The following is a 71,194-nucleotide window of genomic DNA, read 5'->3' on the forward strand; positions in this document are numbered from 1 at the left end:
ATTACAGTAGATGTTACTGTGTGAAAGTTACTGAGGCTGGAGAACAGAAAAAGTAAGTAGATCTTTTCCCTCGCCTAATTTATTTATTTGTTTTTGTGGAACATGTGGAAGAACCTTACACAGTGGAGTTGACATCAGCGATCAATATGTGTGTCCTTGTTTTGTTTGTTACATTTTTGGAAAAACCAAACTGCAGGTACAGAGAGTGTTTCACCAACACATGTCATTGATATCTGTAATAGACTGCTTATTCCAAGACCAAACCAAGTTCCCAAAGAATATACTAAAAGATATTCTGAGTGTAGATAACATCCAAGATGTATACAGTAATTACCCCCATTATGAAGTTTTACCAGAGTATTACACTCAAGCTTGTATCTTCTTCTGACATTCACGAGTTCATTTTAGATCAGATTCATCATCAAGCCCCAAACACAGTCATTTTATCCTGTTTTCCCACAACAGAAATATTTCTACACTTACATGATGCATTTTGACACTCACAATGTTGAATGCTTTTATTTTCAAACTTATCAATCCAGGGAAGCCAAATGGAAAACATAAAGTATAGATTTGATTTGAACAATAGAGTCAGCATCTAATTAATAAAAAGGTTTTTACCCTATGAAGCAGTTCAGCAAACATGTAAAGGAGCAAAAAATACACTTGGGCACTTTAAAGCTAGCTAGTTGTACCGAAAAGTGAAAATTAATAGAGTTATAATTGACTTGTTGGCCTATAATCTAAAAATGTAGGTCAAAAACATCTCTCGTGAATGATATCGAGTCATTTCGGAGCCAGAAAGGAACTATATCCTTTATTAATCCAGCTAAAACGTCTCATTTACAATAAAAATGCGTTTTTAATTAGAGATCGGGCAAAGGGGGAAGCAGAAATGGTAACAAATACAACATAACAGTTCTGCAAATATATTTTAAATGACAAGACTGGTTATAACGTGGGCACAATAAGGCACACGCTTGCAAGATAGGCCATTTCTTTAGTTTATTTATAACGCCCTCATAAATCCTGTCCATTACACTCTATTTGCCAATATAAGAAAAATATATATAAAACACACACACACATAGAAACAATCACTTTCGACACAAGAAGGGAGAAATTTATTTTAAATAAATGTATTAAAATACAAGTTAGGTTATTATTATGTCCGACAGGTGGCGCAAAAGAGTTCAGAATTGTACTGAGTTGGAAAATATTCAGACGACTTCCCTACTTCTATATTCCACAAAATTTTACAAACCCTACTTTAGAAATTGGAAAAATATATTTGAGAAATATCAGCAACGCTGAGGAAAGACCCTCAGTATCTGCATCTGCGAAGATGAAGCACCACTGAGGGGCTTCGCTTTGTACGCTGCAAAAATGAATACATTCATTCATCTAATTTGAATCTTTTAAGCCTATTTATTTATTCATTTTTAACCAACTAATGGTACATTTTTACGCATTTGTCTGCAATTTTACCAACAGCAGGATGACCAGTTAGATTACAGTCACCAACCTTTATATTTTGGTTTGAGAGCCTCTCACTTCTTGCAGTGTTCGCTCCGCCTTCTCGCCTGTCTCCGGCGCTGCGCTTTAAATAGCAGCTGTTTAAAAGCTCCTCACCATTCTCCCGTCTGCCGTGCAGCACGCAGTCCCCACTCGGCACCGCAGTCCTCCCCTTCCATCCACACATTTCTTTAATAACACTCCTGCACATCTCGCTATGTCGGCCGCCAGCACCGAAACCAGTGCCCCTTTGCCCACCGCCGGCAGCCGCGTTTTCTTCCAAGGTGCGCCCGGAGTGGGCTGCGTGGGGTCCGGACCCATCAATGGGGAAGACACGGTCCAGAAGAAGCAGGGCAAAGTGACCGTGAAGTACGACAGGAAAGAGCTGCGGAAAAGACTTGTCCTGGAGGAGTGGATCATCGAGCAGCTCAGCGTGTTGTATGACTGTGAGGTAAGTCGAAAGAAACTCCAAAGCCGCACACGGTTGTGCGCTCTTGTCACCGAGACGGCTGGACAATGAACAGCCCTGGATGAAAAAAAGTGGCCCTGCATAGCTGCTTTGTTGTTCTTTGAGAGGTTGTGTTTTTAAATCTTATCTTTTTGTCGCCTTCAAAGGCGATTAATCGAAACCGCTTTATACATTTCTCCTGTTTGGTCGACTTTGCTTTTTATGTTCAGTTTCAGTGTTGATTAGGCAGAACTGCAGCAGCCGGACTACTCTATCACTTTAGATGGTTCACTGCGTTTACAAGAATGGCACCTGAATAAAGTACGTCCATGTTTCATCTGACCCCAAATATTTTAGCCGGTGTCTCTCTGTGCTCTGCCGCACTCATACCAGCTGGCTTGGAGATACAAAGCTGTGTGGTACTCATGTGTCATGTCCCGTGTAATTTTCTCCCTTGTTAAAGAGAAAGGGGGATGGCTGACTCCACGAGGCTGAGAGACCGGCGAGAGAGAAACCGCACGTTTGCGCTTTTTACGCACCAGCCGCGTTGGCCATGAACGACCGAGACGCGCTTTGTCTCATTATTCAGTGTGTGTCGAACAAGTAACCTCATCCTCACACGCCGCTGTGAGATCAGCCCATGTAACAGGCATCCATCCACCTCACGTGCATTTACCTCTCCATCCTCGAGAGCCAAACCTCACAGGCTCATGATGTGATGGTAGTTTTCTCCGCGAGCTGCGTGCGCAGACAGCACGCGCTGGAAACCAGTATTGTGGCAAATTTCTGCCACAATACTCGTTGTGGGGGACGAAAGGGGTGCAGAAAGAGAGCCGATCTATAAGTCATGTCCAAGTGAACAGAGCCAGGCCTGGGGGATGGGGGAAATAAGAAGGGCAGTGGGTTAAGGACGAGCTGATACCGTGACTTTCGTTAACAGCCAATCAGCTCCTCTGACTCTGATTCCCCCACACCTTCAAGCTGAAGGTCTCCACAACTATGCACACACATACAGCCTTACAGTATGCCTGTCGCCACAGACTCAGCCAATCAGAGACTAAATAGGGGTCTGCGAGCATGTATGCACATGTGCATGAATCAGGCAACACAGAGGAGCTGAATTTTATTTAAACATAAGGTACAGGTGTGGGGACATGAGTATGTCTCATGTCTGCAGTTGTAGATGCACATGTGGTTGTTAATGAATGCAGAATGTTGACTCTAACAGTAAATCTGAGAGCAGTATGTGTGTGAATATGCAGAAAGGAAACTTTTGTTAAAATTACAGCAGGATGCTGAATGTCATAATGTCTTTTTCAGTAGTTTGTTCTTCTGCTATTTCTTTCCCACATTTAATGCATATAGACCTCATGCATGCCTTCTGCACATAGAAGTACCTTAGTATGATTTATATAGCTGTCATTTTGTTTGCAAGCTTTCTGTTTTTTATGGTTCTGCTTTGGTTCATCCCTGGCTTTCTCAGAGTCTGCCTGAGAGCAGACTAGTTTCAATTTCAAAGCCATCCGAGCTCTTTGGCTGTGTGTCGGACTGTCATCAGCAGGTGTGCTTGATCTACACAGAGGTGACTGGAGTATTTGATGTTTGACGACGGCTGGAGTGCACTGGCCCAGCACCGATCTGTATTTTGGACTGTGATTTGCTTCATGCAAATGGATATTTAGATAAACAGGAAAACACAGTAGATCAAGCACGTACGCAAGCTCTCGTGATTTCCAGACAGAAAGAATTCAACACTTTTCTAAGAAAACACTGCTTTTGGTCGACTTCAGTTTAATGACAGAGTCCCTGCAGTGTAGATTTCAGCAAAGATATTCCCAGCAGCCTTACACCTCCTCATGTCATGTCTTTCACACGGCAAATGGGATAATATCACATGGTAATCCCCTGGCTCACTGGTGTTGTTGCCAGTCTGATGTCACACTGGATGCTGGAATGAGATCGGTGTTGTTGACTAGTGTTAGAAAGACACGGGCCTGATAATGAAATGAAACCAACACATCAATATTCTCCATTATTTTGACACAGTATCACTCTGCTGCATTGTTCAATGCTTTCTTTCACACAACACTGAAAAAAATATTCTTTTCCCTCATAAAGATGAAGCAGTTATTTTGCATAAGGTGGAACTGAAATAGATGAAATCCAAGGTTTATATATTCAAATAATTAATCATTGAGGAAAATCTGGGCTTAAATAGTTTTTTGTGTTTATGCGCATTCATGTTCATTTCATTCAGGCTCTTATGGCTTTGCTGCTGATGTTTGCTCAAATGACTGTAAGCATGAAGTCACACACACCCCCTTCATGCCTGTTAACACCTCAAGAGCAGGGCCCAAGATAGACCAAGGTGTGTATTTTGTGTTTGTGTGTGCACGGATGATAAATCGAAGTGGAGGCTACTGATTTGAGCGTGCTGGTCAAGCTGAAAGGTCAGCCACTATATCGGTTTCATGAGAAAACCTGATACTAGCAATCATCACAGAGGTGTGGGTATGCGTGTGCAAGTTTGTGTAGGCGGTGTGGTAATGTGGTGATACTGAATTGTAATGGACTGGAAGAAAGGTGAACTCAGAACAAATAGGATTATGTTTTTGGTGAGAATTTCACTTGTTCCCTGTAACTGTTGCCACAGTGCTTGCTTAGTAGCTGGAAGACAAATTGTTTAGAAAACAGTAAAGGGAGAAAATGTGTGTCATGGAAAACCTTGCCGTCTCATCAGAATTGAACTAAGTACTGATGATCCTCTAGCATGTCTAAGATCCAGCTACCAGCACCTCCAGGAGTGAACATATAAAGACATCCTTTGTTTAAGCAATAAAATGAAAATGTAAGCATTCATGGGAAACTTGTGCTGTAATAATATTGCAACTTTGATTTTATATTGATTAAATAAACCAGATATACATTTAGCCATGCAGGATGCCAAATTCTGATATGGAGAGGAGCTGGCTTGTTGAAAGCTAAATGGTAAACTGAGCAGTACTTTTCTACTCTAACTGAGCACTCAAAGCACCTTTTATAAAATCTTCATTCAGCCAATCACGCACACAGCCTAGCCGGCAGGTGAACCACCGACCTTCCGATTGGAAGACGATCCTCTACCTCCCGAGTCACAGCTGCCCCTAGTTTTCACTCTTTTCCAGTCTCTCTGTATAAGTTACTCCGGTAGTGGCTGACAGGAGAGTATTACCGGACTTCTAAGGAGACAGGCGAATATTTTCTCTTATGTTGAAACCAACCTTTAATCTTAAAATGAACAAGATATCAAAATATCAAATTTGCCTTTTTGGCTTCATCTCATATATATATTTATTCCCTAAGCCTCTGTCTTTTTCCACCCCTCCCTCTCTCCCTCTATGCCTCCTCTTTGGGTGAGAGGATAACAGAAGGTGAGTTCTGTCAGAGATGGATTCCCCTCTGCTCTCCCGGGACACGTTGCCTCTGTTCATTTTGGTGTTCAAAGGACAGGGAGGAGAAAAAGCAGAGAGAAAAAAAGCAGGAGGGGATGACCCAAAGAGGGAGAGGCGCTAGAAAGCTGAGGTCCTAAGTGCTCCCACTGCAGCTCTTAATATAGTGAAAGCCTTGACTATATTATAGGCTCATTGTAGTGCCCAAAGAAATCACTCACTGTTATATTACTTTATATGTGTAAAAGTATTAAAGCTTGAAGTGTTAATGGAACTGCTAACATGTAAGTTCACACTATGAAACACTTAACCCACAACCTCTCCTAGGGCTGCACCATTATTACGTAAATGATAATCATAGGTTTGTTTGTTTTTTAATCAATATTCAGTTTTTAGTCAAAATTATTCATTTATGCTAGCGACAAAAATTTTTTTATTACAAAGTTGTGAAAACATAACCCTGCTTTCATATCCATTTTGTGTGACATTCCTGCAAATGCACAAATGCATCCAAATTAGCCCTCCTCACCCACCTAAAGTGAGTGCATCTCTTAGAAGTCAAAAAATAAGCAAAACACAAATAACCTAAAACAAAATCCAGTCAACATGGCACTGCTTCCTGTTAACTAAAGCATCTTTGCAGACAAATACAGTGTTTATTCACCTCTGGTAAGTGCATTTGTATTAAGCAAAATATAAAGTCTTTCATTCTATTCGGTGCCTCTACATAATAGATGTTAATAAAACTCAAAACAAAGACAGCTTTGAGACCCCTCTATAGCTCCCTGGCAATGTTTTGCATAGGAAATAACATGTGTTTTGTCCAGTAACTTGACCACTTTCCTGAAACCCTCGTTTCTCACAGTGCTTATTAGATTCACTTTGCATTGTTTCTCTTGGCCTTCATGCATTAATTACACTGCAGATGGTGGCGTCTTTTCACCCAGTCGAATAACTTAAGGGAAGATTGTGGTTCAACAGCAGTTGAACCACAATCTTCCTGAAGGGGGCATGTGGTGTGGCTGGTGTGTTGGCCGCTCTTGCTGGTGCTGTTATTGGTCCATCAGCCAGAAGGGCAAATATAACATTATATGTAACATTCAAACAGCTGAAACCGAGTGTTAAAAACAGTGAACAGTCTCCACTGTAGTCACTGTGTGTTATTTTCATGCTGTTTCATGCATTTCTGGTGGTTCTGCTGTTGCTTCCTTCCCTGTTCCGGCCCACCTGTCAACCAAGCAGCATTTGACCGTCACACAGCCTCATCCATGTTGAGCAAAGTGCAGTTGGGATTTAGGAGCAGCAACTCTGCAGCACTCTTTTATTGCTCCTTGGTTTACATCACTTGCCCAAAATCCAAAATATTTCCAACAGCAGATGATAAGCTGCTTTGAGGGATTCAGCCTCTGCTGTGCCAAATATTCCAATTCTGTTGTATTTCTGTCCTCTAACATAGTACTCGACCAGACTTGTCAAAGAAACGTCAAGCTCCGTGGTGCAGGGAACAGCTGTGATTGGCTTGTGCGGGTTTATTTGCAGGACGCCAAAGTCATGATTGAGATTCGATTAACTGTGTGATGCCGTAGCCTCTCCCACAGTCAGAGACTTGAGTAGACGCTGTTGGACTGCAGATTAACGCCGAGGTGATTAAAAGGCAGAGTTTGTCAGCACAGTGACGAGACCGTCTGTCTGAGAGCACCTGAGAGCAATCGATGAATGAGGAGAAGCTTTAGGCCTTTATTTGGTGTGTAAGAGAAGAAGAGAATAACCGAGACAAACAGATTGCTAGAGCAGTAAATATGTTGTTGGCTTGCGTACCAAGCTCAATGTGTGTGTTCTTCGGGGGGCGTATGCTGTAGAATAAGGGGAGAAAGACACTGTAATGCCCTACTTTTCCGTGGCTCAGCTTTAATAGAGCCCCACTCAATGAAGCTCATTCATGTGCACAGGCACAGACACTGCCAGCATACAACACTTGGCCCTGAGGCCTTGTGTGTGTTTATGTCTGCGTCCATGGGTGTGAATAAGGCCGTGTGGGCTTTTCGGGGCCATAATATCCATGGCTGAGCAGTCGGGGGTACTTTCCATGCATTGATAAGCATCAGGACACACACACATACACTCACAGGTCAGTGTACAGACGAAATGGAGCACGGACACTTGAGGAAGAAGCATTTTTGTTCTGGATAATACTAATGTTTCTATCTCCTGCTCCTTTTCTCATCACCACAATAACAGCGGTTGTTTAATTTCTACACTGTTTTGCGTAGGAGGGTCCCCAGGCGGCCTTTGTGTGCTTTGGTAGTGGACAGTGGAATCTGGATTCTGTCCCCCTAGCATCAACTTCCTGGCAGAAAAAAAGAACATCATTATCTCTCTCCATCTGCATCATTATCCCCTCCTCCCTCTGCTTCTCCTGTGACCTTCTCTATAACATTTCTCGTTTGCCTTTTGTGCATGTGTGTATCTGTGTGTGTTTCCCCCCACATTGGGAAGCAGGAACAGTCATATACTATATCGTGCAAGCCTCGTGTGGTAGCTGCTGAGGAGAAGTAAGGAGTGCAATTCAAGCCAAGTCATTAGTGGCGTTCAATAGGTTTAGCAATACCATGCAGAGGGTGAACACGCATATCGGCATATACAAAGACAGGAGCATTATGTTACCACTGAAGTTACTGGATATACTGCATGTATACACAAACAGTTACCGGCACTAGTTTAACATTGTGGGTCTTTTATTTTCTGTTTTGCAAGCCTGTGAAAATGTGAATTCACCACCCACAGCAGTTGATGGATGTGATTCCCCTCAGTGATCAATCGAACAGGTCTCACTCTGATTGATGGCAGGATGCTGGCTGGGCTGCACTGCCTCATTATTCTGAAAACTGGTGATCTTTGCTACAACCTCTGGGTCTGTTTCACACCAATCAAATGTGCTTTTTAAAATCTGTGAAAGGTCGAGATTATACAAGAAGGTGGGTCTAAGAAGGAGGAAAAAGGGGACAAACCTGAATCCAGAATGACCCCCATTTAGTAAATCATTACTGCCAAGACTGGCAGACCCACTTGGTAGGAGATTTCACCGGTAAATTGGATAATTGTTTTACTGAGTGACCCTGATGTGTTTATGGATCTGGCGAGGAAGGTCGCTGTTGTGTTTACTTATCTTCCATTCAAATTACACGGGCAAAAATAGAAACCGATGGGGTCTGTGTCCAACCACGTGCTGGCGCATTTCGCATACCACCTGCAGACACATGCATGCGCTGCTAAACAAATCAGAGGTGTTGACAAGAAGGCCTTTTAGCAAGCAGCTAAACACCAGCTGTTGAAACAGTTATAAACACAGTGGCTGCAGAAAGGTATCAAATGTCTTTTTCAAAAGCAAAACTCAGCATGAAGGTTTTATTGCTTTTTTTTTTTTTTTCTCTCCCTCTATAGTTTCCATCCTGGTGTAATTTCTCACTCTCATGTCAACTTCTGGTGCAGTCTGACCCCATCTGCTTTTTTGTTTTCCTCCGCCTCCTCATTTCTGTTATTTTTCTCACCAGGACTTATTCTACCATCTGTCTCTTAAGTCTCCTATTGATCCTAATCACACATGTCTACAAGTTGAAAGGTGGGACTGATACATCTGTACTATGGTAAAAGTTTATACGTGCCACTACGTAATACAGCTGAAGTATATTGTGACCTAACCCAGGGAAGATGTGATTGACAAGCAAACAGAAAAAGCTAACAGGAAAAGAGGAGAAAAAGCAAGCAGTCTTCACCTGTTGTTACCAGGTCGAACAACCAGCACTGGCTTCACCCTGCCCAGGGCTGTGAAAATATATTTGCCCTCTTCCTGATTGCTTTCTTATTATTCACACTTACATGTTTCAGATCATCACACAAAGTTTGGGATTAGACAAAGATAACCAGAGTAAAAACAAAGTTTCATTTTTAATTGATGATATTTGTTTATTTGTTTATTTATAAGGAACCCCATTAGCTTCCACAACAGCGGTTGCTAATCCCAAACCATCAAATACAATCAAATAAAATGCTACACAATAAAGTGAATGCAAAATATCTGCATAATTTGGCTATTACATCCACAGTGAGGTTTCACAGTTGTGAAAATATGAACATATAAATATCAATAACACTGAGACAAAATACACAAATTTCCATTACAAATGACATTGCCCTCTTACAATATTTGCAATAATTCAAAGCTGTTTGAATAGGCTTTTAAGCTATTTTTGAAATTATAAATAGAATTATTCCACTTGAAAGATGCTCTAAATATAACAGAGTTTTTAAGTTGCTTTTAACTCGAGGAATTACTAAATTGCGGTTTGTTGAAAATCGTGTATTATGATTATGTTTTTCATCTGGATACTGCAATTGAGCAGAAAGAAAATGTGGTGTGTTAAACAGTATTGCTTTCTTTATAAATACAAGCAAGCCATAGTATAATTTAGCTTGCACAGGAAGCCAAGCTTGTGGGGATAGGTTAATTGGATAATCCAAATTGCCACTAGGTGTGAATGTGCGAGTGAATGTGAGTGTGAATGGTTGTCTGTCCCTATGTGTTAGCCCTGCGACAGACTGGCGACCTGTCCAGGGTGTACCCCGCCTTTTGCCCTATGACAGCTGGGATAGGCTCCAGCACCCCCCGTGACCCTGAAAAGGATAAGCAGAAGCGAATGGATGGATGGAGGAAGCCAAGAAAGTTTATCATGCATTTTATCTATATTTGTATAGTATTTGTATAGTACGAACACCTTAACACTAATCTGTCTGATATCATTTGTTAAGGGACAACAAGTTATCCAAGCTTACCAAAGCATGAATTTACTGTGATTAACCACATTTTTTTGAAAGTTAAGTTCAGTTTGAGTAGCCATACCCAGGCCTGATTACTGGCAGACCTGTTGAATCAAGTAATCACTTAAATAGAACCTGTCTGACAAAGTGAAGGAGGCTAAGAGATCTCTGAGAAACAAAATCATTGATATCTGTCAGTCTGGACAGGATTACAAAGCCATTTCTAAGGCTTTAGAACTCCAAGGAATCACAGTGAGCACAAATGGAGAAAACTTTGAATTTGATTAACCTTCATGGGAGTGGCTGGCCTATCAAATTACTCTAAGAGCACAGTGATGACTCATCCAAGAGGTCACAAAAGAACCCAGAAGGACATTTAAAGAACTGCAGGCTTCACTCGCCTCCGTTGAGGTTAAAGTTCATGATTTAACAATAAGAAAGAGACTGGGAGAGTTCCAAGACAAAAATCACTAATGACCAAAAAGAACCCAAAGGCTAGTCTCACATTTGCCAAAAACAAAAACATCTTGATGATCCCAAAGAGTTTTGGGAAAATATTCTGTGGACTGATGAGACAAAAGTTAAGCTGTTTGGAAGGTTGGAGTCCTGTTACATCTGCTGTAAAACTAACACAGCAATTCATGAAAACAACATCATACCAACAGTGAAACATGGTGGTGGTAGTGTGATGGTCTAGGGCTGCTTTGTTGCTTCAGGACCTATAATCAGGTTTATCCCATTTTTTTTTTTGGTCTGCTTGCATGTTTTCCACATCTTTCCTCAACTCTGTCCTCACGGTACCTAGAGGTTGCCTTTCCTAGCAAAACATCTGTTCAAGACCTTAGTAGTGAAACCACCAACATCATAACTTCAGATATTAAATATGTGTACACATACACATATGAAGAATAAATGTGGACAAGGTGAAAATAAAGAGATCTGGAAATGACAAATGCCTCTTTTCCACTTGCACCTTCTGGGCTCGACACGACTCTACTCCATACTCATTTCAGTTGTTTTCCACAACGATTGACTACCACCTTATTGTGGGTGGGTTTTATACAGCAGCGCTTCCTGTCTTGTGATGTCGTTTGTATGCGACACAAACACAAAACAACAATGGAGGACATCAGGCGATGGTGTATCTGCTGCTAAACTGATGGTAAACATCTGCACCGTATCACTGGACCTCAGTGTTGGTGTATATGTAGCTATTTCCTAGTTGCTGGGTTTCAGAGTTGAGTTGCTTTCATGACTCATCCAGTGATGTCACTCCCTGACGATGATTGGCATGCAGTCTATTGACATCACATTTTCAGCTCGTTTGGAACCCCCAACTGAGTAGGTACTAAAAAAGTACCTGGTACCAGGTACTACCACCTAATGGAAAACCCCAGTCGAGTAGAGCCAAGTAGATACTAGTGGAAAAGAGGCTAAATGTCTTCAGGTTATTAACTTGAATTAGACTGCTTACAAATGTAGCCATTGAATCCCAACATGTAGTGGTACAAGAAGAAAAATGACAAATACAAGGCATCTCAGTCCTAGTTTAGTAGTGGTGTAATTTCCATTTTACTAAGCTTGAGCTTTGAACCCAAACACTGATCAAAGATGATCATTAAAAGAAGAGACTAAGGAGAACCAGCTGCAAAATGTGCAACCAGCAATGGGGAAACGGAAAGCTGCTGAGACCATGAAAAGAAAAGGCGTTGACTTGTCACACGCGCACACTGATGTTCTTGTCTTCCTATGACATCTCCTCCCATCCCAAGATGATCCAGTTAATCAGTGGTTTCTTTGTAAGCAGGCCAAATCAATTCATAATCTGGCTATATGTAAACACTGACTCAGTTTATCTGGTTGGCACAGTGAGAAGATGCAAAATACCGTCGTCATTCGCACGTGTCTGAGAAAAGGAAATATGCAGAAAAGGAAGACTGTTGTTTTGACTCTCAAAGTCATGGGCGTGTGCTCATATATGGGCGTGTGGCTTGTCTACCTTTGCATGTGCTGCATGACATTGCACATTTGAAAGCAGTTAATGCAACTGAAAAACAAGCACTAGAGATGAAAGAAAATTAGAACAAAGAGGGTGTATTATTTTTATCAGTTCTTAACCCTATGTTATTATACTCCCCAAATAGCTGGCCAATATGCAACATGGCTGCTTCTGCCCCTGGTGCTCATGATGTTTTACATCCAGAATGACTGAAAGTGCTCATTTACACTCAGGGCAAAGGTCCAAATGGGTCCCAGCTGTTGACCCATTAGCCTCAGGAAGAAACTGTCTGCCTGATAAATACAGTAAAATAAATCCTGTGCAGGATCACAAAACTGTGAAATAAAGTCACAAAACCGGCACTGGCATTTTCATGCTTGACAGTCTACTGTAATTTTTACTCTCTTTTTTAAAATCAGGATTTAAAGCAAAGGGGAGGAAGGGTGATGTTAAGTATTTTGATTTTGTATAGCAATAGGGTAAAAAGGCTTGTGTGTCAGCTGATGCTGTAAGTATTTTGGGCTATTGAAGAAGAGACTGTGCAAGGTAGAAGACCTAAAGGCTCTTGACAAAACATTAAAAGTATATATTTTTTTCTGTGTAACTACCTCTGATGTTTGGGAACACCTAGACTTTAGTGATGACATCATGCTGGTATCCCTGTCTTTTGCAGATGATGTTATCTTTTGAGCTATAATGGAGATTATCTATGTATCAGCCATGTAGATGGATAAGCACCTACATCTCTAAAGGAGGATTCAAGGCATAGGTAGTTATTAACCTTAAGTGCATAGCCTCTGGAAAGGATCTTAAACTCTTATATAAGCACAGGTTGGTATGGAAAGCTGAGGTTAAATGTCGCCTCTTTCTCCCTGTCACCGGGTATTTTAATGTCTCTGGCTTTCACTTATAAGTGATTCAAATGGCCCATTTGGCATTAAAAGAGCAACAAGCATTTGAGAATACTAAATCCTAACATGGTTTTATTTATTTATTTATTTTTAATTGTGCTTTATCAGCCTAATGTACTCATACGCCAACCATATTCCATGACCTCAAACACATAGGTAATGATTACAGTCCAAGAGGGGGGATAACTTCAAATATGATGTATTTGACCTAACACTGGCAGCGTAACGAGTTTCCAGATTTGTCTCTTTGGTGTCATTAAAAAAATAATAATTTAGCAAAAGATCCTCATTGATGAAGCTACCTCAGTATATCAGTCACATGACTTGCAAACATTTAGAAAAAGCCCAAACAAACCAACAAAACTGCCGATTTGTAAGGCTAATTTCTCAACTGATAAAAAATATTGGTGAGAGTTTGAGAAATGTGGAGAATGGTCCATGGCAAAGTTATCCATCAGGCTTTGTTTGCAAAGTTAGAGCAAAATGTAGCAATGTCACAAACAGTGGTGTTACCAGTCATGGTACCAACCTATTCATGTATGCATGTATATATGTCTGCATGTACTTCATCTCCTCCTCAACAGTTGAGCCAATCTGAATGAAACTTTCTACAAACGTAGTCACACTTATAGTGATTATTAACATCTATATGTATATATATTAAAAAAGATTTATTAGAAATACAAATTCTCCTGGTTTTCCTATGTATTATGTTCATCTTCATGACATGCAATGCAATGTTACGTTGTCCATTTGTATTTGTTCATTGCCCGTGCCTAACGTAAAGGTCACCAAAATTTGCATCCACGACAGAATTTTGAGATTGTTTGAGAAAAAGCAATGCCCACCTGGCTAAAGCCAGTAGTATATATATATATATAAAAGTGTATATAACTCCAGTGTAAATCATAGAATCATATGGCATGATGCAGCTACAGAGAATACAAAATTAGAGCAATTACCTTAAAGACTATGGGTGGGGGACTAGTTCTTCCAAACTGCAAAGGTATTGATGTATTAATTGATAGAGAGTGATATGTGGAAACTCAAAGGGAGAGACCATTTATGACACAGAAAAAAAGAAATCAGAGGAGACTCAGCATAACAGGGCAAGGACATGGCTTCAACATCAAGTTTTGGCCATGGAGATAAAAGCTACTACAACACCAAAGTGGAGAAACATCAGGGGGAGAATGATTAGGACATTTACATCACAACGAGATTCTTAAATTTAGTATGCACGATCATCTGTTATTTTTAACTGAAAAGTTCCTTTGAGTATAATTCCTCCCCACAAGCTTATTTCTCTGACAGTTCTCCTCTCTGATATACTGTGTCCTCCGGAGTACAGCTGAATCAGCGTGGGAAAGAGCTTTTGCTGCAGTAGCTAACTTCACCCAGCGAAGTCACATAATCTATGCTGTATGGTTTCAGCAAATTGCATCGCTGGAGGGCAAGAAGAAGGTGCTGGGAGGTGGGGGTGAGTTAGGAAGCGAGGGATGCAGGAACGGAGGAGAAGCCGGCCTTTATTGGTTACTGTTCCAAGTAACTTTTTGCTTTCCCCATGCATTGAAAGAAAATCCTTGTATTTAGTTGTTTTACTTCTCTCCCGTCCCTGTTTTCCTTATGTTTCCTGTCCTATCCCTGCCCTGTGATTCTTTGCATTCTTTGTCACACTGTAGTGTCTCTTACTAGGTTTAACGCGGTCTCTGAAGATGAATTCATCCCACCTTGAGCTCTTGCTCGCTTTGATGTGACAGCGCTCGGCAGCAAAGAGAGGAAGAAAGCTGAGCTGTGAGGTTTTAGTGTTGCGCAATCCTCCTCTTCCTTGCATTCTGCATCATCATCACAAGTGACCCACTTATCTGTGCGCTCCCCATCTCCCTGTATCTTATTATCGGCTCTTATATATTGTAATTAGCAGTCTCGTACATGGTCTCTTTTGTTTCTTTTCACATTTTTCCTGCCTTTTCCCCCCTTTCTTTCATCTCTGCGTGGTTGCTAATTTAACACAGGCCTACATTCCTTGTGTTTGTATTTGTATTTTCTTTTTATTTGTCAGGGAAAATTTACAAAGCCATTAGTCTCCTAAGAGAAGAGATGTACTGTACCAGATTTAGAGGCAAGCTAATTTCCATCCGCATTCTCTGGGTCAGACAACAATAAAACAATGTAATGACATCATCAAGAAAGAAATGATACTCATACCAATGAAACAAACAAGTGCATTTGTTATTTCACTGGTCTAACGTTTGCTTATTCTTCTTCTCTGTTCTTCTCTTTAGACATGTCTCCTTGTTTACAATACAGGGTGAAGGTTTTAGCATCTCTGCACGATTAAAACTCTTCCTACGTTCTTCCTTTCCCACCAGCTCTTCCTGTCAGTCTCTGTTATAAGCACTGCATCACATGCATACAGAGCAGTGATTAAAGAAGAGGCGGTGGTATTATCTTATTTACTACATAACTCCTCTTTCAATCCAGTTGAGCCCGTGTTTGTGTGGTTAATATCGGCTAACACATGAGAGGGATCAGTCAATGTCAGCCACCTTTTTTGCACGTGTTACCCACTGAGGGTGGAGACTGAACGTTGTTGAGCTCTTTGTACTGCAGCAGATCTATGTCTCTCTCTCTTTCTTTTACACACACATGCACACTGAGGATTATGATCCTCCAGGTAAAGTGTCTTTTTGCGATGATGCAACAGCACTATAATAATCAGTGGCACCATTTTATCATAACGCCACACTTGAATTTAAGCTAGCAAGCAGGAAGCCATAAAAATAAGCATAAAGATCCAGACCTGCAACGTGAGGTTTCATGTGGCCCAAGGGGTAGCAGATCTTGCACTCCAGCTGCTAAGTTCCTCTGTGAGCGTGTTTGCTGCTGGCTGTGTAAATATCTTTGAGTGCTCATCGTCTGTGAGTTTGACTCTGTTGTTTTACCTTAGAATATTTCCATTTCAGAGAAGCCTATGCTTGAAAATACTCTCAGCTGTTATCCATTATCAGTTGCCACTACACATAAAGACTTGACTGAAGTGTTTAATGAGGCAGCTGAACCACACTGTCAATCTGTGATAACAGGACCGAACAGAAAGTCAAATCAAACTGACCAGGAGGATATGCATATCCTGCAAGAGTGGTCTGCTGAATCACACCAGGATACATTAACATGTCTTCCTTTTGCTTTATTGCAGAGTCGTGGCAGATCATGTGTTGTTTCTTGGATGAACTGAAAGCAACCTTACTGAGACATTACCTGGCTCAGCTGAAAAACTCACGAAAGGTCATGTGCTACTCCTCAAACAGAATATTTCTAAAGTGAAACAACATTCGATCGCAGTTTCATGTGACTCGTTAATTATGTCTTCAAGTAGGATTTGCTTCTGTCCAATGTAACTGGTAGATCTAGTTCATAAAAGTGGGCCATGAATAGGAATAATTATGAATCACTTGGCTGAGTGAAGCGATCGCCCGTAACAGAGTTTAACTCTTTGTTCGCAGAAAACGTTTGAGTAGTCTGAATAGAGTTTGCGTTGAGTCACGGGGTTGGGCCGCTTACATTAGCTTTGATTCACCTCATTGCGGATGAAGCAGACTGAAAACGCTGCTGGCTGTTTAGCTGTCGGTGAATATGAGTCTGGCAGACATGCATGCCTCACTTCGTCTGCATCTCTGCACGCAGCAAACACACACAGGCTGGCAGTGTTGCTCTCCGCTTCTCTCTCGGCCTCTGTTTTGCCTGCTGGCTCTCACACGTCGTCTTCACAGAGTTGCCTTCATTACAACAAACACTGCTCCTTGTTATCTGTTTTTGCGCACACCATCCTCTTCGCACAAACTCTCGCTCTCTTTTTCTAGTTATCTTTATATCTCCCTTCTGCATATGCAAACAAAAACCAGCCGTCATCTGTGAAAAATGCTGAATCTAGGCCTCTTGTGCATAAACAGGCGTTCACAGTTTCACAGCACTTACCATTTTTTCACATTTCTGTTTGTTTTGTGGCTGCCTGTCACTCTCTGCCATTGTGCCTTTTGTCATTTTGTATGCTGGTTAAATGGAAAATTATATTCCCGGTAGCAGCAGGTGTGACCTTAGCCATTTTAGGCTCGCGATCATCTAGCAGGACAACATCTTCAATGTGTGTGTTAGGTGTGAGAGCGTGCTTTTTCCATTCTCACCATCTACACAGTGTGTTTAATACACTTAGGGACTGTAATGCGAAGCCCAGTGGTGAGTGATTCCCTGTAGAAGATTGATGGTAGCAAAAACCGGCGTGGGTGCATGTGCGCGTTTGTAGGAGCCGGGATTTTGTTGGCGATAGCCTGCAGTCACGCCTGGCGAGCAGGCCGTGTTTTTAGTCATCACCAATCACAGTGACAGGGGGTGACGGAGTGCCTGCTGACAAGTGGAATATTCAGGGACACACACACAAACCCACACGGAGCATTCAGGGTGAAGCGAGTGATTGATAGCTTGGCACACAGGCAGGCAGACAGACTTGTCCTTTGCCCTCAAACATCTTAAGAAGTAGGTCAGTCTGCTAAATTTATGATCCTGACACGTTTTCACTTTCACATTGTTACTCATTCGAATTCATGCTTTCATGTTTATTATTAGGTTAAACCAGCAAATCACAGTACACAAACTCATCGACACTGACCGAGGCCATGATCTCTGCACTCCACTCACACGTCTGAATTTGCAGGTAGCTGCTGTGAGGTGTAAACAACATGACCTTCCAAGGAAGGAGGCATGTTTGATGATTTGAACTTTTAGGTTTTGTCTCCACTAAGGCTATGAAACCCAGCCTTTGTCTAAAATTTTTAGAGACAACAGCAAGAATATTTTTATATTGAACAGTCTAAGATTTCCTTAAGGACCAGCTGAGCAGAGTTTTTTGTCACCTATTTTCAGCTTTAAAAAAAAATGCAAAATGTAGAGGAAGCCTGGCACTGAACGGTTTGACCTCTCTTATATGCTTATATTGTAAATACTTAATTTCTCTTTTTAAGATTTATAAATAAATCACTGTAATATAACATCGCTGTAATCTCATCTTTGAAATCAGCTGGCTAATATCATGTGGTTCCCCTTAATACAGCTGCTAAATCTGTGGGAACATGGGTGCGATTCCTGGAATTCTGGCACCCTGATGCTGCCGGGTTTGCCGGTTTGGGCCTCAATAATGGTGCAGTTAAGGAAAACAGTGGTTGGAGATTTTGGTACTAGTAAAATTATTGCAACTTTGTGCAGTGATTTTGAAATCTTGTTGCCTTTTGAAGTGGTTGTTTGAAAGGTGGGGGCCAACCCTGCCACCACATGCAGAGAGTTTCTGTCTTCAAGGCAACTTTGGTTCACCAAGATGGTGATAAAACAGCAATAAGATGGAATCAGTCTGGTATCATTTGGGGTCAAAAGGGCAATTACATGAGAATTTGTTTGTGACAATACGCCAACTAACTGTGGTAACTCAGCAAAAATCACAAATCTGTTGCTCAAAGGTATTTATTCTGGATCAGGATGTCAGTTTCCTTGCAGCTTTATCCCTACTGGGGATAAAAATAATTTAGTTTGGACATGCACATGTACACCACAGCTGGGGAAATTCCACACAATTAACACAACATATGCGTTACTTTGCAGCCGGTTGCAGCCTGACTCCAACTGATTCCTCAAATCTCTCTGCATTTCTAAATAAGACTGGTTATTTGCAAATCTGTCTGGGAGAGATTGCAGTGAGTCTGACGCAAGCTGCCATTGTTTGAAGACAGGCTGACTCGTGCACCAGGAGACTCGTGCAATAACAATTAAGTGCAGTTATGAAGAATTAGACAATGAGCGAATGAGAGTGATGTGACCATTTAGTCTACTGCAGAAAAATTATCACTAGACAACCATTACTTTTTTGTTTTTCCAATGAGCAGTTTTTGCTTTTTAGGAGTGCCCTCATCAGGAGAGGTGAGTTCAAACTTCAACAATGTTTTTAAAGTTTCCTAAGAGAACATTCAATAATCAGTTTTAAAGAAATATTTGATTACCAAACCAAATCGTGTGAATTTCACCAGTCAGTTACTTCCACTCTAGCTAAGAATGCTGCATTGCAGATTTAGGAAATAATCATTTTACACAAATAAGTATTCTGATCTTGAGGTTTCAAGCAAACATCAGTGCTTGTGCTTAGCAGGACAACACACACAATAACATTACCATCATTTCACCACCTCACATTAACTCAATTTTCTCACTTTTTTTTCCCTCTTCATCTAAATCAATTTATCCTTCCACTCCGCAGTCTGAAAAAGCTCATCTCCTCTGATGATTAGCATTTTTTACACAACCTCTGTTCTGTGGTTCCACCACATACACACTCATATGCTAATAGGTGGCAGGCTTTGACATATTCTGACCCTTTCCCGGCTTTGCTACCTTTCTTCTCAGTTTCCTCAACGAGTGAGGATTTCAGAGCGAGACCCTCACGCTAAGACGTTTCAGAGAAAGAGGTGCTTAAAATGCAGGTTGTGTAAATGCCTGTCAGGAGTAAGGATCGAGGTGGGGTAGCCTTGTGTTTGTGTGTGTGTCTACGTGTGTGTGTGAATGTCAAGTGTGTTTGAGATGAAATATAGATGAAATATGATCAAGCCTGTTTAAGATGTGGTAGAATTTTTTTTGACTGTGTAAATGGGTGCTATGATGGGATGTTTGTGTATATGTTGCCTAACTAAAACAAGAACACGCAATACATTTGCACTAGTTCATCAGTAGTCAAATGTGTGCATATTGCAGCACATTTGTCTCTTGGAATGTACATTTTGTCTTGCAGGCTACTTTCAAAGGTATAACTGTAATCTAATTTCATTCTGTGCATATCGAAACACCCACGCAAAACTGAGCAGTGACTGAGCTTTAATGCTGAGAGCTAAAATCAAGCCATCCTTCCATCCTCCTGTCCCTGTGTCTAAATACCAGTGCATGCTCGAGGCTTCACCTTACACAAGAGTCCTCTGGGAGGCTTACACAAACACACGTGCAACTAAAGAACTAGTCGCTTTTATTAATTTTAGTTTACTGCAAAAATAATGATAGATATCATCCTACAATTTTTATGGAGGACTACTAAGGAATGTTGTTTAGTATGCATTAGATGAGAAAGGCATTAAGGCTGCAAGTCACATTCACTTAAAACCATGGGTTTGATAATAGAGCCTGAGCCAGGCTCATGTGAATGTATCATAGCATTATAGCCTTCCAGTGTGATGTGTAGTACAGTAATATAGTACAAAAGAAAATAAAGATGTTTTCAGTGAACCTTCACCAAGACTGTTCAATAAAGTGGTAAAAAAAAAAAAAAAGAGCACTGATATCCTATAAGTTCATCATATAGCTGTCTCTTAAATTTTATGGCCGGTAAAGACTTAATTTACAAAGAAATAAATTATTAACATACAAATAGTTCAGTAGGTAAGGGTTGGCAAAATCTTGAAATCTGAAAGCCATGGAGATTTGGGTGTTGAGTTTCCATATAAGTGACAAAAAGTTAACACTTGGCAGTTGATAGAAGGTGATTGGATGTATATTTTAATGAACATGTAGTAGATAAAGATTCTTAGTCTTTTATTTATGTATTTATTTATTTATTTTTAATTAATGTGCAAATGCCCAAAATATTAATCCAGTATCAACAGTGTCTTTGTTGATGCTAGAGAAAGATCATAGATTTGGTAAATGGAAGAGAAAACACTAATTACCGATTTAAGACACAAAGTCTTTCCTGTGCAAAAGAGTGCAGTGACCTACATGAGCGTTGGCATTAGATGTAAATTATAGGGAATAATCTGAAATGGAAATTGTATATATTCTAGGGATGGTGGAGTGGTATAGTCACAGATTGTTGCAATTAATATGGCTGTTGATAAAGGCCACTGCTTGTATATACATGGACACTTTGGCTTCAAAACCCAAAAGGAAGAATTTGGATGATACATCATGCGGTAGCTGGGAGGAACAGTTTGATCCTCCCTGCGCCGTCCGTGGGTAAATAAAATGAACCAGTGAAACAGCGGACCTTTGAAGTGGCACTGAGCTGAAAACAGCCTTTAACCACTAAATGGACCAACCCACAGTAAAATGACATTTCCATATGATGCCTGTTCCAAAAAGCTAAATGCTAAATATGCTCAGCTTGTTTGCAGCTTGAAGTTCAGAGGCTCAGACACACTGTTTGTATAAACTGTGTATAATAAGTGTATAATATTCTTGTTTTCCGTTTTAATTCCTTATTTACTCCTTCACATATTTATGTGCTCGTCTTCCACAAGTTCCTCTGCTTGAGCTGCTCAGTAAACCAGAGTGTCTTTGTGTTCCAGGAGGAGGAGATGCCCGAGGTAGAGATAGATATCGATGACCTGCTGGAGGTCAACAGTGATGACGAGAGAGCCAGCAAACTGCAGGTATGTTTTTTGGGCTGAATTTGTAAGTCCTCAGAAAATACATTGTAATCTCATATAGGAGATGAAATAAGGCGAAATAAGGTAAGTGGGGTTATCAGGTAAAATGGGACATTCATGGTTCATGCATCTCATCTATGGTATATATTGTATATATCTTAGCTATAAATACATACAAATATACACTAACATGTACACATGAACACAGTTGTACATGTATACGTTAGAGGGTAAAAGAGGTGTGTTGATATTGAAGTAATAGATATTGGCGTCAAACTAGTTATCACTAGTCTGACACTGAAGAATGTCAGACTAGTCATTGTAGACAATGTTTCAATGTAGACAAGAGAAATGAACAAAGAGAAGCAAAGAGGATCAGAAAGTAACAGAAATGTGATAGAAAGGATGTTTTCGAGGGAGGCTATATATATATATATATATATATATATATATATATATATATATATATATATATATATATGACTGGCCCATTTTTTGGCAGTCAGTCGGCCCATTTTACCTGAACAATGTCAAAACTATGGGACAGCCCAAATTTCAAAACAGTAAAATTCTATTATACCAATCCAATACCAAAAAAAAAGCAGCTGAACACAGTTAAATGTCATACACAGGGTTTTTTTTTTCTTAGTGTCCAAAGTGATTAACCAGAAATTGTCCCAGGTTACCTGAGTTCACCCTAGTTGTTCCATAATGGAAACACTCACCTTAAAGTCAAATTTTCCATGTGACTGCTTTGTATGGTATCCTGTTTCTGTTGGCTCTACTGTATGGTGGACCTGTCCTCAAAGACAGACTGATGTCAAACATACATAATCATCAGTCTTTATGTTGTCTGAATACATTACCGCAGTTTTCCATATCAACAAAAGCTAACCAACCAACCCAACACAGACAGTGCTGGGAAATGTCCCTAAACAACTCTCTGTTTTTCCTTTACCAATTTCTACACAGGAATCATTAATAGACTGCTACAAACCAACAGAGGTAAGTCTTCCGGTGAAGCTCTCTTTTCCATGTCCACTGCTTGAGATCAGTGACCTGAAATTATTGATCCGCACATGCAGTATTGAATTTGTAAAGTCACATTTTCATGCTACTGTCACCCTGACCTGAATGAAACAAGTGTTAGATGGGCCCATAAGCTACACAGAACACATACAAGCACACACAATTTAACTTTGTTCACACTGGCGCTTGTTTTTGAGTGTGCGAATGGGTGTGTGCGGGTAAGCTTTCAAGTATCTGGGTTGGGGGAGTTAGGGTTAAGCTATTTTGGTGATTAAAGGTGGTGCAGAACAATCACATTACCTCTACATACGGCCATGTTGCCCAACATGGACTGCCCATCTGTCATCTGTGACTGTTTGCATGTGTTTGTGCGTGGCATTAGGTCAGCCTGTTGAAAAAATGTCAAGGTCACTGGCATCTGAGATAACAGCAACGTTCAGCCAGGTTGACAGCTGCTGATACGTGTCACTCCTACACATCCGTACTCGCACACGCGCGCACACACACACACACAGATTGTAATCCCTCGAGTCTGGAGTAGCCCAGATGCCATTTTGAACACAATCCCACATAGATGACATGGACTAAGGACAGTGAAAAGCAGAGGCAATGGAGAGAGAAGGTGAATTGTGACAATTGGAAGCAAATGATGAAGAAAGGATGAAAGTAAAAGAAAGAGAGCACTGTTGGTGAGAGAATGACAGGGGATGAAAGAAGCTGTTACAAATGGTGAAGGATAGATGAGACCTCTAGATCAAGGAGGAGGAAAAGAAGAGAGTGACAAGAGGAGGGAGGTATCAGTAATTAGGGCACGATAAGTGTCACCTCTGTTACAATTGTGAGGTTTATATTTCAGCACATTCTCGATCCGAGTCACACCATCGCAGACTTTTATAGAGCCATTAGATCAAGATGAGGAATCTTTTTCTTCCATCCTTTTCTGACTTATTGCCTCATAAACTGGCATTTCTTTTTTGTGACTTAAAAAGCAATACCCATATGACTGGGGTTGGCCAGTGTTTGTTTTCTGTTTGGTACAAATTCTTTTTTTCCTTTCCTACAGTACTACGCTTAAGACTCTAGCCACCACTCATTTTTTATGTTTCGGTGCCAATAAACCAGATTTCCTTGTAATTAAAGTGGTCTTGAACAACAGTACTTCAGGCTTTCTGAAGGTCTTTCAAAGTTTTCCTGTTGCTTTTTCACTTATTTTTAGTCCAGTCATTATACCTGACTATTTTCAGAGGAATGTTTTTGGTTTGCTTTTGCTGAACACAGACCTATGAATCATCTAAGCATAAAAAAAGCACCAATTCAAGGAATGAATCACTGTTGTGTTTACACATAACAAATAACTTTGCAATTACCTGTTACAATTTTTAATTGTATCTTTAGGAACTGTGTTATTAGGTCATTCGGCAGAGTAAATATGGTTGTGTGTATAACCTGTTTTCTGTCAGTTGTATATTTATTAAGCCATTAGACAAAGGATTCAGCCTGCAAAATCAAACAGAAACTAAAGAAATGTTATAGATTTGAATTATGGCCTTCTGATGCAAATCTCATTTGATAATTGCTTAAGCTCGATTTGTGTGTGTGTGTGTGTGTGTGTGTGTGTGTGTGTGTGTGTGTGTGTGTGTGTGTGTTTAAATCATTTTTTCCTCTTCTCCCTACAGAACTTTGTCCGTGAGCTCCTCGCAAGGATAAGGGGAATGAGAAAACTTAGCGCTCCAACCAAGAAGGGCCTATAATGGCTCAACCATCAATCAGCCATAAACTCCGTCATCTCCTACTTAGCCCGCCATACATGGACTGTCATTAAACAGAATAATTTATCAAAACATCAGTAACTGTTCTGCAAACATCTGCTGTATAATCCATGCATATAGCACTAGTCATTCTTTTCACGATCACAATAACAAGGTGTATTATAATATTTGACTGTTGAAAGGTACATAAGTAAAGCAGAGCCAAAATGTTTAAATAGTCACAATATCTGGAATGTGCCAGAACTGCAACTGTGCTTTAATACAAACACCACCTAACTTCATGTGTCAGAGCCATGTAAGCTTTTTAAACCACTCCTACAAACCAAACAGCCATACAGAATAAAACGCCAACAAAAACTTTAAAAGAGGTGGTAAAAATAGTTGCAGTAGGTGTGAAATTAGCTGTAGCACTATTTAAACACAGTGCTTCTTGATCTTTTTTTTTCTTGTCCTATTTTTACGGAGGTTTTTTGCTGTTGCGTCTTTTTTCTAAAGTACTGTATGTTGCCATTTCTTGTTCACGTGATTGAAATGTGGTCTTCGAGAGTTTGAGTTCTTGTCACCCTCTTTATCCCTACTCCATTATTGCTTGCAAATGTAAGGGAGCTCTGTGGTCTTGTGTCAAGTTCATTTAAAAGCACAACACATTAATACATTAATCCCGTCGTCTTTTGTGATGTGTAAACTCTGGAAAGAGTGGGAACGTTTTATCAAGCAGTGCTAAAATCATATCAAGATTTTCTTTTTTCCTTTTTTTGTTACCCAGTCTCCTAGTATACTTTTCACCACAGCAAGGCATGATGGGTGTTGCAGCTCTCTGTATGAGACTACAAAAACCTGTATGATTGGCAGCCTTTTGCTCGTCATTGTACATGTTCATGATCTCCCTTATTGGAATACATATCAGTTGGTAGTTTAGATTCAAGCTCAGCACCCAAACACTGTAGTCGTTTTTACACCCGGTTCACTTAATTCTGCTAACTTGTCTCTGTAATAGCGGTTGATGTTGCCTTTAAGGACATTCAGGATCAGTCCACTTTTTACTCAGCACTGAACTTAAACTACTGACGACTTGAAAGCGTAAGAACAGTGGCATAAGAACCCCGGAGGACTTGACACTTTAACTTGCCGACAGAAGGTGTGCCAAAACTGGGATCCTAAAATGTCAAACATCATGGAGGCATTAGTCTGCCGCAGCTCCTACTACAGAGATATCTTTGGGTGGGCTCAGAAGTTTTAGTAATTCTTTTCATGTTGCAGGAAAACTGTGTTACAACTGAATATAAGCAGGTTTAAGAGGTGGATTTGTTTTGTTGCTAGTAAATTTCCCTTCAGCAACACACTGAAAAATCTCTGGTACAATCACGAATCCCTTACAGGGTTGTGCCCAGTTTCATTTTGGAATAATTAATCGTATAAAAAAGGAAGGTGCAGACTAAAACCTGCAGTTTGATATAAAGTATAAACCCACAGCTGCCAAAGACAAAAGCAGGGCAATGTTTTAGTTTAACATAACACTTGCAAAGCACCCTCTTGCATGCTAACAACAGAGACAAGGTATTGATGAAGAGTATATTATAGACCTATAATCAAGCAAAAATTAAAAAAAAACAAAACTTTTTTGACATAGCTACCATGTATGACTTTGTAAAACCTTTTGTGTTGAGACAACGTGACGTCACGTTGGAGATAATCCAGGAAATTTTAAAAAATGGTGCTGTTTTTGATGTTCTTCCCAGACTTTGGTTAAGTTATAAAAGGCGTTTTCACTGTTGACTGGTGACTGAGAAATGTGTCTGCAAGAAGTCTGTCTCTCTTGACTGATGGAGTGGATGCTCCAGAGTTGCATCTTCTATTTCTCTGTCTGAACTGGGTTGGATACGTGTCATCACTCTAAGCTAGCAATGGTGAGTTTTTCTGGCTCGGTGAATTTGGAGGAAAACCATGAAGATGGAGACATTACGGGCTACTGAGATTCATATCAAGGTACTCTATAGGATTTTCTGTCAAGAAATACTTCAGGGGCAAGTGGCAGATATTTTATTATTTATGGGATTTCATGTGGAGAGTATTTTGAAAGTGTCCATATATAGAAAGCTCTATGTTTGCATGTGTTTTTAAAGTAGCATGTTGAGGGGAACATTTTCTTGGCCTAAAGGTTTTTATTTAACAAAGTAAACACTTTCCTTTTTTATACCTTTATTATTATTATTATTATTATTATTATTATTATTATTATGATACAAAAATGTTATTCAGTTGCAGTTTTGTTCTGTACATCCACAATAAGCTTTCTTCTTTTTAAAATGTAATGTGGTGTGGTTTGTTTTTGCCGATAATAAAAATGCAGAATGACTCTGTACTGTTTAAGAAAATGTTTCTACTTGTCTATTTCTTTTCTACTTCCCTTCTACTTCTAGTTTTCATTTTACTTGACATCCAAAATGCATTTGTATGTTTCATTACAGCCACATTTCACCATTTGCATAGTCTTTTCTCTTGAAACACTGCTCTTTATTAGATAGATACTATATTAACTGTTAGCTTCTCTTAGCATGGTAAAAGTCTTCTATAACCTAGACTTATTTACACTTATATTTTTTCCAATGACAGCTTGAATCACAACTTCCTTTTCAAGTAAATTTTTATGCAATAGGCAGTTGACTGAAAGACCTGTGTTTTCAGAGTTTTTTACAGAACCAGACAGCAGCAAGATCCATTCCCAAGTGTCTCCAAAGCACAAGAAGGTGTTAACATTTATGCAGATGATACAGCAACTGCAACGTCACTGATTACTTATGGCCCCAGTCACACAGGCCTGGAGACTGGTCGTCGTGAGGGAAACGTGTACCAGTTAGCGAGCGGTTACTGACAGAAACTGTGAAATCAACTCCTAAAGTCACAGTCACCAGGCCTAAAAACAGATCAGTGAACCCCAAGCAACGACCAGTCTTGAGGGAAAAGCGTGAATTGTGGTAGATGCTGGAGATTACTGGCAGTCACTGGCTATGACATATATGTTGCTACTCGCAAAACATCCTTATGACCCTATTGTTTGCTAGCAGGTTTCATGGTCATCTACAGTCTGTGTGAAAGATGCTGACTTGTCTGCAAACACTCACTAAATTCTTGCCTAGCAGAAGTGAAACTGGAAAGAAATGGAACGCAAACTTGAAAGCAACCATTCGCCAACCCTAACTGGTTGGTTTGCCATCAGGTTTAAACAGCACACTACTGCACAGAGATTACCACACAGAGGCACAATAAGCTACATTTTAGTAAAAGGAGTTTAGTAAACTGCATAAAGGATGTGGCTGCTCCAGTTTCAAAGTAACTATAAAAAGAGAATGACCGTGTAAAGAAAGCTTTGACGTCATGCATCATATCTTGCTTGGTGTCAGATCTCTCCATCACTGTCATAAGTGTGTCTCAGTTAAGCTGAGAGAAAAATTAACACAAAAGTCTAAATAAAGAACGTAGTTAGCATAAGGACTGATAGCCTGCCCAATATTAAATAAAACTCCAGCATCAAATATAAACTATTTCATTTTATTTTTAGAAATATTAAAGTCTGAGAAGTCTTTCCCTATTGGTAGTGGTATTGTCTACAAGATGTTATCTCCCTAAACCAGGCAGGAGGGTCCTTCCATATTTATGATGCCCATTTATATTTGTACATGTGCATCTGTGCGTGTCCATGTCATTATGCATTATGTGCTGAGATCTGAGAGTTCTGTCACGGAACCGTGGGGGCATATGAGAGCATCATGGTGCCCAATGTGCTCCCCTTCAATGCCTTATAGTGTGGCAGTAGTTTAGTAGGACACGCCTGCACGCTGTCTGACTCTGTAAAGGGCTCATCAGGGTATGACATTATTGCTCAATGTGCGCACGAGTAGCCTTTCTCTAGCCCCATATGGACTGGCCCACTGGCCTACTGTACACTGTTGCTAGGTAGAAATTGTTCATTGATATAAGAGACAGATTTAAAGCTGCTGTTTAAAAGGGATCTGCAAGAGTCTACACATTGATCATTGCAATGATCTTGTATCTTGGGGGGAACATGTCAGCATGCCTTCACTCGGCTTGTATATTTTGTTTCTGAAGGAAAGTCAGGTGGAAGAATAGAGGCCAGAGAGACACATTTAATGAATGTTAAAACAGCTTTTTTTTTGTGGCAAAGAGCGTGACAATGAAGGTCTTTTGAATCATTAAAACATATTTCTAAGCAGCCACTCTGGATTTCACTGCAAGAACAAGAATTGCACATGCATTGCTGGTGCTGCTGCACGTGTGTGTGTGTGCCTTTAATTCCATGACCCACTTTTCACAGCTGGGGCTGGCTGGCAGAGAGTGCTAGTGCACGCTGCCTTGAATAATTGGGACTGCAAGGTGAATGTGAGGAGAATAGTTAAAGACAGGAGCTCCCTCCCTGCCAGTCAGCCTGCCCGGTTCAGTCAACTGGCTGCACACCAGCAAATCTCACAGCAGCACGGTGCTCACAAGTTGCTGTTGGTCACGGCGTTTTACGATATTAACGCTGATGTGAAAGGAAGACAGCTGTTTGACACAAACAGGGAAATTGTATGGATGTATGAAATTAAACGACACCAGCAGGCGGATGTGTCATTTCGGCGAGCTGTTGCCAGATTGTGTTTTCTGAGGAGTGCATTTCAAGTCGTACAACAGAATACAGTGCAGTATATCTCCTGCTGTAAAGACCCTCCTGTAGTCTTCCCATCCCCCTCTTCCCATTTGCCATTCTCTCTGTTGATCATATAATTTCCTCTACCTTTCTTTCTTCTTCACTACGTTCCCCCTCCCCTTTCTTCTCTGTGGATTCGGTAGTCTTTCATGCAAACATTTCACAAAGAAAAGAAGGGGAAAATATTACGAATATAAAAAGATAGATATCCCTGGGTGCAGTGGAGCAAGAGATGGGAGATGGAGTGACACAATTCTCCACAGCTTGAAGATAGATCCCATCGTGTACCCACTGCTGTGGAACCTAACAGCACCATCAGAGAAATGCTGGTGCAGGGAGTAACGCCGCTGCAGCCTGTTCATTCATTCACATGACAGGCAATTCAGTCATACAGCATCATTTATTCCACCGAATGGGAGTACGAAAATGGGGGTTGATTTTTTCTTCTGTTGCCCTCATGACTCTCTGTCATCCTTTGCACACTAGACCAGCATTCTGTGCAAAGAGGGCACAGCATGCAGGTTTCTCTTGTTGTCATCACCGTGATTAACTGATGCACAGTAACCCTGTTAAAAAGAAGAAATGCATGAAGAGGCTTAGATAGTGATGTCTCAATCTGAGTAACTTTTGGATGCTTACTGAATATTTTATTCTTCTTCAACAGTAAGTACAACCAAATCTCTGAGAACAACCTCCTTTCTGCACTTTATAAATACTATATGACACACATGCATGTGTTCCACTTACACAGTCTGCACATGTGTGCGTGGTAAATCCTGCAATGCATGTTATGGGAAAACTCTTTAATTTCGCTACACCACGTCCATTCGACTTTCCACTCCAATAAAATGTTACAACTCTTGTTGTTTGAGCATAAAAAATGTGAGTGTGCACAAACGCACACAGACTTTGTTTGAAATATTAATTTTGTGCATTGTGACTACTATTACTACTACTATGGCTCAAGGCAAATACAGAGAGCTGATTTGGCTGAATGAGTATGACCTGCTGTTGTACATGTGCACCAGTTTTACTAAGAATAGGTTCAAAATACATTAGCTGGTATAGATGAGATTAGTATAAAGAAAAAAATAGTATCCACTGTATGTTAGGGAATGGCAGGAGAGTCATCATCCATTTTCTAACTGCTAAATGAAGATGCATCTTTGGTTGGAGGAAGCTGGAGTACCGAAAGGAAAACCCCCCAAGTGTAGCCAGCAAGAGGTTCAAACTCAAAACCATGCATCAATGCAACAGTGCTAATAACTACACCACTGTAATGCTTACACAATATTTTTTAGAAGAAATACCAATGCAACAGTCTGAAATACTTAAAAAAGTACTGAAAAGTAGTTAAAATTCAATATACATACAGAAGCATTATCAGTCAGACGTACTTAATGGATGAAGTTGAAGTTCTTGCAACCTTCCCATGCCTTATTTCTTGCTTTACACTTCCCACTTTGGCCTACAGGTCAAATGAGAAATTCATACAGCGTTTTGTTGGTTTGTCTTCTCGATCACATTTTTTCAGATTACACGCAAGAGCAGTTTTGTTGTGATTCAGTATTTTGCCCAAGTATATTTAAAAAAAATAAACACAGTTTCCAAAGTGGCCAATTTGTATATCTGAGTATATTTTACATTTAAGGTTTACAGCTGTGTTAAAGATGCAATATCTAAATATATCTAACATAGAAAAAGTGGTGTTAACTGCAACGAATGCTTTTGCAGGAAAGACATTTAAAAATAATCACCAGCCACTTTATTATATTCATCTTTTCGACTGCTCATTAACCCAAATATCTGATCAGCCCATCACATGGCAGCAACCAAATGCATTTAGATATGTTGACATGATCAATATGACCTGCTGAAGTTCAAATCAAGCTGTCAGAATGAGGAAGAAAGGTGATATAAGAGACTTTCAATACGGCATGGTTGGTGATGCCAGAGAGGCTGGTCTGGGTATTTCAGAAACTGTTAATCTTTTGGGATTTTCCCACACATCCGTCTCAGAGAAAGGTCCAAAAAAGAGAAAACATCCAGTGAGCAGACGTTCTGAAGAAGCGGAAGTTTTGCCAGAGGTCAGAGTAACTGACCAAACTGCTTGGAGCTGATAGGAAGGCAACAGCAGCTCAAATAAGCACTCATCACAACCAAAGCATTCAGAAGAACATCTCTAACACTTCATTACAAGCAGAAATAGTTGCGTTAAAAATACTCTGATAAAACTTAAAATACTGAGTCAACACCTTTACTTGAGTAAAAAAAAGTACAGGATTTGAAATGTACTCATAGTATCAACGTAAAAAGTAGCTATTTGGACTATGTTTCTATGATGTAACTTAGCTAACTGAACATCACTGTCAATAAAATAATATTAAGAGTATACTTAATATAATTAACTGTAACTCTGAATGAATGTACGTGACTTGACGTCGAACACAAGCAGAGAAACAGGGAATAAAACAATTTTAAAAAACACTCTGTTTGAGCTGTCTTATGAGTTATCGTTCCCTCCATTCAGGTTCAAATTAGTTTGATGTCTGTTATGTGAAATAACGCCTCTTGAATTCATTAAACCTAAAAAAAAAATGAGCCTGTTTTGAAAATGAATGATGATTCTCAGTTTCTGCTGCAGCATGCATACTCAAATGACCTCCACAGTCACAGATATCGATTCACATCATGAATGTGCAGCTAACAAATCTGCAACAACTGTGTGATGCTATCAGGTCAATATGAACCAAAATCTGTGAGGAATGTGTCCACCACCATGTTGAATCTGTGCTATGAAGAATTAAGGCAGTTCTGGAGCTAAAAGGAAGTCAAACTTGTTACTTACAATGACATTGTAAGTGTATACTCCTCTGTAGAATGATGAGAGTGAAAATGTTATTGTGCATTAATAATAACTTAGCAGACAGACTCTCATGATGTCTGACATAATTATGGAGATCATTTATGCTCATTTGTGCATCTTCTGCAATTCATAAGAACATATACCGCTAGATATTATCATCGTGGAGGAGTATTATGAATATTTAATGATAAACACTGCTGTTATAAACACAGTATAGACAATACTTCTTCGACTACCCAGGGGATTAACTCAAGGATTTAGATTTAATAGCACTATTTAGAAGCCATATGTCTGCTGGCCTGTTTGTGCATGAACTACTTGTTTTTTTAGGCTTGTTTTCTTTGTTGTGATTGGCCCTTTCATTCAGAGGGCTGGGATTGGTCAGCTGTAAAAGTTCTCATAAACATATGAGAACACAACCCCTCCCACCCCCCACCCACCCCGTGAACGTGTGTGTGTGCGCGCACACTCAGGCAGGCCAAGTCTATTTAGACAACATGGGGGGAATCCTGGTGGGTGATCTGTCTATCCACAGGAGGGAGGACAGATCATTCTTCATGATACCATCTGTTTCTAGTGAATTATGTAGAGATAGAGACACATAAAGAGGTTATTTTCATTAAGCAAACCAGGTAGAATACATGCTTAGTGCATCATTACAAGTGCACAAATAACAGCAATAGCATTTAATCTGAAAGAGCAATATTAGGAAAAACAATCAAAGTAAAATATTTAATCAAAGGGAAAAAAATAAGATTGACCCACATTTCCTCATAATTCAGACAGTGGCCAACAAACAACAGTATAGTTGTCCCACGGCAAGTTAAAGCAGCAGAGCTACTTAAACCTGCTTAAACTTGTTTGGCAAGTGTCATAAATAGTTTATTACTATATAGAGATGGTCCTGTCTCTCTGCCCACTTCTACAAAAGTAATGAGAATAAAGTGACTGAAGAAAAAGCAGCGCCAGACACAAAGAAGCAGATGGTGACTTAAAAGTCACAAGAGCCAAAAGTGAAAAAAAAAAAACAAGTCAAAGGTAACACTGATATCTGAGTAGAAGAAATTAATGGTTAATCATGTGCTTTCATGTCAGTTATAAAACTCCAGCAATGTCAAAGTATATTCCAAGAAAACATCAATTACACTGCTACAGTAATGTGCTTTGTTGCAAAGCACATTAACTTCACTATCCTCTACAAAGATCTGCAAAAGGCATGAGTTAAAAATCTAGGAGTGCAAGGAGTGCACACACACGCACACAGAGACACACACACGCACACACACACAGACATAGACACACACACTAATTTGTGCACCTGTAAAGGCTTCCCATGGCATACATGCCATGGTTCTGCCATGGTAAATATCTTACATTGTTACCATCTGGGTAACACGTTTTGAAAATATTATAGTAGAAACCAATAAAACATTATTAAATAGTGTCATTTGCTAAGGTTTGAGAAGTTTATACATTTAAAGATGCAAAACCTGTATGCATGTCGTGGTCCTAATATCGGTTGGCTTTGTTGATCCCGTTTGTGTTTTGAGTGTAACAGCCCTCTCCCTTGGCCAGTTCCCGCTGTGTTTTTCCCCATGTGTCCCTGTGAGTTGTCTTGCAAGTTCCTGGTAGGCGGGGTTAATCAGTGCAACTGAAAGCACCTGACCAGTCTCCTTGAAGCATTTAAGAGCTGACTGTTTCAGCTCTTCTCCATTCAGGGAGACAATTCATTGTGTTATTTGTTCGGTTAGCTTTGGCCTGATTGTTTTAGATTTTATTCTATACAACATTAGGCATTCTTAGCATTCAGTAACCCATCCAGATACTGATACACCAAGAACACTGATTAGCAAACCTCATGGAGTACTACAGTTTTCTACTTTATTTGGTTAATAATTTTGTATGCTTTGGTCCAAGTGGTGTCTCTTTTATTATTTGTCATGACCCTCAGGCTGGACTCTGATACGAAGTTCTTCATTTCCTCATGCCAACTGTATTGCCCTGTCTCAGTTTTCAGGGTTTTTTTTTTTTTTTTGGTTACTTCCTGTCATTAATGTTAAAGTGCTTATTCCCCATGGAAGTGCATCAGTGCCTATGGAATTGGCAACTTGCACATCTGAAAGGGCGCTATGAAAGCTGCAAAGTATACGCAGGTCCAGACGATGTCTTTTTCAGGGAAGGCTTTGCATATAAGAACAGTAGAAGAGTCTGGCTGCTAAAATTACTTGCCTGCAATCATAAAATGAAAATAGTGCATTTTCTCAGTTTAAATAGTTAATGTGTTGTCTATGTTCTGTTGTAAATAAAATATGGATTTGTGAGATATTCAGTTTACTGCATTCTGTTTTTATTTACATTTTTAAAAAGTTCGTTAAGGTTTGTAAGAGCCTTTCCTGGGACAAAGACTGCTTTCTATAAACATTGTATAAGTCGATTCTCACTTAAGTAAAGAAATGTTTATACATTATGTATTATCTGTGTTAAACAGGTAAATACATGCCACATAAAGTAGTTGTTTCAAGCACAACCAAGGAGCTATATGACATCATAGCCCCTCTCTGTGATAATGGATTTCCTGTCTGACACTTTACAACCAACAGGTTTCAAACAATAACCTTTGAAAAAAAAAATCACAGCAGTGCTACAAACAAGAAAATAATTATGGGAGCTGTGTGAAAATTCACAGCTAAGCTATGAGTGTCCATTGCTAATCTGTTAAGTTTTTTGTAGGTTGTGATGTGTTACTATCCTCAACACAGGAGCATTTCTCTGCCAACTGGTTTGAAATAAACTTATGCAGCTTTTGCATTGTTTACCTCATAACATCCCAGATTCTCAGCACTTCGTAGAAGTGCAACACTGACTTCACCTGTACTCAGAACTGCAGTTACCAGTATCTCATTATTTAGTGACTCATTCGGTTGTAAATACAAATGGAAAAGTAGCACAGTGTTGTGGCATGATGACTAATTCAAAGGAGCTTGGGTTAAGTGAAGTTGTCCTTGTCAAAGGACCATCAAAAACATATATCGTCACTATAAGTCAAACCGTTCTGTCAAATGTTGAACATTCAAGGTCCGTGTAAGGACTTGTGTGTGCTAGTTTCACTGGGTTACACAATTTTAATTAGGCAAAGTCAATTTTGAAACGTAAACAAAAGCAGTAGATGACGTGTTTTTCAGATTTTATGTTGACTGTCGCTTATGTGGCAGAAAATAAAAATATATCAAAAACCATGGGTCTTTATGGGTCTTCTGTTTGTTCTGGATTGTTGATTCTTCCGCTTAAATCAAATTTATTAATCAAGAAAGTGATCTGACTCCCACCCTGATGTTACTGGCTCTATATCCACACACAAACGCACAGGACTACAAATGAATCAAAATGGCAGGCAAAAGCTTGTCCTCTGCATTAATCGGTTCCTCGATCTACTTATTTCCCAGCAGCCACCCTTAGCTGATTACAGCCGTGGATGAAGAGCCATGAGAATTAATCAACAGAGGATCAGCATCTCTAAGTGTGAACGTCTAGAATGAACCAGTCGCTTCAAATCTTGTCCACATTTAGGTCACGCAGACATACGTACCCAATCCTTTATGTCCCTCGCTCTTTAATCAGAATCAGAATCAGAATCAGAATACTTTATTGATCCCTGGGGGAAATTATTTTTTGTTACAGTGCTCCATTTTAAACCAACATTAAGACAAGACAGACAATACGCTAACTAAGAATAGTACAATATATACATATATATACATACATACATACATAAGTCACTTATAAATAAATAGTTGGAAAAGAAACATGTGTAGCTGTAGCAGCAAACAGTGTGTTAAGTGGATGCGTTGTACAGGGAGATGGCCACAGGCAGGAATGATTTCCTGTGTCGTTCAGTGGTGCTTTTTGGTAATCTTTAGGGAAGCGGCATGCATGTGAATGAGCAACCAGAGTCCTTTTTCTATGTAGTGAGAATCTGAAGGTTAAACAATTTGAGGTGCTTTTGTCATACACATGTGAACACAGTCAAACACACATGACCCTGAACACCACCCATACTGGCTTTTCAGGTCTCTGAGAAAAGCAGGACACAAGCTAAATAAATCAGACATCATGACTTAAACAGTAATTTAAGAGATGCATGTGGTGCCTTTGTGTGGTAGACTGAAAACAAAAACCGGCTGTTGAGCGTCTTGGGTCAAACCTTTTGGATAAATATAGCTACCAGATAGCTGGAAAGAATGATGCTGCAGTGTGTGTTTATATGTCTGTCTGTCAGTATGTGATTATACCTATAGGCTAATGTGCCCCCCCAGCCGCGCCCCCTCCACATCTCCTCCAACAGAGAAACTGCCAAACAGCTGGTTGCCATGGTTGCTGTTTTCTGCGCACCAATCAGCAGGCACTTTACTGAGGGTCCAGAGAGGGGGCTAAGCCGGCACAGTCTGTTAAATAGCAGCGATATGAGCAGACACTGGCATGGATTCAGCCATGAACAGAAAAGCCTCAAATAGAGCGGGGCTGGTTAGAAGTGTTTTATTCATGTTGTGATTATGAAATGAGTCTGCCTTTGCATTTTTTTTTTGTTTAATTTTTTTTAATGACTCAAAAAATGCGGCTTAATTGAAAAATATCTACTAATGTTCAGGTATAATTATCCAGACATAAAATTGCAGTTAGTTTGACCGTGTGATTTATAATTATTTATTGATATATCAGTAAAACCTAACGAGAGAGCTCTAAACGCATACAAAAACACAGAATTTTAATGAATCAAATATTTGTAATGTAAGACGAGGCCTCCCTCTGCTGGCAGTGCCGTATATTTGTTGTGCACACAAGAAGAAAACACTGGATTTGTGTTTTGCCAGTTTAAAAGGCATAGCTGTTTCCAGATGTGTGATACATAAAACTGTTTGTAATGAAAATAATGCGACTTTTATTTATTTTATTAACCTCAAAGACTAAATTAGGCTGTAACAAAAATAAGGTAAATAAACCCACATTCAAAATGCAGGAAGCCAGAATCTTCAGCTATTAAAGTCATTTTTGTCATATCTTTCATTTCTTTATGTTCTACAACGTAGAAAAGCGGACCAAAAAGCCTCAGATTTCATTATTTTTTTCTCCATACCAACTCTTAATATGGTGTCTTCTGATTAGTCGGATGACTGATTAGACATGTGAAAAGTATTATGGTGTAAGTTTGACTGAAAACATAAATTCTACGTTGACTAGCTATGACAGGTCTGGAATAACAGCGTGTGCTTTATCTTCAACATTTATCGAGCAACACTTTGCCTTACCGCCACCAGATGTCAGTATAACACTTCATCTTAAGCACCCTGTTTCGCTTGCGCCTCTTTCTGCCTTCTAAACCTCTCCTTTTAAACTCAGGGTAAGTTCAGGTGGATTTACTTTAAAAAAAAAAAAAAACTTTTTTCAATTAAAGGTTTATTTATATGTTGCCCAGGATCTATGTGAGGTTTATGCAGTCCGAATTAAATTAAGTCGCGTAGTTTAAAGTTTACTCATTACACATTCATGTAACTTTTACTAGTTTCTAGTTTGTTTTGCTGATCTGATACTGGTCTTCGTTGTCCCCTCCACCTGTCCGTGGGAGGGGCCCCGGTCCCGGTGTGTCTCAGGATCATTCCCTCGGGTTCCTGCCGCTGATCCCTCTCAGCTGACGTCAGGAGAAATGGCGGACCAGGATGGCAGCGACACATCTCCTCCGGAGTCCCAAGGTGAGTTGTCACCAACAGGAAACTTTACTTTGACAAAACTTTTTTCTTCTTCTTCTTAAGGGGGAATAACAGTTGTGTGAAGTACTGAAGGGTGCTTGAGTGGGTCTGTTTTTGAACACTGACTCTGAGCTAAAGAGAGACTCGGAGCCGGTCGGTCACGGGAGTGGGATTAACTATCAACCAACTCACCCAACCGGTTACTTTACGTTTACCAAACACGACTTGTTACGTAAGCTGCTGTAATACTTATTTATTTATTTATTTATGTTTTACCCCTTTTTTGTGAGTCTGTGTTGTAGCTGGTAGACATTTTGAGCTTCGGCAGACACCTGTTGCTTACAATTTGTCACTTCGTCGAAATCCACCTTCAGCTGACGTGACAGGTGAATTAATGAAAATGAGCCGCAGGTTGTTTTCGGGATGGCATAGATAGAATGTGTCTTTAGGCTACAGCTTTGTTCTCTGGCTCTCACAGGTGGATTTATATATTCTTTTGAACTTTGAGTTGGCTTATTAATACCCCAAACATGTTCATTTATACTCTCGTTATTCATTTTTACAACTTAAAATGGCCACGTCGCCTTGTAAGTGCATTTTTAGCTTGTAGGTCAATGTGTGTATAATGTCTTTGGAGAAATAATACAACACATACAAACTGTACGCCTGTCAGTTCCGGAAATGTCACCTATCAGTGATCTTGTAAAAGTATGTAAAGTATGTTGGGTTTTTTGGCTGCCAAAGGGCAGAGATCTCCCGTATCTTACACCCCTTTGCTTCACTTTTAGCCACTCCTCAAATAGTAACGATATAGCAGGTGATTCCCATTCACTCCTAATGGCAGAGCTGTAATAACTAGAGGTGGGCGGATCGACCCAAACATCGATAGTATCTGGACCAACCCTAAGTGTTGGTATCAGATCGATACTAGCATGAAAAGATCGATACGTTTTTCTGTCCAGTGAATTAAGAATTTTTTGGAAATGAAAAAATTTTTTATTATGCACTATGAAAAATGTTTTAACTTTATTCTGTTGACTATTGCATCTATTTTATTTAAAGGCAATAGTGCGCTGAAAAAACAAATGCTGACCAAAGTGCTTTAGACATGGGTACATTTACTTTCCAGGTCTCAAAAAAAGAAAATTTCAAAATACATGAAAAGCTTAAAGATGTGTGGTGTATTATTAATTAATTATTGTGGAAAGCAAAAATCCCAGTGATTTAGTGTTCATTTAAATGTGTGTCCCTTATATAAAGCTGCCTTCAGAAGTTAAAAGTATCTGTTCATGTTAATCCACAGTGCATCCAGGCAAAGGTCACCACCTTCACTCAGTTTTTCTTGAAAATGTATAAAAAGTAGATTAGTTTAGATGAAGGGTTTGGATAGGTGTGAGAGTCCCTTATAGCACACAGAAAGTTGCATAAACAGTATTCCAGTGCTTTTATAAAGACCTGGAACCCAGTTAAGTATGCAAAGAATTATTGCTGCATGAATTACAGTAAGAGTGATTATGTTCACGTACTGCGACACAAGCAGCCCTGACAACTATATCGTAGGCAGAATGGGTGCACGGTGGGCGTGACCTTTTATTGATTTGAATGAGTTGAGATTACTTGCTTTAGGATTACATAGCATTAAGCTCAGCTGTTCCACAAATGTCCCCTGCTTTGACCTAGCTTGACCTGCAGTTAGACAGCAACTAAAGCCACCAAGAGTCATACATACAGATACAGAGGATGAGACACTAAAAGAAAGAATTCATATTTTAAATTTATTTTGCAGCTCACAAAAAAATTACTGCCAATTGCCTCTAATCCATGCATTGTAACACTGCACAGATTAATTAATACATGTTGTTAACTCTGTATTTATAAAGAGGTACTGCAGCTTTGATCCAATCAGAAAGTAAGTTCCTAAGATGTGGTTTATCTCCTGTCATTACTACCTGCTTCCCAAATCATCCTTTTTGCTGCTTTGTTCATGAGTTGCCCTGCATTCTGCCTGCACAAAAAGTTACTTCTGTGGGTGATTGCGGTGTTTTCCCAGATTCGCTGTCAGTTTGGCCATCCATCACACATTATGGGATTTTCTAGAAATTTAACTCAATACTTCTGGGTTAAATTTGCATACAACTCAGCTGTTATACTTTAATTGTACACTATGTCAAACATTATGTCATTCAGGACCCCCAACATGTCAGACCCAGGGTTAGCAATTAAACTTAACAATAAACGAAATCTTTTTTTTTCTTGGTTTCATTTTACTGTATTCAAATGTCCATTCTCTTCAAATGTCTGTGTCTAACACACACATTCAGTAGGTGTGAGAAGGGTGTGTTACCCATCCTATCAGGTTAAAGTCTGAGTGTAGAATTACAGCATTGCTCTCTCCTGCAGGGACAAAGATCAGATTGCTCTTTCATGAATGTGTGCGTTTGTGAAGTGTGAGCTCTCTGAGGAGATGAGACAGCAGGACTTGTCCTGAATTCCTTTATATAGTAAAGGAATAGTGGAAAAGGTAGTGGTTTGGAATTATTTTAGGAAATACTTAATGCTTTTTCTTATGTACATATAAAGTAAAAGAAACAGTGGAGTTGTAACTTTAGTGGCTATGTTGCTTTTCACAGCATGCAAGCTATCGCACTTGTTTCTCTAATCTCCATATTAGTTTAGCTCAAGGATGCATTAACAGTAATACAAGTTGAGCCTGGTGTTTGTACTGTTACTATCCAGGCCTTCAAAGTTTGAAATACTCCCCCTTTTATTTCACCCTCCCTTTCATTGCATCTGCCATATTGTGTCACCTTTTAAAGGTTCTGAATTTGGCTACAGAGCCAAGCAACAATAAAGTTGCACTGCAACATTATTGTAGATGCAGTGTGATAGGTTTGTAGCTTGAACCCATCCGCTGGAACGTTGAAGACAATATAATTGCACTGCTAAGCAAGACACAAATAGGCAAAGTTCTTCATGTTACTCGTGCACGGGAGAGACCGGACAGAGCGCCGTCCCTTCGCTTGACCCCAGTCGCTCTCGTCCGTCCTCCCGTACCACTGTCCTTTTATTGAGGTTACATGAATATGCATAGGTTCATTAACATACGACGTCTACATACAAACAAAGAGTACCTTGCCTGTGTGTGTGTGTGTGTGTGTGTGTGTGTGTGTGTGTGTTGCTGATCAAAGGGTCAAACATCCTTGGTCAGGAAGAGGGTAGACTAGACCCCCCCCCCCCCACCCCCCCACCCCGGTGAGGAAGTCCAGCAGTTCATCTAAACAGAAAAGCACTCAGACTAGAATAGATGTAGCTACGTTAATCCTACCATAAAACAATTAAGACAAGGTACGAACTTTCCCATGCTCCCAGGATGTAGGTGTGCATTCTAGTGTGGAATACACACCAAGCCTCTGTAGCCTGTTAAAGATCACACAACTTATCACTACACAATTGATTATACACCTCTAAGCATCTATGGTTAAATATTTCTAAGCATAAATGACAATCAACAATACAAACTCTAACACAGTGCAACTACAATAATGCTCCTTGGTTAAATATTGATGTGCTGCGTGTTGTTCCTTCTGCATTCTTGTGAAGCTGCAGCAACATATGAATGTTCTCGCTCATCGTACATCGCCGTGGCATCCTAAATGGCTGATGGCTCTTTAAGTGGATGGTAGGGTGGGGCTATATACCATGTGCTCTCTGTACACACCCCTTCCACAGAAGCAGCTCCTGTACTGCAATATTTGATTTGGTGTGTGCATCCCTAGTTGTGTGTGTGACTGTGTACAGCACATTAAAGCGTGTCCGTCCTCTGCTCTCTCACTTCCCATGCGTCACTGGTCCATGTGCTGCTGTTGTCAGGGAAACCCTTTGCCAGCACCGGCTCAACTTCCACCACTGGATTCGCACTGAATATTTTAACAAACCCCGCTCTCCTCAGTTACTCTGTGTTTGTGTGTGTGTGTGTGTGCTCTGTGCAGTCACTGCCTGGGTGATATGATTCTTCTGACAAGTTTGCATTCACACAATAGACCTAGCAAGGGAGAGCTGAAGCAGGAGAAAAAGGAATGCAGTAAAAGTAGTGACAGCAGAGGCGGCATCTCGGGAGTCAAAAGAAGCACAATCCTTACAGCTCTCAACCAAGCCAGTCTTGTGGATTAAGTCTTCTTTTCTAAGCCAGACTGCAAGAGCTCATCCTACAAGAGACTCACTCACTCTGTTTTACTCTCTCTATGCCATTGCAGGGAGTATGGACTTGGCTCAATGAGCTGCTCTGTTTGTCTCTTCCACGCTCTCCTTCATCCACCACATTTACTTTCCTCCATCTCCACCGCCTTTTTTCCCCTATCTCCTTACTCATGTTTCTTCTTCTCTCTGTCGCTTCTTCCTGCTGTCTTAAAGTCAGAGCAGCAACCTGAAGAAAATTGCTGTTAGCACTAGCTATTAGCTACCTACGTCTTAGAGAAGGTGGCTTTTAGGGGTGACCTCGTCCATCATCATCCTCTGGCATTCAGGACAGACCTCTTCCCCCACCTCCCATCCTCACCCAGCATCACAGGGTGGGATGGGACGGGGTTGGGTGAGTTAGGCTGGGGCTCAAGGGTTAGCAACAGGGTAGGCAATGCCAGATAGTAAAGGACGTGGGGAAAGAGGAGGTGGAGGTGGGTGTTTGCAAGGGAAGTGGAGGCTGAGGAAGCGAGGTAACCGTTCAGCTATCCCAGCACTTTTCACCATCACTGAGGAGGAGGAGGTACAGAGACGAAGAGATGCTTGCAAGAGAAAGACAAAAGGTATGGATGAAAATGAGAAAAGAAAATGAGAGCAGTGTAAACTACATTTTCTCCCTTAAATACTGTGATGTTTGCGCTGACAAAAATGTTAGAGAGAGAGAGAGAGAGTGTGTGTGTGTGTGTGTGTGTGTGTGTGTGTGTGTGTGTGTGTGTGAGAGAGCGAGAGCGAGCATTATCTGGGGCAGAGAAGCTCTTGGGGCACAGAGATGTTTAACCAGACTCCAGAGAGTCGCAGCAGTTTAAAGAAAGATCTGAAAATGTGGTCCATTAAAGACAAATGTGTCTACATGCAAGGCTAATGATGTTGAATAAAGAGGTAGGAGTTGATACCCCTAGCAATATGTAGTAATTGTTTGATTTGTGCACAGTTTGCTTTTACAAAGGAAAACTCCTCTAAAACTGTGAAGCGCAGCCATCCAGAGACAGGCGCCTGACAGGTGTGATGAGGAAGCACAGTTTTACTGTTTGTGTGAGTGAAAATCAGCTGACAGGGCAAGATTGACTCAAGGACTGCAGATGAGAATGGAGGTGCGGCTCACTGTACATGTGATCTAAATGCATTAGTAAGCAGAGCAGTCGGGATGCTATTACAGTTGGAGCAGGCATAAATGTGCCACACGTTAGCTTTCCCTTTTCACACAATTCAGAAAGATATAGTGTTAGATTTAATTTCATGCCTTATCTAATGTTGAGATGATGCTGTGACCAGTGTTTTTTAGTAGAAAGAACAAAGCTAGATGGTTTTCTTCAAGTAGTGTAGTATTACAGACTGACTCTACAAATCATGCATATGCCACATTATATATAAGGAACAAGACAAAGTGGCTAGTTTCATTTCTAGATAATTGCATTTCCTGTTTGAATCCAACCATCTCATGCTGAGGGATGTGTAGTTGCATCATGGAGCAAACATACATGTAAGATATGATTGAAACAGGTGGAAGGAGAGAAAACTGCTGGGTTTACTGTGAAGTCTGAAATTGTGAAGGAGCTGCTTTTTTTCACAGTTATCTTTATTATGAAGACATGGTGGGTGCTGTTGATTGGACTGATTCAACACACGACTGTTAGACTAAACTGATTTGTTTTGTCTCAAATAGTTCTTTCTACTTTGACCTTAGCCTGTAATTTCTCAGTAATGGTATGGACTTCATTACTCATGTACAAGTCAAATGGTTGATGGAGCTATAAGAAGTGTGTGGATTTTCATTTGCCATTGATTGTTAATAGTAAACAAGATGACTTTATTTGAGGGCATTGGTTTGTATGCATACTCTAGGCCCGCGGACTAATTACATTTGGCCCGCGAAGCCATACCAAATTGCTATTAGAGCTGGCCTACTGGTATTATACAGCTAATATATATATTGTTTAGTATTAAGTTTTGCTTGTTCCATATTCAGTTTTTCAGAAAAACGTGTTTGAGTCCATAAGAAAAGATTCATTCTTATATCTGGAGGAATAAATATATTTCAATAAATATTAACGTTAGCCTGCGACTTTGTTCCAGTTTTGAATTTTGGCCCATTGTGTATTTGAGTTTGACACCCCTGCTCTATTGTCAGTGAAAATTTGTCGAGCAAAAATTTGTACTAACAAAAACTTTTGAAGATGGGAACATTCAAAATTTTCCAGTTTTAAATGACAGAGTTTTCCTCTCATGATCTGATTTGCAGCTTGGCCCTGCAGCAGAAGCCAGCGTTCTTGCACCTGTTACCCAGGCCTGAGTGCCTCTCCTAGAGCTATAAAGGAACACTCCCATCCCTGCCCCCCCCCCCCCCCCCCTTTTTTTTTTTTTTTCCCTCTGGTGGTTGGGGCTTACAGTTTAGCTTAGCATTAGCAGCAGCTTATCCTCTCAGGCTGAAGGGAAGGAAAGGAGCCGTACAGCGTGCTATCCGCTGGCCTGGACAGCGGAGCATTAATCGCTAACTCTGACCATTTAATCTGACTGGCAATGAATGCAGATAGATTGGGGGTGGGGAGCGTGCATGCACATACACACATACATGCAAGCAACAGAACGGAGGGAGGGGCGGGCAGATTAAACGGTGACACTCTCACGTATCACTCTCTGTTACACACATACTCTTGTTACACAAATATACATGCATACACATGGACAAAAGGATGGGGTTTGGAGAGCTGCCACAACCTGTCTCACACACTGGCTCTCAGCAGCAGTGACACCGACCACAGCTGACCTCTCACTCTTTCTCTCACCCTCTCGTTTTCACTTCCCATTTTTTCTTACTCTGGAAACAGTTGAGTTTTGGATGGATTTCTTTTGACTGCCCTCTTTGCCCCCCCCTCCACCTCACTGCAACATGGATTTCATTGGGTCACTCTTTTCAGTGAAAGATGCTTTCAAGAAGTAGGAATGTGGTTTCTGGTCCTCCGATTCGACTAGTCAGAGTGGGATGCTTGCCAAGAGCTCAGCAGGTGCAATCTTGGAATTATGAACCACAATCCAGGTAAAGCCTTAAACCCAGAATTTTGTTTTGCCTTTATTTAAACTATTGAAACAGCGCACAAAAGAAAGGAAGTGACAAGACTGACTTGCAGCAATGGTCCTGTTTGCTAGGAGTTGAAATATGGGACTTAGCTGCAAGTTTGGGGTTTTTTTTAGCCCTTTTGGTTAGCACCATAGCCTCTGAGCTATTGGGTCACCTGTGTCCTAAACTTTTGCTGCCAAATCCACACTCATCTAGTACAAGGTACTTAATTGGGAATGAACAGGACTACAAAAGCACCAGCATCAGTATGCTTTGGATTTGGCTTTGTCCTCGAATATTTCATTTGAGATCAAACCATTGCCATAGTGTCAGTTTTAATACGAGGTGTTTGCTGTCAGTTCAGATGATCCATGTTCTTTTTTTTTCTAAATGGGCTTCAAATGGGCTGGGGTCCTTAGGGACTAATTAAAGCGCTATACAAATACAGGTCATTTACCAAAGATTCAAAAGGATATGTGTTAGCCTAATATGAATTTAAACACTAAGAACTCATACTCATAAAGACATTGCTTAAAATCACGTCAGCTGGAGTGAAACCAAAATATTTTGTACATCTGTCCTAATCTTTTGAATCTAGACTTTTGTAGGACTTCAGGTTTAGTATGTGTAGATTCTTATGTTCCTGGTTAACAGTTGGTTGAAAATATGAAAGAATCTTATATAAAAGTGTAGCAAAAGGTGGTGGACATGAGTGTAGCCAGACATTTATTACTGGGAAGTGGAATTATGTCACACATGAAACTGACTTTGGTGTGTTTGCGAAGGCTGTTAAGCTGCTGTCTATTGCTCACAAGCAAATATGCTCGCTGTTATTTGAGGTTTGTCGGTTTATGACCTCTACAACAGATGGGTGAGTCTGTGAGACGCAGTAAGAGGATATAAGCTGCACAAGTCCAACATATTAGTATTTTTTCTGTAATATTTTCAGCTGAAAAAACACAGACAGTGCAGATTTGCGATGTTATCATGACACTGCGTCATCTGGAAAAATGTTTTGAACAAAGGAAACAATGAGAAGATGTATGAACCAGAGATGTGGAGATAAATTTTGTCTGGTTATCAAATTCCACTGATTGTTATAAGTAAAAGGCTTTAACTGCTTTTCGTAACTATATTGTACAACATGCATGCACCTTTTTCAAAGTATAGGAATTGAAGGAACGCATTCGTTCTCCATTTACTTTTATCTGCAAATGCTCTGAAGGACATCTAGCTCGGAGTTACAGTAAATATTTATGAGGTAAATCAAGTTGTGTAAATATGGGCCACATTGTTAATGTCAAAATTTCAGTTCCTTTATTCCAGTAATTTTTTAATAGTTTAAGAGGCAATCCTCTTTTCTCTTCTTCTTTGTATTCTGAATATTTCTGTGAGAGTGTGGTTAATTGATTAAACCGACCAATTGTTAATCTTTTCATACTTATTCCTACAGATGACTGTTCTACTTACAGTTTGGGTGCGAGAGGCGCGGTACACCCTGGAGGAGTTGCTAATGTTATTTAATTTCACATGGGATGAAAGTGTCTCTCTCTTGTCTTGACTTTTTTAAGAAGTGTTATTTCTTATTATGTAGTTTTAAGTATTCCCAGCTGATTAAAGTGAAGTGCATAAATTTAAGCTGTCAAATTAAAGAAACTGGTTGTGGTCTTTGACAGTCGCCTACTGGCTCATTGTGCGGTAGTCCACTCGGATCATTAAAACGCCCACTCCATCACAACATGAAACTTGAAGTCAACTTGTATAAATGAAAAGGCTCATTACTTTTCCTTTTAATGCATTTGCAGGAGCTCCTGGCCTTTCATTCAGACTTGACTTCATCTCATTTAAGCCATCTTTTTTGTTTACCCAAAAGCCCATTCACGTATGTCTCGTTAAGTATCTGACTTCAGTGTATTATCCTCATCATTCAATAAACTGAATCTTTTGTTTGAGGAAAGGGATTTCAGGGGAAGAGAATAAACAGACCAGACTTGTTTTTACGTGGCCCAGTCCAGCCTTTCTTCTCATAACAATAGCCTATATTAAACCACTTCCAATGCCAGTCTACCCGAGGCAGGGCAGACCTATGAATGCTTGTGTACACACCTCTGTAGATGTTCCATAGACTGTGACATACAATCCGTCTGCAGCTATGCCCTCACATCCTTGGTCTTTGTGATTCACCCTAAAAACCTCTCGAGGTGTTTGGATGGAGACGTTAGTGACAGTTTAGATTCATAAGACTTTCTGCAAAACAAAATATCATAAATTACCAAGTACAGTGAGAATAAAGTGAAAGGAGGAAACTGTTTCTAATATACTAAAACTGATCAGCTTGCAAATGAAAAACGGCATTTGAAAGTAGTAGTTAGTGGAACTTGTTGTGTTCAGACTGATGTTCTCTTTTACCTTTTAGGAGGAAGAAGGTTCAATTTTTTTCTCAGTCCTTGATCAAATCTTTATCAACTCTTAAGCCACACCTCATGCCCTTACATTTTGCTAGGAAAATGGGGAATTGTTGCAGTGAGTCAAGAGAACACATGCAGACATAAATGGAAATACAGTATTAGGTTTGTGCAAGCTTTTTTGTAATTTTCAGCTGTTGTTAATCTAGTGTAGGTTTTTTCATTGTTGTTATTGTTGTTGTTTTAAGGCCTGCCACTTCTTTTGTCCTCACTGCACAAAAAGCTGCGAAGCTTTTTGACTAATAGCAGTTTTTGAATCACCTTATTAGTGCAAAAATATTCAATTATGCCTGTCAGACTGTTATGAGCTTTTATTTTTTATAGATTAAAATAAAGAGGAACAGAGTGTTTTTGTTACCAGCTGGTAGTAACAAAGTCCCCAAAGATACAACTTTAAATTGATTTTAAAACTGAACGATTCATAGGTCAGTGTTAAGTGCCTTAACAGGCAGACACACAAACCTCTAAAATGACCAGGTAATAGAACTGGAGGGAACGAGTGGAAAAACCCAAAACAAAAAAGCAAAAAACAACTTAAAAAGACCTTCAGAAAGTCTGGAGAAGACCACTTCAAGACCACAGACAAGTTTGGCTGCTTGGAAACTAAATATAAAGAAATGAGACACTTTCGCAGTACTGTAAACAAGCCTGGAAGGAAATAGTAGCATGAAATCAATCAAAAAAGCCAGGATGTTGAGAAATGATTCAGTGTTTACTCTTAATGTTATGTACTGGTAACTATAAAATTCATTGAGACACAGATTTCCATCTGTAACTCTAGATATGAAACTTGTACTCCATCCTGTCCTCTTTCTGTAAAGAAAAGAAATAGGTGATAGAGAGACTTGTGTAGAATAGGGCATGATGGCTGTGATAATTAAAGTGGAGTCCATCTTTTTCAGTTTATCAGATTAGTCAGGGGGGATGATTTATTTTGGTCTTTGGGTTTGTGGGACAGGTTGGTCTCTGTGGAGACTGAGGAGTCTCTCTCTTATCACCACACACAGGAAAGGACTGTGTTGAATGCTTGCTTAGTACACCTACAGTATTTATTAATAGTATACAATTTTTCTAATCCTACCCGTGTAAATTTATGCGTCTGGTTCATCTGCATCAGAGCCAGTATAACGCTCTGTGTCCAGGAAGCTAACCTGAAAGCGCTGAGTCACCCTATGGTGCAATTAATCAATAGCCTAGCTGTGAGCTTGGTGGAAACACTGCAACTTCATGGCCACATCTATGAATAGCAGGAAGACAGTGAAGTGCATATTGTTTTATTGCATTTTGTTTTTCTGTTAAGCAACTCAGCAAAGCCTGAAAATGCCGGGGAGACCACCTGCAGAGATTTTTGATGCATTTGAAATTTTTTGATGGTAAACTGCTATTTCTTAAGCATTTGGTTGAATATGTTCATTTTTATTTTAAGCAGCAGTTTGTTCTACACACAATGTTCAGTTGAAGTGTTGTTGAATGGGTTTTATTTAGTGGGAAAACATTTATTACAGCTCTGGGTGAGGAGCTGTGGAAAGTCTTTCTGATGGTGCTTCCTAATGTGCAATTATTATCTTGTATTTTTCTGTATCTCTTTTCTCCCACTTTGTCTCTTCTTTTGTTGTTTTATTATGTGACACTTGTTTGTCCTTCTTTGCAGCATCGTACTCTCACTTTAAGTCAGAGGATGGCACCGTGTCTTCAACCACCCGTCCCAGCTCTGCAGGCTCTGGGCAGACCTACACTCCCAGCCTGACCCCTACACCCACTCCTACACCTAGTCGCACCACCAACAGCAACAGCCCCAGTAACAATGCTGGCACCAAAACAGGTGAGTCCCACATACATTACAGTGTGTGAATGTGTGTGTGAATGGGTGAATGACTGAATGTAGTGTGAAGCGCTTTGGGGTCCTTAAGGACATTTACCATTTACCATATATTTCAATGAGATTAGTTTGTACCGTGTCTCAGCATTGACTGTTTTATGTCAGGCCTTTAACATTCTTCACTGTTGTTTGTGCTGCAGACTCGCTGCTCTTCAACAAGATTGACGAGAGACTTAGGTTGGCCCGTGAGCGCCGGGAGGAGCGTGAAAAACAGAATGGTGAGCGTTCTTGTGAGTTTGACAGAGAAAAGAATAAAAGTTATCTTTTTTTGGGTGTTTTTTTTTTTTGTCTTTCCCACAACATATTGTGACTGAACTTGGTTGGTAGCTGTGGTGAAGTGCCAGTTTCTCTGGCTGTTACATAAAGGCTAGGTTCAAGCCAGGCGGCCTGTTGCCATGGATTCCGTGTTACATAATGGGACAGTCCATGGGACAGCTTTCAGAAAGGCTGGTGTTTTGGATATTAGAGGGTGTGTGTGTGTGTGTGTGTGTGTGTGTGTCAGTATAACCAATATAATACAACAGATGGCTTTTTGGAAGTCATTGCCTATTTATTCATGTTTTAAGTGTGGGGGTTTTTTTTCACACTGTTGTACACTGGTCGCACCTCTGGTCCCAAGTAAGGGGCTGAGGCGTTTGCGTTGTGTTGAGAGCTAAAGCTTTCTCATATGATCCACAGCTGACACATCACATTACTGCTATAAGCCTTTTCGTGCTGTGTGCAAGTTGCCTGTTTTTGTTTTCTTTTTTCAAACAAATTGTTTATCATGTTTACATGCGCCAGCTGCCAAGGAGGCCCAGTGGCAGGCCCGTGAGGAACGAGCCAGGCAGCACTATGAGAAACACGTTGAGGAGAGAAAGAAAAAGCTGGAGGAGCAGCGGGTAAAGGAGGAAAAGAGACGGGCTGCCGTGGAGGAGAAACGTCGGCAAAAAATAGAGGAAGACAGGGTACTGACGCTCCCCTCGTTCACAACTGTGCATCCTGAGTGTTACACTCGTGAACACACAAAGGCTAACCTCTTACCTGCCACCTGCTTCCAAGTTTTTTCTGAAACACCCATCCAGGGAGGATGGGGGGACATGGATACTGTATTTGTGTGTTTAACCACTCCTTTTCTCATATAAAAAAATGTAAAGAAAAATTGCAGATCTGTGAAGTAGTCATAGATTTCCTGTCCAGCAGTAATTAACTTTACAGCGATTTGACGTTCTAATTAAGTTGTTGATTTAGTGAACTAGAACATTGATGTGTCAAAGATCTGTAACATGACACTGTAGCAGCACATGTTGATGACTTTGCATAAATAGTAATAATAAATCTGGATAGTTTTTTTTTTCTATTGATACAGTAGGTTTTTAACTTTTTACTCCATAAAGATGATATTTGACAACCTCACCTGTATGAGGTTTGACATCTCAGTATATAGCTGAGATGTCAAAGGGTAGCTAACTTTTGATGCACTCAGTCATTTTATTTTATAAGCAGGCCTGAAATATGACAGAAAGCACTCAGTTCAAACCGCTTCAATGGTTACTCTCAGTAGGCTTTCAACGAGTAAAGAGTTACATCTTAGTAGGAAATTAGGTTTGGATCTAAGTCTTCATTTTATAGGAACGTTATAAATTTAGAAACAAGGACTGTAGGAGAACAGGGAAACTACTACTACTGCTACTGGGCCACCAGATGCCCACCGTACCTCAACTTTCAGTGGACTCCAATTTCTACAGCCTAGAAAGTGTCTATGGTTCCTCAGCTTTAGCTTTAGCACCAGCACATAGGTTGGCATTTCTTTCATTCTATCTGCCATGTATTGCTACTTTGGGTGCAGTCAAAGCACTCCATTCATTCAGAAGAAATGAAGAGAGAGAATTTGCTTAGCACTTGGTATGTCGGATGGCTGTTTGTTTTTTTGCCATTGATGTTCTCGTTGTTTTGACTGTAGGCTCGTCATGAGGCAGTGATTCGCAGGACTATGGAGAAGAGCCAGAAAACCAGACAGAAGGCCAACCGTTGGTCTTGGGGAGGAACTCTGCAGACAAACACTCCCTGCACAACAGCTGGTACTCTTACATATATCACATATATAACACAATACCTGTTAACACACAGCACAACACACCATAGACATAGTCAGTTGTACAGCCATTTTTTCCCCCTCTGCATTGGTGCTCATACACCTGATGCGTGTCTCTGTCAGTGCCTCTCTTGTATAAATATGTCTGCCTGCCTCTGCGTGTCAGTATTGTTCTGCCATGTTTATATTTGAACTTTTCAGATCCGCTGCCCTCTGTTGTTACTGCATATTCACACCCTTCTCTGCCTCTCTCTCTTTCTCTCCCCCCCCCCTTGCTCTCAAATTCAAACTCTCTCTCTCTCCCTCCCACTCTCGGCTCGCTCTCTACCTGCTCTACACTCTTTGTTTTCTCTGCCATTGTCCTTTCCCCTCCTGGCCCAGGTTTTGTCGAGTCAGCTTTCCTCTATCCACTCGACCTTGCTGGACTGGAGCACATGCAGAGTGCTTTCAGTCTCTACTACAGATACGGAATGACATCCCAATGTGAATATAAAAGCACTGTGTGGGTTAGCTGGCTGGCGTTAGAACGCTGGCTTTAGCACTGTAACTGTTCAGCACTGTGTTAGCTCATTCTCTTTAGTTTTCATGTAGGCCAGTGTGAATGGCACGACATGTAGTTTTGCTATTTCACTCGCATGTAGCAGTTCACGTGTGACGTAAAGTTATATCCCCAGGCACAGGATCATTTACTCAAGCCATTTTAGTTTTATTTTAGAGGACATAAGACCCATTTAGCACTAATCTGTTTTTAAATATCTTTCCTGTCTTAGCAACAAGTTGGTAGTTTTTCATACCTAACCTGAATTAACCAAAATAGAGAAACCCAGAGAGATGACTGACTTCAGCTCTCTTTCTTCCCCTTTTTCTCTCCTTAAATTTCACCAATTCAATATAAAACTGATATGCATTTGTCATGTTTTTTTTTGTTGTTGTTGTTTTTGTATTCTAGATGCTGATAGGCGCTCAGTGTCCACAATGAATTTATCCAAGCATACAGACCCTGTCATTACCAAGCGCCTCTCTTGCTCCTCTGCCACACTCCTGCACTCACCAGATCGAGGTAATAAATATACACACACAAATACAGTTCATTACATCCACTGGCAATGGTCAGCTTTTGACTCCATCTTGTATAATTTGCCATTGTTATGAAGTAGTCTCTTGTGACAGGCTGTAAAGCACTCATTGTTTTATTGTGATTAGTTAATTAGATTTGGGATGTTTATGTGACTGAAACACACTTTTTATGTTATAACTATGTATTGTGTAGCGTGTCATTCCCATTTAGTTAATATGACGCTAAATCCAGCAGAGAGTTAACATAGCTTAGTTAAAGAATGGAAGAGAAACACCAGAATCCAAACTTAAATCAGATAACACTCTTAACAGGAGAAGATGAAATATTATTACAATGCAGAAAAATTTTCACTGCTAGATGTCAGAAGAATTCTGTTTTCATATTCCTCCAATGTCCTTCCATGGCATGAAAGTCTGCAACTTCTCTTCTGCCTTTGCCATACTACATATGTGGTCGGTCTCCAGCCAGATAGGTAAAGCGTGATTAGTCAGAAGGAAGGTGTCCTTCTCGGTCACTGTATTCAAATATGGTGGGGTATATTTTAAATGGATTAATTCTAAGTTTATGAGAATGCATCAATTTTTTGGAAGATAATGAATAATAATGAATGTATATTTGTATATTTATTATATAATGTATATTTATGAGTACTTTATCATTTCTTTCTTATGAAATAGCCTAAAAACGTCAATAACTGTACCTTTAATTGGACACACATACTTTTTAGGTGAATTTTTCCCAAATTTACAATAAAGCTACACTTCAAAACAGAAACCATTAAACAGGCCCAAGACGGTGTGAAATATGAACAAAGTAAAATAGGAAGTTATTTGATTAAAATGAAGACAAAAAGAACAATAAAACTGAAAAACACTACCGGTAAATAAAAAATTTGCCTTATGCTAAGCTAAGCTAACAAACTGCTGACTTGGTCTGTTTTTCAGATGTTAGACCTAAATGAATCCTTGCATGAAGTAATCAGCAAGAAAGCAAATAAGCAAATTTCCGAGTTTGAGCTTTTACTGAAGTCATTGTTGAAGTCTAACCATCGGGTCATGCATCATTTGATGTTTGTATGCTGCTGACAGGCTTACAGATGAGAACAGTCTCCTCCCCTGTCATAAACAAAGCTCAGTCCAAACCCCACCTGCATCAGGGAAAGACCAGCCAACAGAAAAACACAGGTTTCTTGTGGAAATTTTTTTGGTCTCTTATACTGTTCCGACTATGTTGCAAGCAACAAAAAAGATCTTGGGCTGGAAACTGTAAAATAATCTGTTACTTTTGTAGAAATTTGTCAGTGTAAAATTTTAAATGTAATATTCTGAAAAGAGAAACTTTGATTTGGAGAGCCTACCATGACATGACAAGCTGATCTAATATCCTTTTATGTATAAATATACATTATGATTATTGAAACAAATGCCCACAGTCCAGCACACACGTGTTGGCATTTGTGCATTTCATCTGAGGGATCAAGATTTTTTTCTACCCCCCCTCTAACGTGACCCCTTTCTCTAATCCTCAGTAGGATAATCTTTTTGTTTTTGTGGGAACACTGTATGCTGTTTTTATCCTGGCTGTAAAATTGGCACCCACATTAGTCATAAAATTATAATTATGCTCTTGTTCCCATTATTATATTATCAGAAGACACCGTACACTGAGGCACTGTGAAGCATCACTCAGTGAATTCTAAAAAACTCTCAAACATGAATGTTTTTATATATAAAGTAATAGAAATATAAAAACCCATTTATTGCTACAGTTTTCAGCCCAGATGTATCTTTGACCTGCATGCTGACACCTGCAAAGCACTGCACGTTTTGTCTCATACTGTGCCGGATCTCCTTTAATTGGCTTACTTATCAGGTTGCCGTGGAGATTAATTAATTAAAATAGCCTTTTTCTCCGAACTACCTGAGGTAAACTGAAAGCTTTTTGCTTGAATGATTTCCCAGATAAATTGAAATTTCTTGAAGATCATTTTCTTAAAAATGACATGTGTCCTTTTATCTTGCACTGTTTGTCTTTGCCCTTTTGTTTGCTCTTCATACCATGGTGTTTGCTGCCTCTCATAATTAAACAGATGCATGAAGGTGTAGGTGTGGCACGGCAGTCTGTGCATGCTTACAAATTCACTTTATTTCTAACCTGCAATGCTTGACAGTGTTGGGAAAGGGGGAAAATGCAGTAAATATGTATAATTTATAATCTGCTTTGATTGTTTGCTTAGGCAAATAAGTGGGTAGTTTGTATTTGTAGCTCTTATCAAAGCTCACATGTCACATGCGTGTGTTCAGGACTGCGCCGCCTTCCACTGACGCCATGGGAGAGCAACATGGTGAACCGCCTGCAGCAGCCAACACACTCCTATCTGGCCCGCAGCCGCAGTGCAGTGAGTCTGTCAGGAGACCAATCAGGTAACACGCAACACTGATTTTATAAAACAAAACATTTAAAGCCCTTTGGCTCTTTAGATCAAGATTCTCTTGATCTAAGGCAGAGGTTTTATTAAAAAGAGTATATATACTCTTTTATGCTTGGTCTCTTGACCCAAGCAGTTTCGGATGCTAATCTGATTTGCCTGGACTTAAAGCATTACACTGTCTGAAACTTCCTTTAACAGCGTGTGTCAGGCACCCAAAGCTCACGCACACAGACACACATGCACATACGTCCCCCAAAACAAATAGAGTGATCTGTTCAGGAAATCTTCCTCTACTGATGCCATGCCTTGTCACAGCAGCAGGGAGTTTTAGATCATTTGTGTGTGTTCCATCATTGTTTACATTAAGGGAAAGAAATAACTTCTAGGTGAACTACTTGAATTCACTCACTCTTTTCTATTCTGCCCTCTTTGATACATTCAGCATCATCTTCAGCTGGTGAAGAGCATTTCTTACATGTATTTAGATGTTTTTGTTTCTGTGTGCTTGCTTGCTTTGTATGGTTTTGGGTCTATTGTGTGGATAGCTATAGCTTGTTCTAACTGGGTGACAAAGTAGAAATGCTTCCAACACTGGGACTCTTTATAGCAAGTAATGGTTTGGCAAACCATTCCTGATCTAAATATCTTTAAGCGTATTGTGTTACGTTTTTTTTTTACTAACCCTAATCAACCAACCAAATCCTTATTTTGTATCACATAGACAGTCTTTGTCAGACAGTGCCAGGTGATGGTTGCAGTACATTCGCAGCTGTTTGCACTTTTTAGTAGCACTAATTCTTTCTTTCTTTCTTCTCTGTTCCTACCATAAATATTCTCCTCATTCCTCTCAATCCTGCGCTGGCTTCTTCAACCCATGGCTTTCCTTTTTTATTTATTTATTTATTATTCATCTTGATTCCTTCTCATTCCTGTCTTTGTTTCCTGATCCTTTTTCCTCTGTGATCCATTTTATCCAACACTTATTGGTGTCCTACCAATTCTCACACTACCCCAATCAATACCTTCAAAAACACTGTATACTCCCACCTTATACATCACCCTAGCCATGCCTGTGTGTCCTCGCTCAGTTTCCTGCCACCCCATGGGCTCAATGTCCTTCAAGGCCCTGCAGGCACAGCCACTGCCTCACTGTCGCAGCCAGGAGAGGAACCTCAGCAGGGACGCAGCTTCCTCGTCTTTAAACACCCCGCGCAGGAGGACAACCGGAACAACACAGGTAGATTTCATCAGCTCATGACAAAATATCTGGGAAATAATATTTGTGAACAAAAAGCAACTCATCATTATTTCCTGCTACTGATATTACAGAACGTGTTGACGTAAATCTTTTTTTTTTAAATCATTTTTTTTCAAGCACCGAGTAACATTTAATTCTTCTACTTCTTCAACTTTGTCATTTTCAAATTGATTATGTTTCTGATCAAACAATATAAACAATAGATTAGAGTATCTGTCATCACACACACTTGCATCCACTGTTCATCTGCTTCGTGACAGCTTATTATGCCGTTAAGATCTTAGAAAGAAGGCCCCTTGTATGCCGTGCATCCCACACACTAACATATCACTGTGCATGTGAACTGATAACTCTCACCCACTCCAGAATACCGCTGGTGTGTCATTCATACAAGGTCAGTGAGAATGTACAGATAATGGATGCAGTGTGATTTTTTTTTTTTTTTCTCCAAATTAAAAAGACTGTTTTTCATTTTGTGACCTGTTAAGTGTGTTTTGTTTTTTCTTATTTTGTTTCTGAGTTTGGTGCCAGAGGTAATCTAAGCCTAACCCTGTTACTCGTCATCATATTGTGTGGCTACTATCGATAGGGCACCTTCTAAACCATCCAGTTACCTTTGTGTTGCATTAAAGGACATTTTTCTGGAAGAGCAGTTTTGATGATAATGTGTTGTTTGCTTCCCTGGGTCCTTACTTGGTGGTGTTTTAAAAAAAAACTGCCTGTTTTGACTCGTGCATGTTGTCTTTTGTTTTTACCGTATCTCCTGAACCAACAGCGGCAAAAAGACCGTGACAGTGTCAGGAAGTCATGGAGCAACCTGACACTTCCACTTGCTCCTGTTCTCTCATTGCCCCCAAGCAAGCGCTCCTCTTCCCCAATCAAAAAGAGCGGTAAAGTGACAGCACCCTCTCCTGGCAGGTCAGTTACATTTGATAAATGGGGAATATTTTGAGCTGAAATTGAGTTTTACAGTTTTATTTGAAATGTAACGTGGAAGTTATTTTGCTGATATGCTCGAATGATGACTATTTTTAAAAAAATATATACTTCCTTTGCTCACAGACCTCCACAGAAACCAGTGGGGCGACCTCCAACCCCCAAGTTACTAAAGTCTCCAGGGGCAGAAGATCCTGGAAATCTTCGTCCTGTCAGGATCACACCTGAGAGTTCCCACCCTTCAACACCCAGAGGAGAGGAGGATGATGAGCAGGTCCTCAGCCCTCCTCAGCCTCGACCTCAGCCACTGGGTCAGAACAAGAGCTCAAATGAGCAAACGGCAACCAGCGGTGAGTTATGAATCTCTCACCTGTTTCACAGCTACAGTTTATTACACTGGTCAGCATAACTTTTATGATGCCTTCTAGAGAGTGTAAGCAGTCCACCAGCTCACAAGCCTTCAGCGGGCACCACAGACCCGGAGGAGGCGAGTCGTATCCTGGCCGAGAAACGACGGCTGGCCCGCGAGCAGAGAGAGAGGGAGGAAGAAGAGCGCAGGCGACAAGAGGAGCAGGCAAGGTGTGCAGGCTGGGCTGTGTGTGAGCATGTGCATGAGAGGGAGTGTGTAGTGCTGAAAGGCTGCATCATTTTTGACTTGGTTGTGTCTCACCAGATTAGCAAAGGAGGAGTTGGCTCGCCGAAAGGCAGAGGAGAGAGCAAGGAGAGAAGAGGAGGCTCAACGCCAGGCCGAGGAGAGGAGGAAGAAGGAGGAGGAAGAGGAGAGAAAGGCAGAGGAAGAAAGACTTCGGAAAGAGCGAGAAGAGGCAGAGAGACTACAGAAACAGGTCTGAGATTACAGATGTTTATGTTGACTTGTTTTGTTTTTATGTGGTTGCCACAAATGGCAGCAGGTCTGCTGCTGGAACTTTCAGCCTGTTCTCATTCCCGGGGTGTCAAATACAGACCTGATGGTGATGCAGAGACACACACAGATGTTCTCTTTAGCATAACTACAGTGATGCGCCAGGTTATGGCAAATTACGAGACACGTCTCACTCCCAAACTTCATATGGATGCTTGTAAAAGGCTTCTTGGCAATGTAAGGGCACTGATTGGCAGGAATCACAATTTTTCAATGTGCAGGGTTAATGTTGTCAAAAGGGAAAAGTCTGTTTTTAAACCTAACCAAATATATTCTGCTGCCCTAAACTCTCAAAGGGAACATAAACTGTACTTTCCAGGCAAAAGAAAAATGTACTGCTTATGTATTCGCCCCAATTCCAGCCTCCTAAATCACACTTTGAAGCTCTTTAAAACAGACCTCTTAAATCTGAGAGCCCATCATTGCAGCTCCAGGTGCATCCAGGCTTTAATGGGAGAGTACATCCTGTGTATATCTGTGATATGCCTGCTACACACTCGAGGGCGAGAACACGTTGGAGCACTATGGACCTATTAATAAGATGAAATGCTTTTGTGTACATTAGAAAGAGGAGGAAGAGGCTCGACAGAGAGAGGAGGCAGAGCGACTGAGGCAGGAGAGAGAGAGGCACTTCCAGAAAGAGGAGGCTGAACGACTGGAGAGAAAGAAGGTAACGTGACCTCACATTATAAACACGCATAAATTGCAAGGTACAGTGTACATTAAAGCATTTTTCTTTTTTTCTAACCCTCCAGCGTCTTGAGGAGATCATGAAGAGAACACGGCGTTCAGAGACAACTGAAAAGGTAAAGACCAGAGGGAAAATGGAGTAAACAAAAGTGTAACAACTATCCAACTGAACAATCTTTGAGTATTAATTCCTTTTTTTCATTTCATCACCAGAAGGTCAGAAATGGAGACAATGCAGGTAATTTAATATACCGTTTTTATAATTACTTTTGCAGTAATATATCTTTCAGATTGTCGTCAAAACATATCCTCTGCAGTTGTTGTTCCTGACACCAGATTGATTTTCTTTCACCATCAGTGAACCCGACCTCTCCTGCTGCGTCAGCAGCAACTGAGACACCAAGACACAATAGTAACGGCAACTTAAGCCAACCAGATCCCACCCCAAACCCCAACACCACAGCACTGAGCCATCCTGACCAGAGGTACAGTCAACAGCCATGATATACAACAGCCATACTGCTTGTGATGTCATCAGGTCTGACACTGTTATTTTTTTTTTTGGTTTTTAGGGAGAATGGGGAGTTTGAAGAGGTGCTTGTACTGCCTTCACATTCCAGGTTGTCTCCTCCTGAAGGAGAGGAGGAGCAACAGCAACAGCAGGAGGACAACAGAGTTCCTGTCCTAGCCTTCTCAGAGAATGGTCTACTGAAACCTCTAAGCAGAGTAGACGATATATCAGCCCAGCAGGGAGCAGGTGAGAAGGCATCCACTCTCTGATTAGCCACTAGTTCCTACATTTATATCCCATTACTCCCCACCCCCTTCTTCTTCCTCCCTTAGTTTCCTTTTGATAAAATTACAGAGACTGTCATTCATTCTGGTCACTTCTTGGTGTGTGTGCGCATCTTGTCTTTACAAACCTGACTTGATGAATAATGTCCTCTATAAATTTTGTGACAGTCTTCTGAGGCTCTGGTGGGCTCTTTGCAAGCTCTATGAAAGAAACCTCAGCAGTGTCAAAATGATGTCATCGGGGGTATCTCAGATTGAGGCATCACATTTTACCAAAAAATCGAGTTATTTAATTTTTGCTGGACTTTGAAAGATGAGGGTGTCTTACAGACTGGGACGGGACATCCTGGGTGGGATGCATCTTCTCAAATATTTCTTCTTTATGTGTAACTCTAGTCTTACAGAATAACTCTTCAATCAATTCTTGTAAATGAAAGCATGTACAGAGACATCACTGTGGACTTTCAAAGTATCTAAGCAGTTATGTTGAAGTAGAGGTGTAATTTTCCCATGGGGTCAAATGAGAAACTGGGACATTTGTGGAGAGCACCAATAAGCTTCTGAAGATGTCTTTTTTTTTTTTAAATTTAAAAAAAAAAGTTAACAAGAAGAAGAACTGTTTCGAGCATCACTGACCAATTAATTTTCCCATTAGGCTTAAGAGAAACCAGGACACCAATAAGCTATTGGCACAGAATTGATTGAGCAGACCTGAGTACAGCTTATTGGTGCAGTCCTCCACAAGTTTCTCACATGGCTTCATCGCTGCTACAGGCTGCTCTGTTTTTCTGTTTGTTTTTGTTTTATTCATTTTTGTTTCATACCAAGAAGCTCATTCAGATTATGAAGACTTAGTATTGCACTTTCAATATAGTAGCTCAAGCATTGCAAGTTGAAAGATCATATTTTATTTACAAGGAAGTGAATAAAGAAAATATATTATGTCCTGTGCTTTAAATTCTTTGTACCTTTGATTTGCAGATGTTGCCTGATGCCCTGATGCAACATGACGATTCCACACCCACAGACATGAAGGAGAGGTCAAACAGAGAGGTGAAGTACAGAGCTGTTGGACTGAATCAGTAGGACAACTCTCAGCACTAGATTCTTCCTTTCTTCCTCTCCTGTGACAGAAGAGCACTGTTCCCAAAGATGATGTCTCCAAACATCTTGCAAGGGCATCACTGAGAGAGATTACTCTTCCCTCATCCTGCACTCTGTGGGGCAAAGCTTGTTTTTCTGTATCTGAACATGATTACACTTGGTCATCATGTACGTTCTGTGTATAGCCACAGGTTTCCCTGATTCTTAAATGAATGTCCTGAAATCACAGCAGGGCATTGAGGCATTGAGTGTGTATAGTCTTGTGATGTGCGTGATTGAGAGCGCGAATGAGAAACTGACAAAGATGTAAAAACTAAGATCAGCTGTCAGTCAGCAGCTGTGATACTTGAACATTTTTGAACTATTTTTCTGTAGACAGATTGTGATCAGCGATGGGACTTTAGCTCAGGCCCCAATCTAGCTTCGTTTATGAATTTTTGTCTCTAACTGGAACCTTATGGTTCTCACAAGGTAATATTTCTGCAGAAATGTGAGAAATAAAGTGTGCTACAGGAATAATATCAGTGCATGAAGTTGTATTAAGACTAATGCAAAAAAAGGTATGTCATGTAATATACTTTACTGTTTCTACAGTGTTTAAACTAGGTTATTACTGGGGTGGAACACGTGCTGGAGTATTATGACTTTAGGTTTAATAATGACAAAAATGAACATACTGTCATCTGAAAACTGAAAATGTAGGGTATAAACGTCAGATTTTTCTTCAAATTGCTGTACAGATAAAATGATTTGTCGTCATTGTCTTTATGTTCAAATTTACAAAAACGTGCTTCATTATTAAGTTATGCCCTTTCATTCATTCACATTTTAACCCTGTCACAGTTGCACCTATTCTACATCCTGTCACTGCCTGTAAGCCACTTTTTTGGCCAAGTAAATCCAAACTGGATTGAATGAATTTACTGATGTTATTGTTAAAATAATCAGATTTGTTTCCAAGGATTTGACAGATGCTGCTAATTATGACATTCCTTGGCCTTAACATAGTGTAGAAGGAATGATGTGACTTTGCTTCATGAGCTCAATCGTTTTGGCCCTTTGCCCAAACTCCCCAGTGGCTTTTTTTGAATTCAGTATGAATCAAATATTTGTGTCACGCAGTTATAAATAATGCAACTCATAATTCATACCACTTCTCACTATAGCAAGACAAAAGGTGGAAATTACTAAATTTCTAGAAGCAGGCCATTACACTTCATTTTCACTCAGCTCCTACAAATGATCTGCATTAGGGTCCTCAGACTTGAGCACTGTCTAACAGTACCACTAAAGAATAAACTTGTCTTGATTATGTACTGCAGGACATTACCAGCAGTACACATGGCATGCTGTTATATATTTGATGCTATAAATGTAAAAATGTATATTTTATTACTACCACAAAGATTTGAATATAGCCCTTTACTTCAGAGGAAGCATGAGGTGAGCTCTCTGAATCATTGTAAAAGTAAAATCTCTACAACTGCTGCAGCTGTACTGCTTCAAATGAATAAAACTTTTTGAACTGGTTACCTATTCAGTAATTTTACCTTATTTTGTTTTTCAAACTCTTTAGCCAAGAAAGAAAACAGAACAGAGTACAGTGACAACAACATTTGTATTCTGTAGCATAAACCAGCAACAATTAAAAACAGGACAGAAAGAAGCAGTCAGGATTGTAAACAGTTTCTGTACATTTTAGGAGGAAATGAAATTTTAAAAACAGATTTGAAAGAAATATTTACACCGAATGAGGACAGATGATTCAAGCATTTTAGTTTCCAGTCAACTCAAACAATAAAAGAGATCTAGCCCAAAATCTGATCATCTCACAAGAACTGAAATGCTGACTTTACAGTAGAAGCCAGGACTCAGCTGTGGTTTCTCACAACAAGTAATGTCCATCCAAGTTAAATACACTGGAATGAGTCTTAAAAGCACCTCCCTGTGACTGATTCACCAGTAAAATGTTTTTGTGAGGAAACTGGCAGCAGCGTTGAGCCAGCTACCGCTGGAATCTTCCTTGGCTGTGGTGCGGGAAATTGCTCGATCGACCTCCCTCACAGGGCTCTCCTCTTCTTCTGGGAGGTAATCCGGCAGGGCTGAGTTTTGAGGCACATCCACTCCAGATGATTTCAAAGGAATATAAACCTGAAGACAATGTTATTTAAAAAACAAACAAATTCATAGTTAAACTTTAACTTACACTTCCATATCCTAATATTCTTTACTGAAAGTATATTCAAGTATCCAAGCACCTCTTCTCCTGCCTCATTCTTTATCACTTGTTGGGCCGACAACACCTTAGTGCCAGCGATGGCTGTTGCCAGACTCTGCAAATGGGACATCAGGGAAGAGTGTGAGGTTAATGAAAAATTACCTTTTCTTAAAAATGGTACAATTTCTAATTTTAAACATTTGATATGTTCTATTGTGAATAAAATGTGGTTTTACTTGACTTTATTTTCATTTTACACAGCATCCCAACTTTGTTGGTAAAATGTTGGGTTGTAAATGTTTGTCTTTGCTTGTTACCTCAGTGGGCAGGTCTGAACGGATGCGAACAGTACATCTCTTGGATGCCATTTGGAAAGTGAAGCTTATCACTCCTTTGACCTTCAGAAGAGCTTCCTCGCACAAACCTCGATGCTTAATGACAGAGAGATTACATAATTAAACTTACTGGTGATTATAATAGCTACATAAATGAACTGTATGTAAAAAGCAGTCGACTTACAGAGCTGTCCAAGCCCTGTATGTGCAGAGTGATGGACTTGGCCTTCTTGTTGGAAGAATTGAGAAAGAACTGGGGTTTCTTTCTTCTCTCAGGCGGAGGATTAGCAGGTGCATTGAGAATATCGTAAACTTCCTTGGCCAAAGAGGTGATATCAACAGAAAGACCATCTCTGTATGGAGAAAGGTTATATTTAATCATGTGCTTTGGAGGTGTGAACACTCACCTTCATTACAAACTTATAACTATGTTATTATGCAAAAAAAAAACGGCACAGAATTTATGCATTGAAAAAGCAGCCAAGTATCACTGTAAATTTTACATAGCCACATTAAAATGCAAATGAAATAATGTGTTCATTCACAGGTAAAAGTAACCATGGGTGTGTCACCTTGCCAAAAGATTCTCCAAGCTCACCATCATACCCAGTTCATTCTTCATGGTGGGGATGTTGGTAGATAACTCAGCCAAGTAACGTAGGGTCTGAGGACAAAATAGCACAGAAGGGATTTATATACAGCCATGCTTACAGTTCAGCGACACAACAGTGATATTATCAGTGCACATCAACTTTAGATTAAGTATCATATCACCCATTTCACATGCTTCATATAACCTGCACATAATATAGATTACAGGAGACTTTTCTCCCCCAAGGAATTAAGCAAGTATACTTAATAGGCATGGATGGGTCACCTCTAAGTAATCACATTTATGTTTTGCTTTCAGAAAGGCTCACAGTGTGGGGGTTTAAACCTTCACATAACACATCAAAGATTCCTTCTTTAGGACCATGAGGAGACAAATCCCTGAGAGGGCTGAATTAGGAAGATCAACCACTGTAAAAATCACATTATGAGCTTTAAAAACCTTCTTTAATTGGTAATAAGACTGGAAAACATGGAAAATATGTCTTTTAAATGATGCACAGTGGTGTAGTGATTAGCGCCACATCTCACAGCTAGAAGGTCCTAGGTTCAAATCCATCTGTCACGTTCTGTGTAGAGTTTGCATTAGCTATTTGCTGATGCACTGCCATTTAAAAATGAAAATGTAAAACAGCAGTTTGTCCATTAGATGGCACTCTGCTAAAAGGAAAGTTGCCTTTTAGCAATATGTTAACAGGGAATATAATCTTTGGAATATCACAAACAGGAGCCAGTCGGATCTGAGCAGAGCTGAAGTAGAGCGTAAAGAAGTTAACAAACAGCTGCCCATAACATTGTGTGTGTTTGAAAGAAAGAAAAGTGCTTGCTATATTGAAATATCAGACTTCTAAATCTCCAAATATTCTGTCTTACAAATCCTACATCTAATTAATAGGCAATTCTAAATTGGCTGTGAATGTGAGCATGAACATTTGTCACTATGTTTAGTCCTGCCACACAATAGATATGTCCACGGTGTACCCTGCCTTTAGTCTTATGACAGCTGGATAGGCTCCAGCCCAGCCTTGACCCAATGATGAAAGCTTTCACCTTCACTGGTCTCTCTCTTAAAAACAGAAAGCAACCTAATGTTATTAAAACTATGTAACTAATTGAAATTCAGAAATAATCTGAATCCCGTCCAATAACATACCTGTAGAGTTGCAAAAAGGACATCTGGGTTCTGGTGGTCCAGGAAGAGAACCAACCCAGGGAGACAGCCCTGATCCTGGACTATCACGTCGCGGTTCTGGGGCTCAGAAGCCAAGTCCCGGAGCTGACTCACCACCGACAGTGCATCCATCATCTTTAACAACTTTATCGGACTGTGAAAAACATTTACAAAGGAGTTAGTCATTCTCAACGTTTGGCATGTGGTGGACAAAATATCTACTTAAGAGTGTTAGGTAAACGACGTGCGGCTGTTAAATAGCTTTTCCTATCCCAAAACTGTCCGGTGTGAGGTCATACTACAATTCCTAATGAATGTTTCAAAACTACCAACATTGTCAAACATACAGGCCGGATTAATGTTAACAAGTCAAGCAGCTACGCTGCCGTTGAGAATGTGGCTAGCCAAAGAAGCTAGCTAACTACTTTAGGAGAAAAGGCTAAATAAACTTAACAAAAAATACATTTCCTCTTTTTTCGCTCCATCTTCATAACCAGATATTGGGGAATCACTTTAACTGCTATTCTATTAAAATATATCACAGTTATAATTAAACTGTAGTTTTGTAGCTAAATGTTTCTTACCCAGGGCAGAAGCAGCTCGTGCACAAATACAAATTTGGTGCAATCACCCGATTGGTCGACTAGCCTCCGCTTACGCCGCAAAGTCGCCCACCCCTATTGGCTGCTCTTACTACTTCTGTATCCACAGCCAACCAGAAGACGTCTCGCTGCTGCAGCGTTATTTGACTTTACAGACTCCTTTTAATCTGAACGCGTGAGCGAAAAAAGGGAAGCTGCAGATTCTCGGTGAATATCATTTAGTTTACAGTATCGTCTGGGAACATGGCTTGGGAGAAATGTAGCTGCTAATTCACGTTTTGACGGTAAGTGCGACTATATGTTTTTTTTTTCTTTTTATCGTGTGAAATCCCGGAGGTGTCATGCACGTTAATTTTGATGATCCACGCAGCTTTTCCACTGCGGTGCCTCTCTGCCCCCACTGCTCAGAACGGCAGGACACTGTGTAACTTACACCTAAAGTCAGCCATGCTCTCTCCAGTGTGCTGGTACACTGAGAGATTGCTGCCGAATCAACATCCAGTAGTAGAGACCGACATTTGTCTCTGAGCATCAGTGATGGCAGCAACCGACCGTTGGCTGCACTTACTTTCATTTTGCTGTTGTAGGTTGTGTCCTGGTCATTCTCGTATGGGTTTAACGTTTTTCTGACCTTGACAATTCCAATGTTTAACTCTAACTGTCTGAAGCTACTTTGTTATCAATACAAACCTATGCATTCGTTATATTTTAAACTCTGTAAGTCTATAGGTTTGAGAGTCGTGGTGTTTCCTCTGCAGAGAAGTGGCAGATGAAGGAATCGGTGGTCACAGATTATCAGATTACTATAGTCATTATCATCATTATTGTTATTATTTTCCTAGTATCAATATTTGAACCATTATTTGTTTGTTGGTTTCATATGTGATTTTTACTGTGAGGCATTATCTTACTTTACGTATGTGTTATTTTTGGGTTTTTTGTTCTTGTTGTTTTGTTTCAGGTTTCAAGCATGTGACTTAGACCCATCCTTTCTGTGTTGGCCTCCCACCAAGACACTCAGCAGAAAGCAGAGCTTTGCAGTCATCAGCTGGTGCAAGAAAACATCCTTCCAATGTCCCTAGCAGAGGATGTTCTTTATGTGCTGCGCATCGTCCTGGAGTACTTTGGTGTTCCTCCAGACGTGGTATGTGCACAGACGCACTTGTGTCATTCTTTTGTTTTGCAATACTCAAACTCCTGAGGCATCCGTGGGTTGCTTGAATCAGTGAACTGTTAAATCTGACGTTGCGACATTATGTTTCTGTCTTGTCTGTGTCATCGTGCATTTTAGCTGGTTCCAGTGTGGAATAGTCCGCTGTGCGGTCAGTATCGCAGCATTGTGCGGATGATTGGATCAAATCTCCCACTGACACCGACACCACGTGTCCAGTTTCAGGTATTGTACAATCTGTGTTTTACAAAACATGTTTGACTTTACCCAGTCAGCACTGCTGGCTAAATGAGTCCATACACTTGCATGCACGGTTGCATATAATATACAACACAAATGGCTATTTGCAATGAAAACAATACATTTCTCTTGTACATGCATAAAACAATCAAGAGCTGCAGTTGATAAGGGTGACCACATTTTGATTTCCAAAAAAGAGGACACTTGGCTCAGTCATGAAGAACTTGCTTAAAGAAACATATTTAAACGATGCCTTCTCTGTGCGGTTAATGAATTGTAAACTATGTCATATAGGCTTTTACAAGTCAACAAGTGCAAAAAAAACTTGAATTAAATAATGGTACAGAAATAATGCCTCATCTGCATAAGAAAAATTACCAGTACTTGGTCGATACGAGGGAAATTTCTTTTGCAATTCATTTGAAAAGATCCATTTGTGCTTTGGGATCTTTTAAACATTATTACGCGCGTTGCTGTGCGCTGTCTGTCCCGTGTGTAAGCGTAGAACAACTCACAAAGCAGCAGCACACATGGGTCCTCTGTCGGAATATAGGAAAGCCTGGACATTTTTATCAATCTCGAAAATCCCCCCGGACAGAACGTGAAAAGTGGACATGTCCGGGGAAAAGAGGACAGTTGGTCACCCTACAGTTGATCAATGTAACATTTGGCATGTTGACAGCTTTTTAATTAAAAACTATTTAATTCATTCATTCTACAGTTGTCCATGTTGTTGTTGATAATAACAATAATAGCAGTCTGTGTCCCCACACTACAGACTTCTTTTCTATCTTAAAGAGGAGCTGCAGCTTTTGGCACTTGTGCATTGACTTCATTTTCCAGCCCTGGAGCTTTCCTCTTGCTTTGCTGGTGGACTTGGTGGGCTTTAAGGAAATATAAGAGGAATGACCACCCATACTGTCTCTAATTGTCCTTGTCTGCAATAGAATATAATCAAGGCTTCACTATGAAAAGAAGTTAATGTTATCATAACTGTTTTTAGAATCTCTTGACTCTTATTTCTCTTGTGTACTCGTTTACAGCGTGTAATCCCTCCTTATCCTTGTCTCCTCAGGTCGCTTTGCTCGGCCATAGGCACCATGAATATATCGAGCCCATTGTGGACACACCAGCCATCCCTTCCTTTGCTGATGTCATGTGGGTGTTTGAGGATGAGGGTGACAGCTGTGCTAAAACGAGGTAAAAACAAAAATGACACAGCACAGATAAAATCACCCTCCCTGCAACCCTGAATTCCATAAAAGTAAACATACAAATTCACTCATTAGGCAGTCTTGTTGGATGTGATTAATGTCACTGCATTTACACAGAATCTTACCTTTTTATGTTTGTGAGATGAAAGGACAGCATTGATCATTCTGTCCAGACAACTGTAAGACATTAAATTAATATACGAATGATGTGGGGTCTCCGTAGGAACCACCTACCTCCAGTAAGGCGAAGTACTGTAAATCAAGATGTGATGAGATGTCCAGAACCAGCATTCATACGAGCTCAGAGAGGAGGGCCACCTGTAAGACAGACGCCTGATTCAGAAGCTCTGAAGAAGATCACAGCGCTGGAGAGTGAGCTGCTGAAACTGCGAGCTCAGATTGCTTTGATAGTTACTGCTGCTCCAGCCTCAGGTACACAATGTGTTTGTCTTTGTCCCATTTTTCAAGATGCTTTCATCTTCTCAGAACACCAACCGAGTGTTTCTTTCTTTTTTTCTTGTTTTATTTTTCATCGTGTTTTAGGTCTGGTTGAATCCCCAAATGAGCCTGCCTCACCTGGGATTTCCCTTTCCCATCCACTTCCAGCGCTCACCTCCACACCTCGCCATGTGGCTCCTCCTCCCCCACCACCACCCCCCCCTCCTCCCTGCCCTAGCATTTTCACTGGGTCAAAGGAAAGGAAGGATGAGAAAGATCTCGATAAGGGTCACCAGAGGACCAAGGGGTCTGAAAATAAAGGGATGCCCTCCATGCTGGATGTTCTAAAGGACTTAAATCATGTTAAACTGCGCTCAGTGAAGAGGTAAATATGCAGATTTAAAGAAAACTAATCATTAAAAATGTAACTCTTTATATCTGAAGCTGCAGAATGCTTTCTTCATTGCACCAGTAGTTCAGCATCCTGGCGTTTCCTGCTTGTTTTCCTGTAATTTGAAGTAGATCTTTCCCCCCCCCCACCTAACAAAGCATATTCATTCTGTTTTGCAGATCTCCAGGGGGCAAACCAGTTAGGAGGCGCAGTAAAGGAGGTACGGCATTGCTTAATGACCCGGCAGCTCTGATTGCTGAAGCACTGAAGAAAAAGTTCACCCATCTCCGCCACAACACTTCCTCTGACAAAGAGAACTCCCTTGAGCTCTCACCTTTCGGCAGTCCTGAGTCACCTAAGGTTTGTTTTCCATAGATGCGCTGAGATCTTTGAGAAGTTAAAAAATGTTATCCATCCCCTATGATGATGTGCTTGAAGGAGAGTTCCTAACCTGACACCTCTTCTGTTGCAGGTTCCTCACCCCCCTCGGCGAAGTCGGGGACACCGCCACCTGTTACATCATTAAAGAGTGACATCAGCATCAACAGCTCCTACAGATGTGCCTCACAGCGGATTACTACTGCAGCTACTGACTTGTGTTTTTGCTTGTCCTTACTTTGTCTTATTATGGACTACAATGTGCTTGTCTCTGTGTCTGTTGGGATTTTAAATGTGCTAACTATGTTAAAATGTGTATGTTTCTAAGCTGCTGTAAACAAAGGGGTTTGTACACAAAGGTTTTTTTTGTCATTGGATTCTTAACTGTTTTAACTGTTCTTAGCAATATGTTTGTGCAAACCACCTTTTAAAGCAAATAATATAATGAATTTCAGGTAAGCGGTGCAGCTTGCCTGCATTAATGTTTCACTTTGTGAGCCCTACCTTCTTACCTCAACCAAGTGAAATCTGTAAGAGTGGATTCTGAGATTCATAGAGCTCTATTCTATGCAACTGTTAGCAGGATATTTCTATTTTATTAAAGAGTTAAAGTGCACTGATGAAAGTGTTGTTATCTTAATTTTTCAATTTATAACAGACTTTATACAGTTTTCTCAGACAGGCATGAACATTTTCGCACTTTTCTCTCTTGTTTAAGCCATCTCAAAGTTCAAACCTTGTTGAAAAATCAGTGCAGTATTATAGATTGAAATCGAAGGCACCCGCAGGTGACAACATTTAGTCGACATTGTCTGTTTGTTGCGGAGAAAACTTACAAACATACAGTACAGCACTTCAGAGTCACACTGCTAGCGATCGAAGATTTATGTAACTTGACATTGATTGAAATGGTCAACAGCCAATTAGGACGCAGAACACAATGCACAGTAAAAAAAAAAAAAAAAATGTAATATTGCACAAAATTAAAATCCGCAAAACAGCGAGGCCGCGAAAGGTGAACCACGTTATAGCGAGGGACAACTGTACACTACAATTTCGGCCTCTTTAGGTTTCTACTGGCATGCATTTGACAGGGGCAGTAGCAATATTTTGGAAAGGGAAACCTCTCACACACTCATAAGAGGAAGCTGCTTACTTTTTCCTGGCACTGCATCTTCCACAGGTTACACACAGTGACACTGATTGACCAATAATGACAGTGTAACACAAAAAAATGTTCATTACAATAGAAATCCTGCTAGTAATTGTCAGCTTATAGTCAATTTTACTGTCATTTATTTAGGATGCCTTGTTATCTTCTTCTCTTTTCTCACTTTCTTAATCAACATTTCATACTTGTCAGTATTATGAAGTATTTGCTCTGACTGATTACGTAGGATCCCAAAAGACTTCATTCTTCTCACTGAATTTATGTCAATCTAATTCTTGACATTTTGACGCCTTAGATATTATGGACACCTGAAATAAATTACACCTGTTCAAAAAAACAAAAAACTGGATTACACAAACATATTTCATATTTCACCAGCAGGTTGGATGTCTGTTTATTTTTGGAGATAAGAAAGAAATGTGCTGAATGATATTTCTCTCTGTGGTAAAAATGCATAATTTTGATACTTTTCATATAATCTGATATTTGTAGTGGTATCGTGACTTCCCTAGAATCTGAGACATTCAGCTCAGCCAGCTAAATGACATTTTGGCCCACAATCTTATATGTTCCTCAGTTTTCAGTTGATGCAAAGGAGAACATTGTGAAACACAGGTTCATTACACTAACCCAAGTCCACTAGGGAGACCATATTGA

General features: G+C 40.2%; 4 protein-coding genes across 9 annotated transcripts; 3 read left to right on the forward strand and 1 right to left on the reverse strand.

The window, feature by feature from the left end:
- Positions 1-1,533: 1,533 nt before the first annotated feature.
- Positions 1,534-26,594, forward strand: ppp1r14c (protein phosphatase 1, regulatory (inhibitor) subunit 14C). The gene is made up of 4 exons (XM_082504693.1): positions 1,534-1,966; positions 21,486-21,569; positions 22,539-22,571; positions 24,272-26,594. Exons 1-4 carry the CDS (start codon positions 1,733-1,735, stop codon positions 24,344-24,346), a joined length of 426 nt encoding a protein of 141 aa, XP_082360819.1. The 5' UTR covers positions 1,534-1,732; the 3' UTR covers positions 24,347-26,594.
- A 10,821-nt stretch (positions 26,595-37,415) lies between these two features.
- map7b (microtubule-associated protein 7b) lies at positions 37,416-62,093 on the forward strand. Of its 5 annotated transcripts, none has more exons than XM_082506724.1 (19): positions 37,416-37,679; positions 49,084-49,254; positions 49,452-49,529; positions 50,095-50,258; positions 51,254-51,371; positions 52,335-52,445; positions 53,552-53,647; positions 54,767-54,886; positions 55,959-56,131; positions 56,928-57,070; positions 57,215-57,438; positions 57,517-57,667; positions 57,762-57,933; positions 58,576-58,680; positions 58,766-58,816; positions 58,917-58,938; positions 59,059-59,185; positions 59,273-59,457; positions 60,477-62,093. In XM_082506724.1, the coding sequence occupies exons 1-19, from the start codon at positions 37,634-37,636 to the stop codon at positions 60,485-60,487; spliced, it is 2,268 nt and encodes a 755-aa protein (XP_082362850.1). In that variant the 5' UTR covers positions 37,416-37,633; the 3' UTR covers positions 60,488-62,093. The 5 variants fall into 5 exon arrangements, with proteins under 5 accessions (XP_082362850.1, XP_082362849.1, XP_082362851.1 ...); XM_082506723.1 differs by having other exon boundaries at positions 37,418-37,679; positions 58,914-58,938; XM_082506725.1 differs by having other exon boundaries at positions 37,418-37,679; positions 55,983-56,131; positions 58,914-58,938.
- Positions 62,094-62,241: 148 nt separating this feature from the next.
- armc1l (armadillo repeat containing 1, like) lies at positions 62,242-65,616 on the reverse strand. Of its 2 annotated transcripts, none has more exons than XM_082506729.1 (7): positions 65,517-65,616; positions 64,915-65,086; positions 63,725-63,816; positions 63,337-63,505; positions 63,135-63,248; positions 62,858-62,932; positions 62,242-62,750 (listed from the first exon to the last, which is right to left on the reverse strand). In XM_082506729.1, exons 2-7 carry the CDS (start codon positions 65,065-65,067, stop codon positions 62,556-62,558), a joined length of 798 nt encoding a protein of 265 aa, XP_082362855.1. In that variant the 5' UTR covers positions 65,068-65,086; positions 65,517-65,616; the 3' UTR covers positions 62,242-62,555. The 2 variants fall into 2 exon arrangements, with proteins under 2 accessions (XP_082362855.1, XP_082362856.1); XM_082506730.1 differs by lacking the exon at positions 65,517-65,616 and adding an exon at positions 65,396-65,505.
- A 51-nt stretch (positions 65,617-65,667) lies between these two features.
- Positions 65,668-69,982, forward strand: mtfr2 (mitochondrial fission regulator 2). Its single transcript, XM_082506728.1, has 8 exons — positions 65,668-65,818; positions 66,496-66,678; positions 66,826-66,930; positions 68,021-68,145; positions 68,383-68,591; positions 68,703-68,982; positions 69,168-69,348; positions 69,461-69,982. Exons 2-8 carry the CDS (start codon positions 66,607-66,609, stop codon positions 69,512-69,514), a joined length of 1,026 nt encoding a protein of 341 aa, XP_082362854.1. The 5' UTR covers positions 65,668-65,818; positions 66,496-66,606; the 3' UTR covers positions 69,515-69,982.
- Positions 69,983-71,194: the final 1,212 nt, after the last annotated feature.

This window comes from Aulonocara stuartgranti, assembly GCF_965226115.1.
Source record: "Aulonocara stuartgranti genome assembly, chromosome: 15".
In the NCBI taxonomy this organism is placed as follows: Eukaryota; Metazoa; Chordata; class Actinopteri; order Cichliformes; family Cichlidae; genus Aulonocara; species Aulonocara stuartgranti.

Bases quoted from the DNA above. Each gene is read 5' to 3' on its own strand.
- ppp1r14c (XM_082504693.1), top strand. From the start codon at position 1,733: ATGTCGGCCGCCAGCACCGAAACCAGTGCCCCTTTGCCCACCGCCGGC. The intron at 1,967-21,485 runs GTAAGTCGAAAG...TTTGTGTTCCAG, and splicing joins GCGTGTTGTATGACTGTGAG to GAGGAGGAGATGCCCGAGGT. The intron at 22,572-24,271 runs GTAAGTCTTCCG...TTCTCCCTACAG, and splicing joins ACTGCTACAAACCAACAGAG to AACTTTGTCCGTGAGCTCCT.
- map7b (XM_082506723.1), top strand. From the start codon at position 37,634: ATGGCGGACCAGGATGGCAGCGACACATCTCCTCCGGAGTCCCAAG. The intron at 53,648-54,766 runs GTTTCTTGTGGA...GCGTGTGTTCAG, and splicing joins CAGCCAACAGAAAAACACAG to GACTGCGCCGCCTTCCACTG. The intron at 59,186-59,272 runs GTACAGTCAACA...TTTGGTTTTTAG, and splicing joins CTGAGCCATCCTGACCAGAG to GGAGAATGGGGAGTTTGAAG.
- armc1l (XM_082506729.1), bottom strand. From the start codon at position 65,067: ATGATGGATGCACTGTCGGTGGTGAGTCAGCTCCGGGACTTGGCTTCT. The intron at 63,249-63,336 runs GTAAGTCGACTG...TCTGTCATTAAG, and splicing joins TACAGGGCTTGGACAGCTCT to CATCGAGGTTTGTGCGAGGA. The intron at 62,751-62,857 runs GTGCTTGGATAC...CATTGTCTTCAG, and splicing joins AGAATGAGGCAGGAGAAGAG to GTTTATATTCCTTTGAAATC.
- mtfr2 (XM_082506728.1), top strand. From the start codon at position 66,607: ATGTCCCTAGCAGAGGATGTTCTTTATGTGCTGCGCATCGTCCTGGAG. The intron at 68,983-69,167 runs GTAAATATGCAG...TCTGTTTTGCAG, and splicing joins AAACTGCGCTCAGTGAAGAG to ATCTCCAGGGGGCAAACCAG. The intron at 69,349-69,460 runs GTTTGTTTTCCA...CTTCTGTTGCAG, and splicing joins GCAGTCCTGAGTCACCTAAG to GTTCCTCACCCCCCTCGGCG.